The following is a 71,178-nucleotide window of genomic DNA, read 5'->3' as shown; positions in this document are numbered from 1 at the left end:
GTAAATATTGATCCATACTAATATTATTGTGGACTAAGTCCATATTAGACTTTTTCTATCTCAAAAGCTCTCACTTTATTTTACGTGATCTAACAGTTTCTTATAATTTTGTTGAAAAAATTAATTAAATGTAAAAAGCTATAGATAGATTTAAATAAATTAACTGATTTCTTTCCTTAATCTATCGTAATCATAAAAATTGATTAAAACATAATAACAAGTAAAAAAATAATTCAAGTAAAGCAAATTAATGTTTGAAGTAGTGTCAACTCAATATAGTGATCAACATTCAACAATAACTCCCTGGAACTTTCATGAGTGAAAGTGTGAAACCAAAATAGGGTAATTTCATACAAAATCTCATGAAAAAGATACCAAAAAGAAGCATACTTTAATGAGAAAATTAAGAACTTTTCCATGTGTGATGTGTGTTTGCCATAATAAAAGATAATTATATTAATTATATTCACAATCCGTACAAAGATGATCAATCTTTAGTAAATACGAGTATATTTCCTTGTAGTATTCATGTTATTTACCCTTATATTTTCATTTCACTTTAAAATATTATAATCATCATATCATATCATATCATATCTTCATACTATCATATATTTTCATTTCACTTTAAAATAATTATAATCATCGTATCATATCATATCATCATACTATCATATCATACTATCATGCTATTTACTAATACAATAAAAGAATATGACACGTGTCAATGCTACAAGAGAGTTTTTCCCGCCCAAGAAAACTTTTCGAAATAAAAACTCTATCAAATGTATATTATGTTAATTTTTTTAATTGAATTTAATATTGGCTGTAACACCCCTGAATTTCCTCCCTTCCTTCACGATTTCTGCATTCATTTAAGGGGTTGGAAATTCAGGAGTGTTACAGGTGGAATTCGAGTGTTACATTGGCTTTCCTAATATGTATAATATATTAATTATATATGGGGTAAAAAATTATTTTACTTTACATATATATTAGTATACGTATTTAGAAAAATAACAAACACTATCAATGGCCAACAATTAGAATGTCAATAACAAAATTACATTATATATCAACAACTATATATTCAGGTAATTGAATATGAAAAATTTTAGTTTTTAATTAAATTTAATTTCTTAGATAATATGAAACAATAATATAGTAAGAAAAAAAATTAATTTTAGAAACTTTGATTTTTTAATTATACTTTTCTTTAAAGAAAAAGTTAATTTTGGTAACTTTGACATTAGTTGATTTAAATGTCTAAAATATTAATCATGGAGTACCTTATTTACGATAAAAAAGCTAGAATTAAAAATGATTGTCAACTAAAAATAACCTTAGGTTTGAAAACTCTTAAATAATGTATCAATTAATATTTCAAAATAACATTACAATATTCATCTACTTATTTATCCTGCTAACTTCAATATTTACAAAATGATAATTATGATTAAGGATATTGTATTGAGCATGTCATGAATAAAGTGTTTATGTATGCATGGTTGTACAATATCTTTATTTCATAGAAGGAGTTAGATGTAATGTTTGAACACTAATTTAGCCTTTGTTTAGTAAATCATAAATTGATATGTTTACTTACAAAAATCAGTTTACTTAATAAAAAAAACATTCATTAGTAAAAATTACTTTTTATTGATAAAAATTGTTAGGAATAATATGACTTGAGTGCACAATTAGTGTGTGCATTCATGGTGACTCTTGGGATGGAATCCCATAAGTATTTCATGAATGGGTGTATTAAGATGAGTCTTAATATTTGTGGTTTATGATGATGATTAAAGTATGAATTAATGAGTTAATCGAGGGAGTTATGGGACTTAATGAAGAAGTTCAAAGGTTTAATTCAAGATGCTCTACTATGCAAGTCGAGCAATACTGTCAGAAGCCCTCTGAAGTGCCGCTCGACCAGCTTGCTCGACCGAGCGAGCTTCAGAATGGGTCGAGCGAGTAGATAGAATGCAACCAGAAACTTCCTGTAGTCCGCTCGACCAGGCTGCTCGATCGAGCGAGCCTCTGCTTTGGTCGAGCGATGTCTCTGATGCTCCTAAGATGCTGTTTTTGACTCTTCAAGTTCTTGGGGATGTTTCATTATCATTTATTCATAGTTTTAATGTACTTAATGTTACTTAGTGAGATCTCTGCTATAAATAGAGAGCTCTCATTTACATTGTAATGATCCATCATCCACAAAATACACCCCAAGCCAAACACTAGCCTATATCTCTTCTCTATTGTAATTCTCCATATTTGAGAGTTCTTTGAACTCCTTTTGATAATATAAGAGATACTACACGCTAGAGGACGTAGCCTAAGTTGGGTGAACCTCGTTAAATTTTGTGTCGTTTTATTGCATTATTTTCTCCTACAAACATCGATATCATTGATAGCGTAATTTGTTTGTCACTAAACCTCATACATTCGATCTTGGCAATATTGGAGTTTGAAACACATTGTTCGAACTCTAATACATCATCGTTTTCAAAAATAGATTAATTTTACTAATAATCTTTTAAGTTAGTAAAATTTTGTTATGAATAATCAATAAAAAAATTTCATATAAATTAACAAAGTTATACATCCGTACACGAGAAAATATACTAGTATTTCATTAAATAAGTATAGTTTAGACTATATCTTATTCAATTAAGTTACGATTCGAGAATAAGATTTTATCTCCATCAATTAAAACTATCACTTTTCAGAAAAGATTATTAGTTTAATTTTTATCCTACCATGTACTAAAATAAATTTAGAGTTTATAAATTTGTTCAATTGACCTTTACGTAACAATATTTAATAGATTTAGCAATATAACAAAAATAAAATATATATCACTATATGATCACCGTTAGATAATAATTTTAAAAAAAAATCAGTTAGAAACATAATTCATGAAGTAAACTGAACAGGACCTAAAGTTACGAACGAATAAATAGTAAAAAAAAAAAAAAAAAAAAAAATTCTAACACTAAAAATAAAAGAGAATTATTAAAAAAAAATTAATTACATGTTGATGGATGCATGCATGCATGTAGCATTGGTGTACTGTCGACAATTCGCTTACACATATATGGAGATGATGGGCATTAAAAAGTTGCTGGTAGTAGTAATGGGTGAAATAAGATTTTGCAATAAATGTTATGGCAATAAAATAATTAGTCCCATACCTAAATTCATGGAATACGCTAAATTATTAATTAATCATTTATTTAAATTAGATCCCAAAACTTTTAAAACGTTAATTACTCCATTAATTAAGCACTTAAAGTCTTAATCTTATATTTGGTGGAGCATTTGGTATAGCTATCTTCCGAGCTTAGCTACATATTTACACACCAATGCAAGTAGTTTATATGTATGAGGTGATAATTAATAAAGATATATTTTTATTTGGTGGATAAATAATTAAATATACTTTTAATAAGTAGTTGGTAAATAATAAAGATATATTTATATATTTATAACTACCTTGATGGAAAGTTTATTTGGTAGATAAATAAAGTTTTTTCCAAATTTTCTTCAAGAATCAAATCACTTTAATGACTTCACCAAATTGCAAAATATCTTTGAAAATGTTTAAGGTCTTCATAGGTAGATTAATAAAAATTAATCATGTCACACATTGATTTTTCTATGTTGTTATGTAATCATATTATCATATTGTTGTGGACTCTATAGTTAGACTACTTAATTTTTTAATTATTTTTTCTTTGTAGTCCCTTTGAGGTATCTTAACTAAGTAGTTGTTAGTTATTGATCAATTTTATAAACATGTAGGACCAATGTCAAAATGATATTTTACCGGTGTTATTTAGTAACTCACATTTGTTATAAGCATAGTTTGTAAGCCATGGAGTTGAATATAGACAAATTTTAATAGAGTTTATAACATATTTTAAAACTACAATTATCAACTTAAATTGGCTATAATTGTGGTTATAAGATATTTTACATGTTCTATCACGTTTATTCTTGTGAAATTCAATAGCAAACGTCATTTATATTTCATATGAATGTTGAACTTGAGCAACAAATATAAGAAAGTCTAAAATAGTTTGTAAGGAAATTACCAATGGTACCCCTAAGTTTTTGCACTTTAACAATGGTACTCCTAGGTTTTTTTTATTATCAATGGTACCCTTGTGTAATTGAGTGTCGTACAACTGTAACCTTTTCTATTTTTTTCCGTCTGAAATCGTCCAAAACCGTTAACTTTTTTATTTTTCTTTTATTTTTTTGATGTTTTAAATTGAGAAATAAAAGAAAAAGAAAAATTTAAGGATTTTGGACGGAAAAAAGTAGACAATTTTACGGTTGTAAGACACTCAATAACACGAGGGTACCATTGATAATCAAAAAACTTAAGGATACTATTGATAAAGTGCAAAATCTTAGGAGTACTATTGATAATTCCCTAGTTTGTAAGTATATATAATACTCCTAATCCAGGAGTTTAGGGAGAAGTTAGGGGTTGCACCTCTCTCTGCAAAGATGCGTGAGAACAGGCCGAGATGGTTTAGACATGTGCAGAGAAAAACACATGACGCCCCAGTGAGAAGGATCGAAAGCATTATTGTGGAGGGTAAGAGAAGTCGAAAAGACCTAGGAGAACGTGGGAGGAACATATTAAAAGTGATTTGGATGTCGTACACCTCTCGAAGGACCTGACTAGAGGTAGGGGTAGTTAGCGATGCCTTATTCACGTCTTAGATTTCTGAGTCTGAACCAGTTACGTTTGTTGCCTCTATTCCTAACCTTTTACATATCACTCTTTTTCTCGTTTTTATTTTTATACCTTTCTATTTTTTATTTTATTTTTGTCCCTATTTCTATTTTTTAATTTTATCCTTTAATTATTAATTTTGATCATAGTGGTGTATAAGTTGTAGGCTTTGCGAGTAGTTGCTCATTCTCACGCCATTTGAAGATCTTTCTTGATTCGAGGGACTCTTTGACTGCACTCTTCTTTATAGGCATGAGTTGCCATCTTCCTTCCCTCCCCATACACTGATCATAGTTTTCCTATGAACGGGATACACTGGGTATAATGATGATGACGACTTCTAAGAAAATTAGAATATAATTATTTAATGATAGATTGCCCATTCTATTTATTTGAAAAGTAACATTTAAGATGTCAATCCAAAAAAACATGATCAGAGCTCAACAACCAAGAGCTTGAAATTCATAGCTCAAAGTGAACTCCCTGAATGAATATATACACAAAAAATATTTGCTAGAACTTAAGTATAAGTTGCATTTTACAAGCAATAGGACTATAACATACTCAAACTATAGTACAAAAATGTGCTCGTATCATCGCATCAAGACCACATAGTAAACGTTGTTGAGGTTACTGCAACTGCAATAGACGCCTGTCTTACTATCGTTTGGCGAACATCCCTTGAGTTAAGAACGAGAAGTCATATTCATATCCTGATACGGGTAATGCTGTATGCGGCCTCTTAATCGGGGCAGTCGACACACCTTTAAATGGGATCGTGGGTGTATATAAACTGCAGATACAACGGTTGGAATAATTAGTAAGGGAAAAGCACAAACATTTAGACAAAAATCAGCCAAAGTGTTAATACTAATTCCTAACAGGGGATTCGGCTTCAAATATCTTTGTAGATGTCCATTGTCCACATGACTTGTGAGATGGATTAACGGTTCATAAGGATGACCCCACAAATAAGATTAAGGCTTTAGCACTATTGTCGTATATGATTTAGATTTAACCAAAAATTCAAAATTCTGCGGACAGTCTTACCTAGACACTGGGTATGGAGCAGAGTTCACAGCAAACTTAACTGTTTGAATATTTTGCACCTGTGACAAGTAAAAAAAGGAGTAAATTTGATTCATTATAAGATTCTTGGTATAGCATTTCAAACATAGAAGTAAATTGTGATTATTCGGATTTACCGGTATCGTTACCGGTATAGCATTTCAAGCTGTTTAAACCATTTCTCAACAAGGATTTCAATTGTTTGATTTCTTGAGAGAGCTTATAATATCAACTTGAATAAAATGAGGCTCGAGTTCTATCAATAACTATAGCATAAATATATAAAACGTACTCTTTAATCAATAAGGAAAAGAAAGTGATAGATTAGTAAGCTACCTTCTCTGAAAGGCTTTGAGCATTGTTTGCAACATCTGGATGCTGCGCAGCAACATATCTTGTAAACGATACCATAGGTTTTCCGACATCTATTTTTGGTATAGGGTTGATTTTGCTTCCTGACAATTTTGGGGTTGCCTCTTGCATTAACGTTTTGTCAACAACTTGTTTAAGAACGATCTGCTTTGTTTCGGGTATGGATGATTCGTCAGCTGCAAAAAAAGTCCAATTGAAACTGGCAAATTGAAGAGAATGAACGGTATAAAGAAAACAAAAAGATGAAGGAAAAATGTATCAACAACGGAGAGTCAAGGTAAGAACAGTACAATCAAAACGAACCCAAGTGCTCATATCAGGACTTGAGCCATTGTCTACAGAATCAGTCATACATAGCGTCTTAAAAAGTTCATCAGCATAGTCAGCTTTGTGACTAGGGAGAGCAGGCAGGGAAATTGCAGTTGAAGATTCTTTTTTCAAGGGCTCTTGTTCTGGCTTCCGCAAGCTGCCATTAGGACCTAATTTATAGACAATCTGTTCAACACGCGAAAAATCAGCGAAGCTTTTGATTAAAATTATCAAAATTGGCGATGAAGTGTTATATGATGGAACACAACGCAACAACACTGATTTAGAACAGAAACTTTGACGGTAAAACACAGGTGAAAACAAAAGGCAGCTGTGGTGAGACTGAGAGTCCAAGGTTTCAATCTTTCAACTACAGGAATCTCGAGAACATAAAACATTAGAACTTTACATAGTGCAAAAACCAGGCCGCATCACATCAATTGTAAAGATTGTTTTTAAAAAAAACAAAGTACCAAACCCATTTTTTCTCGCATTGTAAAGATGTATAAGAACCGTACTTTGGGCTGTTTCGAGGGATATCTCATACTTTCGGCCGATATCAGCATTAAAATAACCACATCAGTTCCATTACTGCATTAACCGTGTCTGTTACCACGATCATGACCATCACCGGATTTATGCACTATGGAAGTATAGACAGATTTCAACATGGACATTATCCTGTTAACTACAAATTTTACTCGCAGTGTTTTAATATCAACATACGGAGGAAAATGAAGGAACAGACTTATCACAAAGTAAACTCACATTCAGAAATCCGGTAAGAAAACAGCATACGCATGAACAGATAATTTAGACACAGAGAAAACAGAAATAGTACTTGCTGTGATTCTTTGGAACGATCACCGTTAACACTCCTGTAAGCTGAGGAATTCCGATCAATAGTTTGTTGACAGTTTTCTTTCTTCTCCTGATGCTGACCGAAATGTTGATTTTTATTGCCTTTACAATTTTCTTGCACTTCTGCGATGCCAGGACTTGAGCTAGCCTCGTTTCTTTCATCCACAGAACAGACTATTCTCTCCTTGAGTAAGTGTTGATTGTTAGTCCATTCGGCAATGCAGCCATAACGCCTTGAGGAACGAGAAGATATGTGTTGTTTAGATAATGTGGGTGACTTCACTTTGCATTCCCTAGTTATCCATCTTTTTTCGACATACCTAACAGGTGAATTTGAATCAGAAAAGGTTTATGGACCTTAGAAACCCGAGCAAGAAAACTTTGGACGTTTATCAAAAACAACACTACACAATACCCATTTTCCTATGAGACCGTACTTTGCACGTATGAAGTTTTCAATTTGACCTCTATCATAATTTCGAGGCAGCTCCACTTCCCAGTGAGCGTTGGCCTTCTCATTTCCCATGGCTGCAAAGACAACAACGTTAAACAACCACCAATACTCAGTGCCTCAGCATTTCAAGTTGCGAAGATAGGAAGGCATACATTAAATAGAAATCTTAAGTTGCACATTAGCGGAAAAAACTGCACTTACACTGCATAAAGACAACCATTTCTGGGAGCCATGTGTCCAGAGTTGCAGACCGCACCTGCAGCAAGATCAATGATCCATAGCTTTAGAATGTCCGCAGAAGAAAAATATATGTGAAGATGAAACATATAAAATCATCGAATTCAGTTGTTTAGAAAATGAGACATAAGAATCAACAACAATGTCAACCTTAATACCAAAAGATTGGGGTCGGTTAAAACTACTAATTCCTTCATAGAGGAATAGCAAATGATTTTTCTGTGAATGGTAATATTTAACTGATACTCAATTGTTGAGTATCAATCCTAAAACTTGCATCTATCTTCATATGACAAACAACTGAAGAGGAATGTGAAGAAAAACAATTACCTTGGATATATGTACGCCAAGACCCCGGTGAATTCCTGAACATTGCAGGCATATAAATATCCCAAGATTTATGCTGGCCCATCTTGGAGCTCTACAATGAACACATAATAATCAAGTAACTTCCATGATCAAGGAATTCTAGGAGGAAACTTGAATCCTAGAATTATAGAATATCCTCAAACTTACAACGTAAGATGTACTAATGCGGTTTTTAATAATTGCTACACTTGTATAATTAACACTATTAATCAAACAATATAGTAATGCATCTTGTTCTTTATGTACAACAACAAGAGTTTCATAATATGGATTTATAAATATGCACATCTAAATATATTAAGGGTCAAAATAGTGTATCTGATAGCAAGAAAATAAGAAATGTAGCAACTATTAAAACCAAACGAAGACACAAAGTATGTGTGCATACCTGCTTCTACAATCAGCACACTCCCTATTCTCTGGCAACTTTAAAAGCCCCTCTAGTATCTGCAGATACATGACAATTTCACTAACAAAGATATTCCAAACAACATAATGTAAACTAACACATGTATAACTAGAATTTTCCTTCTAGGGTTACTAAAAAAAGCTGATGCAATTCAATCCCCAATTGGAAAACCAAATAAGGAAACAAAAAAGGTTGAAACTTTCAACAATTTTTGGGAATTCTGTTACTCATGGGCAATCAAGAAACAATTTTTAAAATAAAATACATACAAATAACCAAGAACTAGTCCGTTTCATCCAATTAAAGCTAATTTTTAGAAACTAATAATATAAGTATCATGAATTTCAAATCACACTCTTTCCAAACAAATTACCCACTTCTCTAAATCTCTCACCTTTTTCAAATTTGTTTCCTTCCAAACAGAAGTACAACAACATTCAAAAATTCATGGGAAATTACAAAACAAATACAATTCTTCAAAAATTGAATATACTAGTTAACAATAAACAATAAATCAAGTCTATTTCATAACTCGAGTCATTTGATTAAAAGTCCTTTTATTATTAATTGTATAAATGCAATTATTCCTCTACTAGTATCTTGGATTCGCCACCAACCCATAAGCATGAACCAAAACCTAGAAAAAACAAAGTAAGAGAATAACAAACCTTGATATGCTTAGAACTATATTCCTTAGAAAAAACAGTTTTTGGGTTCATTTCTTATTGCTCTAAACTTAAAACCCAACAAAAAAATCCAAGAAAACAAATAAAAGAATAGATTTTAGGAAGATCAAGATGAATCTTTTCTTTTCTTTACTTTTGTTTTTAGTTAGAAGAATCAAATAATGATTAAAGAGAGTATGAAAAGAAGAAGAAGAATGATTAAAGGAGGGAAGAAGGAAAGAAGGAAGAACAAAAGTTTGGATTTGGTGTTACTTAATCGTTCAGCTTTTTAGCTAACTGTTTCATTTTTGTTTTATAGCAAGATTTATTTTTGAAAAGATAAAACCAGATTTGAAGTGTCTTTTCAGCTTTACAACTAATCAAACAATATAACCGACCACAAAAAATTTTAAGCAAGAACTAAGTAATCACTATTAATAATAAGTATTATAAAATAAAGGAAGTACAATATGCAAGTAGGGAGCATTGATAGATTCAGTTATAACCAAACCATAACATTATTAAAACTATATCCCTCCATCTTTTTTATTTCATTGATTATTTAGGATCCTGAATCAAATTCATACTTCCTTTAATTCATTACTTTTTCTGTTGTAATTTACTTGTAATATTTATTTTTTCATGTAATCTAATGTATTAATTTAATTTTTGATATTTCTAATTATATATGATAATAAATTATAAAAATTTAATATTAATAATATTTGCAATGAAACGAATCAAATAAGATCTCACTTGACTATGTTTTAACTTATAGATTAAAAAATACTCACAAATTAAGAGTGATGAATGAATAGTATCATTTTGTCTAATGTTACAACTAATATGGAACGGAGGAAGTATGTAGTAAGTACGACTATAATAGAATAGCTTAAGTATAACTCTTGCTAGGGGTGTTTATTCGGGTCATCGTGTTGATTTTGTATCAAATGTTTCTGGTCAGTTTAAAATCGAGTCTTTTATCTTACATCAATCAAAATCAGATTTAATTACAAGATCCAGTAAATATCAAATCATCCGGTCTATTTTGAAACACACGAACTTTTGCTTTGGTGGCTAATTCCATTAGAGAACACCAAATCAAGCAAGTACCAAAAAATGGAATTGTATAATTGTATTATAATGTTGTGAATAGAGAAAGTTCAAAGATTTGGACCGGTTGACTTCACAATGTTAATATTGTTAGTACCATTCTTCACGTGTAGTTATCAAATGTTATTGTCAATTCACCAATTCACCATAGATTGCATCATTCATCAATTGAGTCAATTGTTCTACACTTCTAATTTTGCAATATTAATTAAACATCTTTTTAACCAATTGCTAGAATTATATTTCTTTTAAACAAAGTTGAATTTATCTAAAATTTTTATGTCATAATCATACATGACTTTTTAATAATATTTTTGGCGATTTTTATGTTGAAAATTATAAAAGATCAACATAAAACTACTAACATTGTTTATAAGTTTATAAGATTCGATAAAAGTATAAAACATAAGCCCGTTTAGATTAAAATTTTGAGCTTTTAGAAATGATCATAGTACGTAGGAAGATGAGAGTAGTGCAAACGCAAAAGTTTTGATTGATAAGTGGCTATACCTTAAGGGATAGGATTTGAAACAAAAATATATGAAAGAGCTTAGGATGGAGTTGCAAATACTAAGAATAAAATGAAGGATAGATGGTTTGGATTTGAACATGTGCTAGACATAGTATATATAATGAACTGGTAATAAAGACATAAAGTTGAAAAGCTCAGGAGATAAAAAGGAGTGTGATGATGACAAATGATTCACCGAAGGTTAGTAGTGAAAATACTATGAAAGATATAAACGTAAACATTAAGATGATAGAAATGGAAATGAACGGAGGAAAAAAATTCATGTGAGACTACTAAAATTTATCCGTTGTTTCATGTAGCAGATCATATTCTTTTGGTATTAAGGTTTTAGAATTATTGTTGTTGTTAAGCCAACTTAGGCACTACTATGAGAAAATTAAATATTATTACATTATTTAAGAAAAAAACAATATAAAATGGATTATCTCATCGAGACAAAAGAAAATGGATGGTTTGTAGGTTGGCTTTGGACTTTTGTTTTTTTTTTTTTTTTTTGTCAAAAAGATAAAAAAAAAATTGTTTGGTTCATGACTTTTCAATTAGTTTTGCTTTTTAACCTGACTTTTAAACCAAAATATAAAAGGTAATTTAGTTGGTTTTTTCTTTAATTGATTTTTGGCTTATAAATTTTTTTCTTAAATAAACTACTAATGATTAATATTTTATTTTATTAAATATTTTTCTAAATAATTGATTTAACTAGTTGTTTAAAAATAATAATATATCCAACTAGTCAAACAAATCAACTAAAAAATCAACAATAAACAACTTAGAGCTAATTTAAAAAAAAATAGTACATACGATGAAATTTATTGAAGTCATTCCACAAAATTCAATTCAATATAGTAAACACGTATACATTCTCATCAATAATTTAATTATGTAACTTTCACTCAAAATAACGTTTTCAAAGCAACAACGAGAGGCTTAAATAAATGTCATAGTCTGACCTTGATTTTATTTTTTTAAACGGTCAAAAATATGTAGCGTCAAAGTGCAATCTCATGCAATTAGGTGACATTTAACAAGTTTTCAATGGACCATAAAAATAATATGCAACTATCTTTATGAAGTATATAATTATATCATTGTGATAAATGTGATTAAAACAGACACAACGATTTAATATTGTAAGCTGTAATCGAATTCGATAATGATCCGACTTCATAATGGATTTAAAATTATATTAAATCAAGAGAAATTCCATATGATAGCATCCAGTTTATGCATAAACTAATTGCCGTAGCATTTTCCGTTAAGTTCTTGTTAAATTCCGTTTAATTCATCATTTTGTATGTTTTTTCCACATGGTAGCATTCAATTTTTGTTTAATTCACAATTTTAACTTTTAATTCACCAATTTAATGTATTATATTTACCATTTAATTCATTAACGCTCATAAATGTTGTAACAATTTTGTTTTCATTCAAATTGTTGGCATTATAAAGTTCAATAGGTAAGTAGCCAAACACTAATACTAATACATATTTACTTCAAGCAGAATTAGAGATAATTCTAATAATAAAAGGAAGTATTTTCCTGCTAAAAAAGATTTGCTACAAAGAAGTAACCTATTTATTTATCTTTTTCTTTACAATTTATAAAAAAAATGTATAAACCAATATTACAAAAAGCTAATGATTAATGCCGTTAACAAACAGGAAGATGGCAAGTAGGATTTGGTGTTGATGGAGACGATGGGAAACCAGTGTTCATAACCTCTAACAAAATCTCAATCTTTTGTTGTATCCACTTGTGCATCATTTTATTATTATTAGAATTATCTCTAATTTTGCTTGAAGTAAATATGTATTAGTATTAATGCTTAGCTACTTACCTTTTGAACTTTATAATGCCAACAATTTGAATGAAAACAAAATTATTACAACATTTATGGGCGTTAATGAATTAAACGGTGAATCAAACATTAAATTGGTGAATTAAACGTTAAAATTGTGAATTAAACAAAAATTAGATGCTACCATGTGGAAAAAACTTTCAAAATGATGAATTAAACGGAATTTAACAAGAACTTAACGAAAAATGCTACGACAATTAGTTTGTGCATAAACTGGATGCTACCATGTGGAATTTTCTTTAAAAAGTGTTACTATTGGCATTTCGTAAAAACTGGATGCTACCATGTGGAATTTCCCTAAAATCAATGTGGACACAAGACTTAACAGTACCCAAAGTACCTGATTCAAAATCGATCCAATGGCCCGAATGAACGTCTCTACTTTGTAATAATGAGGTAATTTTTCATTGCCCATTAATTACAAATAATATTTAATCTTTTTGTATATTATATATATATATGTATATATAATGAAAAGTGCAAATAATACACAACCTTATCCCTAATAGTGGTCCGGGGGCGGGCTAGCAGCAGCCTCCTCCACTACATACATAGCTATCCTTAACATGCAAGCAGTGCAATAAATCTAGTCACCTCTCATAACTGGAACTGGACCCATTTTGAGCTTATTGCTAGGGTGATTCCTTCATTTTATTAGCTGTTTTGTTAGGTCATACTACTATTAGGCCAGGAATCATTTTTGTATCAACTACCATCATATTTTGCAATCAACTTAAATTTAAAATGGCCATAAATAATACATCAACTTGTATTTTTATATGCTGGAAGCCTGGAACAAATGAAAGACTTGATGACATTAGCATCAATCAGGTCGTTTTGAATGGTTGAATTTCGAGTTAATCAATTTTTAGTAGATCAATTTGGAGTCGGGTCGTTTTGAATGGTTAGATTTCGAGTTGAGTCACTTTCGGTTTATCAATTTTGGGTCCCGTTTTGATGATGAATTTTAAAACATTTCTTTACCCCAATGTCAATAAATGACTCCCAACAGAACTTAAGTAAGCATGATGTTGTTGGTGATAACAAAGAGATTGTTTTCGTTGATAACAAACATTATTTACCGTTTCACATGAATAAAAGATACATGGTTTAAACAAAAAACGGTTTACCTACAAGTTAAAACAAAACTTTCAAACTATACAACCATAAAACTAAGTTTCTCAACTCATGAGCTAAAGTTAGTTAATCATTGTTACAGTATACACTCGATGAAGATCAAAATCGAGAATCGAAAGCAATTTGACCCTTGTTTTCCCGAGAAGAGAAAGTGAGAACAAAGATGTAAACAAAGCTGTTATTCGACCTTAGAGAGGCTCCGGAGATATGATGAGCAGCTTTTGTAGCATGGTTTGCTATATGGCATCTGAAAAACTCGAGGGTTTTTTCACCCTTATATTATTGCTTGAATATGAATACCGCATGACCTTCTTCTCAGTCCTCTCCTCAAGTAAGAAAGAGTTTAAGTTCTGTTCGGTTAAAGGCTCGCTCTGAGCTCTTAAATACCTGTGAACTGTCGGAGAAATTTTGTCGCCTTTGTTGCTACTATTGTTGGTATTATGCAAAAAGAATGTTAAATTCTCCGGGTACTCCACGTCGCTGTAATCATTCTCTTGTTCATCGTACTCATCTGACTTTGCTGATTCCTCATCCACAGATCCTTCAATCTGGTCAGAGTTAGCATTATTAGAGTTCGGAGTCACTTTTTTTTGTAGAAAGAATTTCTTAGCGAAACAAAAACAATCATTACCTCGTCTTCATGTGTATGTTTGTCACAATCACTAAGTTCTTCATCGCTGTCTAACTCGGGAAGATCATCAACTTCTTCATCACTGCCAGAAACTGATATTCCCCCCTTAACCTGAAAAAATAATTAGTTATTAGCCTTTAAATATGAATAAAGAGTATGTATCATATTTTTCGTCCAAATTCCTTGTTTTTTACAGATCATTAAATGCATTGTAAAAAATTGATTAACGTTGGACAATCGGGTTTTTTGATAGAGAATTACCCATTTAGCAGGTCCATCAGATAAGCGCGGAGAGCTGCAGCAGGAAGAGTAACATCTACTGCTACTCTCGGTGCAAGTCCAATCCGTTCTAGATTCATCAAAGCTGCTAGCATGACTAGTTGCCTCGCTATTGCTCGGCCAAGCACTTATTCCAAAATGACCGAAGTGAACATTCACAGGTTCTGCCTTGCCAATATGCAATGATTCATACATTGGTGTTCCACTATTGTCAGTGGCGTCGACTGGCCATGCTTTTGCAATGGAGCCGTCATCATTGACAACTGCCATCAGATGCCGTGATGATCCCTTCCTTTGGATCAACTGAAATATTCCCTTTGAGCTCCACGAATGTGCTGCACAATGGCTCCTGTATTCCTCGTAAATGGGACCCGCAGTGTTGGTATTCAAATCGTAAAGGGGCTCCCCTGCTTCGCGCCTTCTTAGGCAGCTGAACACTGTGGCATGGATAGCTGCAACACTTTTGTCAACATTTGTATTGTTAATTTTCGGCACAAGATGCTTGTCTGCTCGATTGCATAGGTAATCTTGTATTCTCCTAATGTTTCGGAAGTATTTCACATATTTGTTCTTTGAAGGATCTAGGGTCATGTACTTTGCACGAACTGCAAATCTTTCCACGTGTTTATCTTCATTTGTTATATATATCATAAATGGAATTATCGAAGGATGCTTCTTCATTAGCCCCATCTGGAAACATACACAAAAACCTTTTAATTACCAGCAATCACTGTATTAACTAAAGAATCTAGGCCCGACTCCCGAGCCTGTCTAGGCCTTGCCGCTTTGGCCCGTTATTTGATTAAAAACTTATTAGTATAAAATTGTGCAAAATATAACACAAAAAAATGGCAGTAGAGTTTATTCAGATAAGTGTTCGACCTACTTTATACTAATATCCTTGACTCGCTCTTTTAAGGGGTTAAAATTTAGCTTTAGATGTTAAGATATCTAATTGTTGAACAAAATTAACAACAAAGCATTATACCCAAAAGTGAAAAGAATCAAGGAAATTAACCATAGTTTAACTCACCACAAAATTAAGAGTTAAATGTACCCCTTCAATGATAACGGATTCCTTCTTTTCTTCCCATGAAGTAATCAGACGTTCAAGACTCTCGATGATCATTTCACTTTGGGCTTTATATCCCTCAATAGCCATTTGTTTTGGACTTATGATTGGTTCTGAACTGTTTGCAACTGTCTCCGGTTGCAGGCCACAATTGCATTTCTCATCTTTAACGCAATCACAACTTTTCTCTTTAAAAACGGAATATGATATCCCAGCCATTTTCCGAGCCTTCCTTCTAGCTTTCGCTTCTGCAACAGCAATAGGATCCAAACAATCCCCCGCATGATACGTTGAAGCCCACAAAAGTGGATTCTTTTCCTCATCCGCAAAACTCCTCATCATGTGCCGTATAGAATCTGTGGATATGACAGTTGTAATACCCAATTTACTAGCCTGAAAAAGAATGGTGCAAATCGAATGTATTAAAGAAACAGGACAACAATTTAATGCATAACGGAACCCTATCAACAATAACAATCTTATTCTACAACAAAATTTACAGACTTCTTTTGAATTTTCTAAGGAATTACAGTTTACCCTGATAAAGAACAATCGACTAGAAAAATTCTCAAGAGAAAGAACATAATGACGCTACCTAACTATGACACTGATGTGAAGGATTTATCAATACCAGAATCGAAGACAATGTTGACTTTCCACATCCACTAGTGCCACATAACAAGACGGTTAGAGACTCCTTTTTTTCTCGAATCCTGGAATCATAAAGAAATTCATAAGAACGCAAAACAAATATGTAGATAGTACCTAATTAGAATAAGTAGCAAGGAGAAAGCTCGTCTATAATGCTATGTTATAGTTTTGTAGGAGCAAAGATTTTGTATGACTCCTCACGTCGATACATCAATTTAAGAAAAAGGACGGAAAATATAACACTTCAATTTGCATAATACGAGCTACCATAAATGAATAAGCATAAATCTACCTGCAAGCCAAAATCAAATCTTTCCTTTGGTTGGGACCAACGTATTTATATTCAGCCAGAGCATCACATACAATGTCCAAGAACTTGTCCCTGCTGATGAACACAGTTGTGCGCTTTTTGTAAGACTCAGAAGACGAACTTTTACCTTCTGATTTCACCAGACAATTATCTGTAAATCTTCCTACACTATCCTTGCCATCTTCCGAGTTTTGATTTTGCATACTTCCAAAGACCCTCTTACTAATCTGAACTCAAGGGAACAAGGAACTTAAATTCAGACGAAAACCTTTTTCAGAAGAAATCAAAGTTGTAAAATATTGATATTTAATATTGACAAAAGCAGCTTAAGATGAGATGATCATAATTTCATAATAAGATTTCATTTAAGAATCCAACCAAACAAGCAGCACCTTAAAACTACGCTCTTCATTTGAAACTTGTTTTAATTGAAATTTAGATAGGTTACAAACGTTCCTATAAGTTCAGAGAGTTTTAGAAAAATTCCGAAAAGGATACTCCCAAGTTCAAATCACAACAACGAGGAGTTCATAAAAGTTCAGATAACTTGATAAATTTAGATATGAGCTCACGAGTTTAGATAAGGCCAAATCAGGCAAAGAGAACAAACTAACAATTATGAGCTAAATCTCGATAATTAATCACCCATCAAAAATTAACTTAATGAACATTAAAAGCTATAATATAATGTCATACACAGATTTATCCTTCACTTATCAAGCTCCCCAAAACATCGTGACATTTTATAGGTTGTAGTTTCCTGCAATTGTCTGAATGGAAAAATATATGCAAAACTATTGAAAATTTAATAAAGGAATCAATACCCTACAATGAGTGTATATTTGATTCAATAATACAAACCCCACTAAGCAAACTGTTTATCTACCATATTGATGCTTTCACCAAAAAAGAAAAAAACGGAAGTTTGATTGAAAAATAAATTCTCCCTCATACTTTCTGAAGGAATATTCTTGCCTTTTCCTTTATGATTCAAATACATGATATATAATGCCTAGTTGCTTGCCTTCCATGAATGATAGTCTTATTTGAAGGGACTCTTGATTTTGGTAGAATCAAACCAATTGAATTTGCACTCAATCAAAAAGTTTAAAATCAAATTTTCCAGCTTGTTTCTCCCAAACCATTAAACTAGATTGCGGCGTGGAGAATTTGTCATTGCAGAGTACATTGGATAAAAAATCAATATATCTAAGACATTGCATATAGCCTTTAAGGAACAGAATCTAAAGCATGTTAACTTAAACCTTTTTTAAAGAATGGCTCAAACGAGAATCATGGCTTTGAACTTTGCATTTTTTGACTAAAGTACATATGCACAAGCACAATACCAAAAATCCATCATTGCCAATTGTTAGCTTAATATCCACAATTACAAAAATAATCCACAAAAGTCAAAATAAAAGCCTTTTCCAAGGAAAGGCCCACTTATAATCATCCAAACAAACAAAGATGTTCTGTTTTGATTTACTTGAGTCAAAAATGTTCAAGAGAACTTTTCTCGGTACAACTTTCAAATCACAATTAAAGCTTCACTCTTTTCATCATGGTTAAGTTTCATTGATTATAGAAGTATTTGATAGCCCCCTGATTAAGGAAACCATGAGTAATAATTAAACGTTAATCTCTCCTAGATTCATATTTTCCCTCCTCGAAGGCACAAGTAGCCAAAGCAACTCCAAATCTTTCTACACCTTCTTCCACAAACAATTAATAATTTGTATCTTTGATGAAAGTTATTATGCGTTCTCCCTTCGTTAATTCATCTTCATTGATTAATTCAGAATGTGACATTGTTCCAACCTCTCATAATTAAGAACATGACATTAACATGCCTTAACAAATTCACATTCTAATACTAGTAGGCAGTAGTTGTACTATTTATGTCCTCTCTAAATCAATCACTTTATGAAGATTGGAACCTCCCATAATAAAATAACTATACAAGAAAAACTATTTGTCAATCCGAGTATCCTAGATTAGTAATCCATTTGGGTTGTTAATTATCATGTATTTTTATTCCTTATGCAAGGCCTCCTAACATATTATAGTTATCCTTTAAAATCAAAGGGATGAACAATATTACTCCAAAAGTACATCAACTATAATACATAATCCATCAAATTGTCCACATTACTTAAACTAACAATAAATCACCAAACAAAAACAACTACCACAATTATACATCCAAACCTAAGAAAACACTAAGATAAACTCTTCTGAACAAAATATTTACATTTTTGGTTCCAATCTAAACATGCAACTAATACACAAGAACAAAAATGCCCATATTTTCCATCAAATTATTTCACAAAAGCAATTCATCCAAGTGCTTTTTAGCTCAACTTGCCTAAACTAATTTAACATTTACATTCTATTATCTCGAATCTCATTCAAGTGAAATTATTTAGCGTTATGATGATGATTGGGGTTGCCTCCACACTTCTAGCTCAAAAGAGCTCTAGTCAACCATCAGCTCAATCATAACATTTCTTAGGGTTTGAAAGATCGAATGTACACAACGAATCGAACATGCATCACAAAAATGATGAACTTCATCTTCACAAAACCCAACATTAGATATCAAAGTGACACCCAAATGATCAAAACCCTAGATTTTACAAATAAAAAAAATGTTTACCTTGACTGCATAACGAGATTTACACCCCATAAATTGCAGAGTATTCTGAAGAACAGAGCGCGTATATCGGAAAGACTCTTTCCCGACAAATTTCTTATCATTTTCTTCATTATCAACCACCACCATGTACAGAATTTTATTCGCATCCTCCATGACTACCCACAATCAAGCAAAATAAAATCATAATATTGATAATAACTTTGAAAAAAAAAATACTTTAACATAAAAACAGAATAATTAAAATTGCATGCACATTAATAAAATATTATAGTAATTGTCCTCACAAATAATAAAATATTGCATGATAAGAATTTCTCACCTTTTAACGCACCCAGAAATCTAATAATCTTCAATAATTAACTGGATTATTAAAAATTATAATCAAATCGTTACAATGCAATTCCCGATTGTTTCTTTGAAAAATCGATAAAAATATATGGTTTTAAGGATTAAATTTAGGCAATTAATTAGAGAAATTTGGCTAGAATCTATTTGTTGCCCAGATTGTCTATAACGTTTCTCCCTCTTTTTTTGTTGTTCCTTGACTCCTTGTAATTCGGGTTACATAAGAGAACGAAGAAAAGGACGAGAAAAGGGTTTATGAGTTGTTCAATGAGAGTGAGAATGACCCGTCTTTTGGTTTCATACGAGTTTATAGAGACGTGGGCCCAATTTAATGATTACATGATTTAGTCTTTCAATGCTTTTGCAACTCTTCTTTGAGATTAATAAAACACAAAATCTTGTACTCTCTTGTATTCTCTTATAGTCTTATTAGGATCTGCTCATAAAAAAATATAGAGTAAGAATAAGAATTAAATTTTATTGTATTGGCTTTGAGACATGTTTTTTAAAAAGACGACTTCTAAGAAGAACAATTGCTAACTGCTGTTAATAAAAAATTAAGTTTTTTAAACAAACAAATAAAAAAAAAAAAAGAGTTTTTTAAGGTTTAAACTTTAATTTCTTGATCTTCTCATTAACATCACATTATATACTATGTTTGAAAAGTACACAATTAATAACTCACAATAATTACTTGTCTTATGCTTTTCTATGTTCTAGATGAATTTAAATTCTCTTAATTAAACTATTATTTAAAAATAATTTGTTTAAAAATCCTTAAAATTCTAATTTTAGTAATAAATTAATTAAACCACCTATTTTCTATCATCATCATCATCCTTCCAGTGTTTCCCACTCATAGAAGAATTATGGATAGAGTCTAGGGAGAGAAGGACGACAACAACTCATACCCATAAATTAATAAATGTATAACTCATATTATTTTTAATCTTATTTATATCATGCTATGCAACAAAAATTTCCAACTGATTTGCTTACGATATCTGATAAATTCAAATCAATAATCAACCATATGTTTATATACAAACATATTATAATTTTCCTCGTTTAGTACTACACCTAATTATGATAATTTTACATTTTTATAGATTTTTTATTATTTATATTTATATATAAATTTGTTGAAATGCTAAACTATTGATAGCCACATTAAAATTATACTTCCTGCGCTCCAAAATACTTGCAATATTTATTTTTCACGCAGTTCAATGTATTATATCAATTCTTAATATCTCTAGTTACGTAAAATAAAAAATTATAAAAATTTGATACTTCTATTAATAATTTTACATTAAGACAAATCAAACAAGATCTCACTTGCCTATGTTTTAGCTTATAGATTAAAAATAATCACAAAATAAGGATGATGAATGAATAGAGCTATTTTTGCAATGTTGCAAGTAAATTGGGACAGAGGAAATATACAATTTTGGGTATTAACTTTCTCTATCCCTCTCAATCAGTATTGCTATTATAATCTATTTTATCGATTTTGTATCATTTTCTTTTTAAATTTGATAATGGTCCAATTCTCATTCTTTTAATCTTAATCACAATTCTTTAATTACTTAGTTCTATCATCTACTTGCTTTTTATCTTAAACAAATGATGCATCTGAGAGTCAAACTGGTAATAATAATAATTTGCTGATATACCCAATCCTTAAACTTCGCAACCATTTTCATTATATTGCCACCCGTTTTTTAACAAAATTACTAAAATGTCCTTAAATCTATTTTTGATTATAAAATCAACTATTATTATTACTAAATTAAATTTATTAATAATAATTAAATTAAAATAAAAAAATATTAATTTAAAAAAAAGGAAATTTTTAAAAATTGAAAAATAAACCTAATCACACGTTTTATGTTGAAATTTGATATATAATCAATCTTTTGGCCAAAACTTTTGATAGGAAAATCACATTACTGCAATATTTGCAACATTAGATACTAAACTTCAAGATCTTTCTAATGATATTACATGCCCAATTCCGATAACCTAGCGAGAAATAATGATTGTTTAAAATTTACTTGTGTTAAAATTTAATATATGTTCAATCTTTTGGGCATAATATTAATGCAAGGTTTGCGGCATTAGAAATTAGACTTTAAGAGCTTTCCAACGACATATTATATGCTTAATTCTGACAATCGAGCGAGAAATGACGACAGTTTAAGTTTGCAAGGATTTCTAACATCTAGTCGCGTGCGACCGGACCGCGGTGGAGTCGTGCGTTTTACGTGACCATATTGAGGTCGCGCGTTTTACGCGACCATACTGTGGTCTGGTCGCAGACGACTAGATGTTAAAAATCTCTGCAAACTTTAAATGATCGTCATTTCTTACTTGGTTGTAATATAATATGTTGTTGGAAAGCTCTTGATGTCTAGTTTGTAATGGCGCAAACCTTGCATCAATATGATTTTTCTATAAAAAGTTATACTTAAAAGATTGAATATGTATCAAATTTCAGCACAAACAAACTTTAAATGATCTTCATTTTTCATTTAATTATCAAAATTAGACATATAATATTATATTAGAAAGATCTTAAACTCTAGATTCTAATACTATAAACATTGTAATTATACGATTCACCTGACATTGAGGGATTGAATGTTGATTAGAGGACGTACAATTTTTCTGATATGGTAGATTTAGTAAGATGATTTGATAGCATGTTTAGATTTCTTGATTTTTTTTATAATTCTGAGAATATCTAGTGATGCTTGTTTATAGATTTGGAGGATGATTTATTTGGTGTGTTTTTGAGGTATGACTGTACCATGCTTTATGTATTGGTTATTAAAAGTTAAAACTTTCTTACAAATAGAAAATATTAATAAAAAATAAATACACCAATCAAGAATTAATCTAATAGTTGAAGATTGATTATTATTATGAGTTTGATTCTCAGTTTTTATAGGAAAATCAATTCTTTCTCCTTCTTGCATATTAGACGACATTACATATTTATGTGTGTCCTTATAAAAATACTTATTTTTTAATTGTTAGTGCTTGATTTTTTGAAAAATTATTATTTTTACAAATTATTTAGCTTTTAGTTTTTTTCTTTTCTAATTAAAAGATGATCAACTAGTTATTCTTAAAGAAAAATTGTATAGTTTTTTAATGGATGTTTGGCAAATATCAATTGAATGTTAATTTTTGGCTAATCAATTGACTCATTTGATCAACTTGCAACATAATTTTGTAGTAAAAATTATCTGGTTGTATGCCAACTATTACATGTAGATGTTCTATAAAATTAGTTGTAGGATGTCGAATGTTTAATAGAGAAAAAAGTGATAAGTAAGTCAAAAACTAATAAAAGAGCTTGGTCATTTTAATTGTATGATCAACCTAAAAGTAATTAATTAAAAAATTATTTGTCAAATAAAACATGTGTTTTTTCTATTCGTATTTATTTGTTATTGTACGCTTATTTTAATTTTTAGCTTATATGTATTTTTTTAAACATGGTAAGTTAAATTTTAATATTAATTTGACCTGAAGCCTTTAATTTTAGTTTCCTTTAGAATATTATAATCTTGTCATACGTTATTATATCATTATTATTAGTTTAGTTAAAAAAATTAAGGTCGAATAAATTAAACTCTAGAAATCTAACATTATTGTAGTATAGTGGTAAATGTTTTTGCCTGTCATGCGAGTGCCTTGGGTTCGATCCCTGGTAATGGCGTTCTTTTTTTTAGGCTAAAAAATATAAATATTTTTATTAATTTAATTGTTTAAAACTGCTTACCTATAAAACCATATTATATGAGAATTTGTGTTTCTAGTTTTAATGGAGAATATTGCAGTCAACAATAAAAAAAAGTTTAAGGTGACTATTTCATGCTTTGTAGAAGTCCATTGATTCCTCTTGGAATTGGCCATATTTTTTTTTGTCTTATATAAGTTAATTGATTTTCTATTCAAGGTCAATATTCTGAATTGTGATCATCCACTAAGGTTAACGAGGATTTCAATTGACTATTATTGTTTTTAGGATGTCAATTTTATTACTTTTTTAGTTCTTTCTTAATGTATATCATCAGGAGATTTTGGTCTTCAACATATTATCATGCCCTCTCACACGATAGCCTTTTTAGCTGTAGGTGTAGATGCAATATATATATTCTTTTCATATTTGACATTAAAAATTTTACTTTAAATGAGAAGTGACTGAAATTCAAATCCGTGACCTCTTATCACATTGCCTTTTGATACCATGTCAAGTGACCAACTTAACTAAAATTTTAAACTTAAGGATGAGGTCTCAAGATATGTTATATACACTAATAATTTTCTTGGGTATTATTCCTTTGTTCTTGTCTTAAGGGCTAACCGCAAACAAACTGTTGTTCTATATATTATTTTAAAGATAAAATTACATACACCTAATCTTTTAAATTTAAACTACATAGGACTTAAAAGCTAAAATGGAAGTGACTTTATGCCATTGAAAATAATAAAATATTGGTATATTGTTAAAATTTTATCTTACATAATTGATACGTTCAAGATATTGTTTGCTAGATAATAGAACAAAATATAGTAGAGACACTTAAGTATGGGGCTGCTAGTTCAGGAATAGGTTCAAAACTTATCTTCATTGAGTGTTCTTTGTTCTTTGTCACCAATCTGTTTAGGAATGGATGGATATCTATACATTGTTCTAGAATGATTTAAGACAATTTAGTTTTTGTTCAATTTAATTACGTTATATATATGGGGATAAGTGAGAATAAATTACTCGGATTTTCTTATTTAATTGTGTTGAAATTTTGACACTGAAAAAATAAAGACTACTACTATTTAACACTTTATTTTCAGCTAAAAATATTAGAAAATTTCATAATATTCATATTTGTGTAATTGTGTTAAATATCATGAATTAGTTGTAAGTTGTAACTCTTGCTAATTGCAACATGTGGACTGATTCGTTATACAAAACAAAATAAACCAATAGAGATAAATATTAAAATCTATTCAATTTGTCGTTTGTACTAATAAGAAAATTGATTTCAATGAACACGTACATATATTATCTCTCCTTTAATAATTCATATGTCATCTTCGACCAGTATTTTCTCTTTGAAACTTTTCTATACTCCTACCTTCTATTTTTCTAATGGTGCATTTTTTAGTCAAACCAATGAAGAATTGAGAACTGTTTTATCTTATTTTGCCTTTAATTTCCATGAATTCAAAATCTTCTCTCATAATACCTTCATTTTTAATTCTATCCTACATTAATTGTTTTTTTAAGTGAACAATATCAAAACAATGCTCAAGTATATATATGAATAATTAGTTTCTATTCCATAACATATTAACATCCTCACAAGGTCCCAAAATAGAGAAATTAATATAAATAATGTTTTTCTCTTGGTTGGCTGATGGCCTACTAAATTTCTAATTTATTGAGGCAGCTCATCATCCCGGCCTATTTGAGATTAAAAATATATGATTAAAGCAATATGTCCCTGTCCTTGCTTAATCAACGTTTGGGCAGATTATGCACACCTAATCTATGACCTTTTCTTGCTAATTCTATATTTAACATTACCTAATGAAATTAGAACTTCATGGGTACTCAACTTTGTAAGATTCCTCAAACACAACTTGAAAGTACACCCTCAAAACCATTCCACGAACGAGTTTCAGGTTGAATTAACGTTATGTTGGATTCATACGGATTTTAAACAATGTTTTCTTTTGACTATTTTTTATTAAAAAACAAAAAAATTCTTTATTATTACCAAAAAAAGAATTCAATAAAAAAATCACCAATATCTCGCTCTATAAGCTTCAACAAATTAATATAAAATAAAAAAAAAAAAAATTAGAAATACTGTGGTATTGTTTAATATATACTTGTGTAAAACTAAAAAAAATAAAAAACTAAGAAAATTGGTTATCGATTAGGTTCGACCCCAAATGTTCCCCTGTTCAAACTGTTGATTAAATTTCATGTCAATTCGAGACGGATAAAAAATTAACAAGTATATTATTTTAAAATAAACAGCTCACGCACATTGCATTAATCACACTACTATAAAATCCAAAAAATGCAACAAATAAAGTAACATTTGAGTTTTTCCTATCCATCTAAAGTCAAACACAAACACAACCCACCAAATAATGAATGATCAGGAAGAAGCAAAGGATCTAATCAATGAATTGCCAGATGCTGTTCTTCATTTCATTCTCTCAAAAATCCCAACCAAACATGTTATTACATCCTCTTCTGTCTCTAAAAGATGGGCAGAAATTTGTGCACAACATCTTGAGTATGCAACCACCTTAGATTTTGGTGAAGAATTTGCCAAAAATCAGACACCAAATCAGTTTGCTGATAACATTAACAAAATCCTTAACCTTATTAAGTCTGAGAAAATATTCAAGTTCAAGCTTTTATTCAGCCCGCGAAATGAAAAACACAAATCCAATGCGATAGATTGGATTAAGTTTGTAACATCTAAGGGTGTTGAACAGATTGAACTCGATTTCTGCAGACATATTCACATTCATTTCTTGTCGCGAGCACATATTGTCGGCAAAAAAGAGGCTTTCGAGTTGCCAGATTTTCTTTTCGATTGCAGCACACTGGTAAATGTTAGGCTTAGCCGGTGTATTTTAGCCCTGCCACAGAATTACACAGGTTTTCGAGGCGTACACACACTCTGCCTAAAAGAAGTGCATATTACTGACTGTATGCTGCACAGTCTGCTGTGCAGCTGCACACTGCTAGAAGTTCTGGCTCTTAAAGAATGTGCATCCTTAAGTTCGATCAGGATTGTGTCTTCTGCGCGTCTTAAGAGGCTGACGGTTTATGAATGTTTTAATGCATCAGTGATCGAGATTTCTGGCCCGATGATTAGGTCGTTGTTGATTAGTGCTGGGCATTTAGATGTTTGTAAAATGGAAGATATGTTGATGTTAGAAGAGGTGTTTATTGGGACTAGAGGGGATGAATTTGGTGGTGTTTTGTATCTTTTCATGAAGGTTTTGCCTGATCTTGCACATGTTACAGCTCTTACCTTATACCTTGGACACCTTGTGGTATTCTTCTTACTCTTTGGCTCTTTGCTATCAAACGTCAATCGGAGACCATCTCTTCAATTTGTCGTTATTTATGTATGAATCTATTATTTTTGAGCTCGAGTAAACTTTTATTTAGTAATCAATGTATAAACAATTGACAAGTTAGATATCTAACATGATAGAGTATATAACATATCCTAGGACTTCAACCATAGCTTAAACTTTTGGTTGAGTTGGTATCAAAAGCCAATGTGATGAAAGATCGCACAGGTTCAAATATCATCCACACCTCATTATTTCAAGTGGAATAATTAGCACAATACACGAGGAGAGAAAATACTACATCCACACTTATAGACCGTCTTTCGGCCTAAAGGCTCTTTTCAGATATTAGCTTAGCTTTTGGTTAAATTAGACAAAATAGGGTTTAATTTAAGTTATTGGTCTATCTATTCATATCTTGTTGGTCACCTAACTTTAAGCAATTTTGCCTAATTCTTTTGATAAATGTGAATTTGCAGCCAAGTTTGATCAAAGATTTGCAAGTAAAATTCAACAATTTGCTAGAACTGCAGCTGGTAAACAGTCCTCTATTTGGACTGTTCAACTCTGATGTCTACTGTTTTTTTAGGCACTGCGCTTGCCCTTCTTTACAGAAGATCTACATAGAAGTATGGGCTTAATTTCCTTTGCATAATTTCTTATTATTATCTACTTCATCATATGCCCATTTTTGTCTCTCATTTTCCTGTTGTCAAAGATTTAAAATTTTCAGTTTTAGATGATAATGAATTAATTAGAGTAGCTCATTAATCCTGTGCAATTTTTATTCTTTTCAAGTTGCATACTTGTATATAATGTTTGCTTTAAGGGTTAATCGCGCAGCAACAACCTTTTTATTATCAATAATAAGAATAACATTGCATATATCCGACCAAAGTTGGAACTAGTAGAACCATGGCTCGCCCTTTAGCCTACAAATTATCTTAACTCTACATTTATGTTATAGTAATCACTAGTTTCGCCGTCTACATAATAGAACTGCTTAAATACCTTGTAGTCCTAGAAGTATACTTTTAAGGTAGATTTGAAAATTTTCTGCCTATTTTCACTCAAAGTCCTAACTGCACCTTCATCTTCACCTTCACCATCAACTTAAACTTTTAGTTGAGTTGGTTCTTTGGCATGGTATCAGATCCAACGTGATAAGAAGCCATAAATACGTATCTCAATCACCCTTCATTTAAGTGGAATATTCAGCGCTAGATGTAGGGAGAACATATGTTGCATCCACACTTTAAGGCTTTTAGCCCGAAGGCTCTCATGTGAAGGGATATGTTAGAGTATATAACATATTCAGGGGCCTTAACCATCAGTTTAAGCTTTTGATTAAGGCCCCAGAATATATTATATAAACTCTGTCTAAATGGAAATCACTTAATATAAGGGCGGAGCAAAAATTGTCAAAATTTATGAAGGCCCTGTGCAATTTTAATAATCATGATATTTTCCATAACAATTTTGCATCATTAAACACCTAACATATACTAAGTAATCTAATATTAAGACTCTTAAATTTTCGGGGCCCTATACAGTCGAACATATTAAACATACTCACAACTTCTTGTGACTTAATCACTTTAGCATCATAATTAAATAGTGTTGTTATCGCATACTCATCTATTTGAAATGTGTAGCTCTCAACCGTCTCAGAGGAGGAAAACTTCGTATGGGAATACCGGAAGCCTAACGTGGTGCCTGTAAATTATGTGTTTAACAATCTTAAAACTGTGACACTACGAAACTTTCGAGGGACAATCTCAGATATTGAACTTGCTGCATATTTCTTGCAAAGATCCCCTGTTTTGGAATCAATCATCCTTATTGCCCCACAAAGTCTGAATGCCAAGAAATCAGCTGGGCCTGGAAAAGAACAAGTTTCTGGTTCAACATCATCTAAGCCAAATCAGACTAATAGGGGGATGCAAATGGATGTACATGGAATGCTTCGATATCGTCCTAAGGCATCACCAACTGTTGAGATTACTATTTTTGAATTTGATGAAGGGGGTGATCATTTGTTAAGTTTCTATAAATGGCATTATGTTTCTGATGTATACTGTAAATAATTTGAAAATAAAATTAAAATTAACTCAACTAAAAAACTAAAAGATTAAATTGATAGTTAAAATTATGAAATATGTCAAAGCAACTGAATTTGGGATATAGTTATAGGCATTTTTGTACATGTTGGATTTTGTAAGCTTTATATCTGTCGCAAGTCTTGTATGAGATTGTCACACGATAAGACGAGCCCATACAAGCAGCCATTAGTATAAAAACATAAATAAAAATTAATAAAATTTGAATTCATACTTGTACAGTAGACAATTGTTCTTAATAATTTTGACTAACCCAATTGAATTTGTCTCACTGTTAGACGACTTCAATAAAGAATTAGTGTTATAATCTCAATACTTTGTACATTCCTCAGATTTTGCGACATTTAGATTTCTCATGTGAGAGTTTTTGCATCAAAATAATATGATAGAGATGCTCTTATTAGAGACTGTTTTTTGGTAAGACGACCTCAAAACAAGAAGTTTATATACTAATAATTTGTATTATTAAGCCACTTAATCCATATATGAGGCGCGTTTCACGGACAGACTATCTCATACAAAAATTAGTGATAACTTACAATGATAACTTACAATTTTAAAATGGTCAATTAGAAAAATAGACTAATTATATGAGTTCATCTCATAATGAGAGTGTTGTACAAGATGAGCCGGTTTTTACAAAGCAATTCCGGGACTGTACTAGAATGGACTTATCCGGTCCAAGACTGATAGGTCGTTTTACTACCAAAAATAATTCCTAATTCACCTAACTAGTATAGTTGGGAAAGTAGGGTCGAACCACTGTGGAAGGACAAATGAAGTTACAATTTAAATTAAGTTCACTATTGTTAACGATCAAATGTTGGATTTTTGGTTATCTAAGTAGAACGCAAAAATAAGAGATGAATAGAATTCAATAATTAAAAACCTAGGGCTAAAAGGATCCACTATGCATAGATCATGATTCATGAACAACAATTGGGATAGGAATGAATATAGGCGAAGGAAGATGTTGCTCTCGCAAACAAATTCGACAATTAAACAATAAAACAAGCTATCGCGATTAAAGCTTAATTGTTCAAAGAAGGAAATCGTTCACTCAAACTCGCAACTCTCGCTTATAGAATTGAGCGAATAAAACTTGCAAATTGGCCAAACATGCAATCAATCTAGAACCCATCAATTGAATCACCTAAACAAACCAAATTTAAATCCTAAAATAAAACAAGAATCATGACCTTTTGCATAGTTTCACCAAACCCTAGAAATAAAACTACTCACTAAGCATATTAAAACTAACAAGAGATTCAACAATTAAATTCATGGAGAAAATCAAATTCAAATTTAATGGAAAAACAAACATTCAAAAATAATAATGATAAACAAGAACAAGAGATTGGAATTGAAACTAATACCTTCAATATAATTAAAATTACAATGTTCAAGTGTTGATTAACAATCCCCCATGACAAGTAATGTGTTAAATCTTTTCAATACCGAACCCTCAAAACAGAGAAAAAAAAAACCGTCTTGAAAATTCCCCTCAAAAGCTATTTATATCCTCCTCAAAAGAGATCGGAGGATACGGGAAGTTACTAAAAAAATAACTGCAGTACCCGGCCGGGTGCGTGTGGCAACTTTTTCTTCCAAATAACATCTTCAAATTCTTCTAAGTATCAAGTGCAAACCCGGTCGGGTATGTGGAAACCCGGGTATGTAACCTGGTCAGCACAAAAATGACCTTTGAGTAGCTTATGACCTTCCAACTTGCAAATCTCGCTCCAAGAGTCGATTCCTAGCATAATTAGAGCTTTGTACCTACAAAATAGATAAGAAACAAACACTCCAACCAAGCATAAAAACCAATAGAAAATTGAGCAAAATACGCGAGAAATGCTATGAAAATACAATGGGGGCATGGTAGAAAATAATATATAAAATACACACATCAAAGACCACATTAGATGATTTTGGCCCAAAGAAACTACTGATTTCGGTTCTGGACCTTCTGGTTCAAACAAGTTTAGATGTAATAATTTTAAGGAAAAATTACAGTGAATAATACGATTTTTTTGTTAATATTTCAATATTAATACCATGTATTGATTAACCCTGAATAATACCAATTTAGAGGTATTTTCATAGAATAATACAAACTTTAATTATTAACTAATTTATCAAATTTGTTTTGTCTTATAAGCACCTATAGTTTTATTTTTAACATGTCAAGGATTTTAAGGATTTTCTAGGAAAACATCCCTTCAAATTGATATTATTCATGATTAATTAAAATTTGATATTATTATAGAGAAATAAGTAAAAAATTGTATTATTCGTAATTTTTTCTAATCTTAATTTGCACGAGCTTAAGAAAATATACCCAACATTCTTGAAGTTCAATTGGTTTGAATTTGGATTGAGTAAAAAATATTCTTATCATTAGATTGTACCAAACATTTATCTAGTGATTTATTCTCTAAAACTATTTTCTTAAAAGAAGACGAACAATGTCGCTTTTGGCATCGTATGGGCCCTAGGCAAATTAAAAGAAATTGGCCTTTTCTATGGAGTGTCGATTTTGAATTTAAACGGGTGTTTTGAAAAATAACAAAGACGGACCTATATACAAAGACGAACCTATATATTATAATTAGCATTAAAATGTAGACATATCATATAATTCTTAAATGATAAAAAAACTACTGATAAATTGCAAATTTTTAAATATCTACTTCATTAACTAACAATTTCTAATTTTAGGGCCCTTTCTAACTCTAGGCCGTAGGCAAATGACTACCTTGCCTATGATCAGGAACGACCCTAAAGACAAATATATCAAATTTAAGGCTTTAGCAAAAAAATATTAACTCAAATCATAAAAAAGAAACATAAAAAAAAAGAAATAATATGAAATCAATGACATAAATTAAAATGAAAAGTAATGCTAATACGTAGTAAATGTAATGATACTTAAAGCCATATAAATAGACATTATATTACATTGATGAACAAATTTACTAGTTTCATGCATCTTGGATTACAACTCAGCTTACCCTTAGTAACTTAGCATTAGAAACAAACAAACACTAACAACATAATTAAACTATTAACTACCAAGTTTCACTTGATTTACTACATGTTTCTCAAATATGTAGCAAAATCAATTAAACACACAAGACATTTATTAATATAATAATCATCATGATCCTCGTACGGTAATATCCGGTGTATTTTATTTATAGGAATTATGATCAGGATATAGAATCAAGCACAGAATCAGCACAATAACATTTCCAAGTACCAAACTGATTGCAATAACAATAATCACAACACCAATTAACAAAGTTACAGTCATCATACTCGCCTCCACAACTCAGCTTCTTATAATTAGTGTCTTTAAGCATAGCGTTTGATAGCCCTTCATACATGGACCGTGAAGCTAAGCTGCTTTCGGGTAATATGGTTGTTAGAACAACCATAACTATGGTAATAAACAGGATTCCCATGTTTAAACCATTCTTCTTCTTCATCTTCAAACTGGGTTCTTTGTTTTTATTTTTAAGGAGTGTATATATATTTTTTGTTTTAGTTTGTAATGTAATAATACACTCTTGTATTGAGTTTCTTGTTTAATTTATATAGGAGTAAAGCTTTTCAGTTATCATAGCTGAGTGAGGAAAGTCACGGGTGTTGGAAATAATGCTAAGGAATTCTTGTGGAGGCAAACTCTTTGTCCCATATTGGTGGGATAAGATGCTTTACTTGTTTTATATATATTGAAAGAAAGGGATTTTGTCCCACATTTTATAACTGTGTGTTTGTAGTTTGATGTTTGAAATGCTTTCCTCTTTGTTGTGAGCTAGAAAGGGGCATCTCCCCGCGCGCGCAGCCGCCGTCTGACCGGCTCAGATCGTGATATGTGTGCGGTGTGGTGTGATTACTTTTTGGGACAAGTTGTAACTGACCGACGTTCAAGATTTTATGAGATCTATCAGTTACGTAGGCCACAACGTCGTTTGACTTCGTCTTGTAACCGTCGCTTGATTTCCTCTACCAGTTACATCTTTTTTCTTTAAATTGCTGGTTTTCATGGTTTTTGATATACAGAGAAAAACACTTTCTTCCTCTTCTTTTCTGTAATCTTCTGTTTTCCTAAAAACTGTTCTGAGCATATTGTGAGTTTCTAATCTCTCTTTTTGAGTGCACATTAAGAGAGATCGCTGTGTTAAATCTTGGGGGGCAACGCCAATTCCGATTGCACCATAGTCGGGGCGATTTTGCTTCCAAGACAGTGCTCCTAACACGTCACAGCGTCTTATATACGTTAAGCAATCGACCCACATTTTATCTTGTTTTCTGATTTTACAGTACTTTTCAAATTACAACGGGAGTGATAGTGATTGACGGCGTTAAGTTTAGCCGGATTTATTGTCGATGTTAATCTATAATCGGAAACACTAGGTGCATCCACACACTTCATAAGCTAAAGACAAGATACCGTCCCAAAATAAAATTATATGACAATAAAATAGGGTCCAATAACTTATAAAGTGTACACACTATCTATAATTTAGAAGTGGGATAAATCATAGTACTAACAATTAGGTGGTGCTTTCTTGGTTGCTTTACAAGAAAAATATAGACATTGTGATTTGTGATCGTAAAAAGATTCCTGAAGATAGTACACCAATAATGGAAGACATTATCATGGTTAAATGTACGCCTATATAAAGTGTGTTGGTTGAGATGTGTTTTTGAGAGAATAATCGAAACTTTTCTATTTTTAAGTTTATGTTTTGAAATATTTGGGGAGATGAGTGCGTCCCAAACTATTTGGAAAAATAAATTTTTAAGAAAAACGCTGATAAGGGCAGTGTTTTTGTACCCCATTAAGCCAGATATCGGGTTTTGGGTCGAAGAAACAGCGTTTTACTGTTAATGAATTTCCTTATTTAATATACAAATTTTTTTTTTTTTGTAAAAAAAAATTATTTTTATAGCTTGGTGGTAGAGGAATTTGAATCTTGGTCCTTACAAGCTCAAAGCATGCACTAACCACTAAGCCAAATTAACTACTTTGAAATTATTTTACTATTAACATTATTTATTATGGAATTAAATAATCTCCAAATTGAAAGCTTCCAAAACATTATTAATATCAAACTTTGACTTATATTATTCTTTAATTATTTTTCTTTACTCTTTTAATATTCTTATATATAATATAACTTTGGTAAGATTATTATTTAGAAAGGAAACGAAATTGAAGAGTTGTTTTCATTATCAAGTAATGATTAATATTTATATTATTAATATTTTTTAATGCTCATAAAAATTAAGAATATTAAAAAATAAGAATATTAAACAATATTAAAAAATAAGAATATTAAAAAAATATAATTTAAAATTAAGAATATTAATACTCTCTCCGTTCTTTTAAGTTTGTCCAATTTGAATTTTCACACTTATTAAGAAAAACAGAATCTTTTATTATAGTGGGTATTATTTTAATTAAATAGTGGTGTAAAGTAATGATTGTATTGGAAGTATGAGAGAGGAAATTAAAATAAAACAAAATTTAAAGAACAAAAAAATAAGTGAGAGAGTGAATATACTAGAGAAATAAGAGAATGAGAGAGAAATGAGGGTATATTAGGAAAAAAGATTTCTAAAAATGAAAAGTATTCTAAAGTGTACAAACTTTTGAAACTACTCGTTATAGTATTCCAAAAAAGAACGGAGGGAGTATCATTTAAGAATATTTTTATTTTTCATTACTGTAACACCCTGAGATTTTCTGACGTCACTAATTAATATTTTAATAACTTTTGGGGATTTTATAATTAAGTTAAATTAATTTAGAAGTAGTTTTAATAAACTCCTTTCATATACGAATTTAAACATTAACATATATTTATATTAAAAATACAATCACGATTTCTAAATAAAGAGGTTCGAATCAAAATAATTATTTTATTGAAATGTGTGAGCACACGAAGGTGAGTTTTTTAGTTGGGCCTCACAAGAAGATGAACCTAGGTAAACAAATAAATAAATAAGTGTATAAATTAAATAAATAGGATGAGTTAGGGTTTTAAACTCAATTCACACGCCGTCACTCCCCCTCTCTTCTCTTCTCTCTTTCTCTTCTCCCTTTCCCCTTGTTGTGCCGCTAGTAGTCGGCCTCAATCAGCCGCTCACGATCAGCCTCAGTTCACCACCATCAGGCCGCCTGCCTTTTTCCCTCCACCGTGAGCAGCCACCAAACAAGGCAGGCCCTCTTCCTCCCCACGAACAATCACGAGCAGCAGTGTATAGTATGCATTGTATGCATTGTATGCAATTTGCTTTAAGACATTATTGTTTCTTGTGATAGTATGCATTGTATCGAAACTATGAGGAACTAGTGAGTACACTTTATATGAAGAGCTATCGACTATGAAATCCTTGCGCTTAGAATAGTTTAGAGAATGAGAGTTTTAATAGAAGGCGAGAACTACCCCCTTATCTATTTAAGAATTGGATTATGCCTTACTTGGAGTTAGAATGACTCCTTTATAGGGGAATTTCATATTTTGTTGAGTGGCTCAGTGGGTTTTGGCGTGCTGCTATCCCAGGGCGCTCATTAATAGTCGAAAGTGGAAGTTATTCCCATCTGATAAAGTATTAGATTATGATTAACTGGCGTGACTCAACTGGATTATGTCCGGTTGATTTAGTAGTCCCCTAGGTGAGGTTCGACGGGACCACCGTAAGGGGGTATGAGCATGCTTGGGTCATTGGGCGCCGGGTGGCCGATACCGCCCCTTGACCGAGGTGTTACCATGCGAGCCTTGCAAACCCCAATATGGTGGCCTCTTCACTGGTTTAGTACCCCAGTGTGTTAGTTTTTCCCGAAGGTAGGACCCGAGAGGGTCAGCTGGAGGGGGTATGAGCTCATACTTTGCCATGGGCGCCGGATGGCCGATAACGCCCTTGGCCGTGTCATTATGCCAGGAAGTAGAGAAAAGAGCCACTGATATAAAGTTATTCGGTGATAGAATGTTTATTCATTGATCGAAAGTTATTTAAGGATAGAAGGTTCATTCTTTGATAGAAAGCTTACACATTGATAGATTGTTTAGTCATTGATAGAAAATGTACTTATTGATAGAATAGTTTAGGCTAGTGAGAAGTGTGCTAAAGTTAAGTTACCTCAAGGGTATTACAAACTATGATCACACTTACCTTAAGATAGACAAGCTCTATAAGGTCATGTGTTAGGTATTATGTTAATGCCTTGGTCGAGTTGATACTGTATGTGTTTGCAAGAGTTTATGTTTGTAAAGAGGAGCGTGAAGACCTGCATTCTACCCAAGAACACGTGGTTTGGGTTGGAAAGCACGTGATGAAATTAAGAAGTATAAGTGGCCGATAAATGTTTACTATCTGTGCTTGCGTCTTGTGAAATCATCTTATGTTGTTTTATAATGTTATCTAGTAGTTGGCCTTATTATATTTGATGCTAGTTACCGACGTGTATGTGTTTATGTTTATGGTTGATTGTTGATGACAATCTATGATTGTCCTGCTATGACACATTGGCCTTTGGTCTAATGTCGAGCAATAGGAGGATCATAGACAAGCGTAGCAGGTACTGGAGCTTCTTTTGCATTGCATTGCATTGGGAAAGAGTGATGAGGGCGAAGCATAACCTGTGTCATACCGCTATTTTTCGATTTTGTAGCTCTGGTTATCTTTTGTAAAATTTGGTTGTATTTGTTTTGTTATGAGGCCTTGTGTCCTCCCTCGTATATTTGTATTTCCGCTGCGTAGTTTATAACTTTGTATGGTTTTAAGGAGTTAAGTCTTTTTAAAACGCAAACGTCAAAACTAGAACCACGATCCATGCTTGGCATGTTGATTTGAGAAGCCGACGACGAATAATCCCACGGTGGTGTGAGATTTTAAAGGCAATGATGTCTTAGATTAGTTCAATGTTTTATTGTGCTAATTGTTCTACCACATGTTCGATTTTTAGAAGAGATGCTGCCGAAATTTTCACTCACTTTTTTAAAGTTAATATTTAACGTTCATCTAAATTCTTTTCCTTTTTCTTTTATGTAACACCCGAATTTCCTCCCATCCTTTACGGTTTTGGTTTCATTAAGGGGTCGGAAATTCAGGGGTGTTACAATTACTTTTTTAATATTCTTAATTTTGATGTTAGTATTCTTAACTTTTAGTTTTTTGATATTTACTTGTAGTAGATTAAATTAAATAATTGTGATTATAAGAATATTGGTAATCTTTTAATTTTTTAATATTCTTAATTTGGAGATATGAAAGTTTCCAAAAGACTATTAATATCAAACTTTGATTTTTATTGTAAAAATTAAGAATAATATTAGTATCATTTAAGAATATTTATATTTTTCTTTACTTATATAATATTTTTAATTTTTAGTTTTAATATTCTTAATTTATATTTTTTTAATATTTATATTATTAATATTCTTTAATATTCTTAATTTTAATTTATATATTTTGAATATTCTTATTTTTTGATATTCTTATTTTTAATATTTTATTAAGAATATTTTTTAATATTTTAATATTTTTTTACATTTTAATACATCAATAATTTGATAATCTATCATTTTAATATTTTAATATTTTAATATTAAATAACGTTAAAAGTCTTTTGAAAACTTTCATTTTGGAAACTTATTTTCATATTAAATAACATTAATAGTAAAATAATTTCAAATAAGTTATAAGTTGGCTTGATGGTTAGTGCATGCCTTGACTTCCTAGGAGACTAAGGTTCAAATTCTTGTACAGGAGACTAAGGGAGAAAAAATGTTGCCAAGAGCAGCGTTTTCCATTAAGTGTAAAACGTTGTTAAGCGTTTTTCCCTTTCACCTAAAATCCAGTTTCCAATCCATAAGGTACAAAAACGCTTCCCTTAACAGCGTTTTAATTAGAAATTTATTTTTCTAAATAGTTTGGAGCGAAACTCATTTTCCCAAACATTTTTTTAAAAAAAGCTTAATTAAAAAAGTTCAAATAATTTGGTGTTTGGATAAGAAGAAACAGAGAGAAAGGGAGAGATTAAAAATCAATACAAAATTGTATAATGTAATTTTTGTACATTTATATAAAATTATTTAAATATTTCAATTTATAAGGATTTTTTAAAATTTTATACAAATTGCGATATTAAATATATGAAGTTTTTCATTAATCAATTTCTTAAAATAAAATATTCATTTTAAAGTAAAATACAATAATTACATTTTATATTAAATAAATGACGAAGCACACATATTAGTTTATATAATTTTATTCTAAAATAAATGCAAAAATAAAAAATAAAAATTCTAGGTGGAATTTGGCTCTCAAAATTGTGAACCCAACCTAAGCTCGAATCTTGTCATGAACCTAGATCCAACCTTAACCCTTAAAATCCAAAAATAAGTGGATCCATATTCTTGAATTAGCATTGGGTGAAGTGATCAGAACACTTAGGGTCTAACACCTATGCCCATGCTTAATCATACTATATAACATAAAAACACTAATTGAGTTGGTTCAATACATATGTAAAAGTTGGTGAAAGTAAAATTATTCTACAGTACAAGCTTCACCTCGATGATTATAAGTTTAATGAAGAAAAAAAAATTATATTAAAGATGAGATTACATCTTAAAAGGACTACAATAATGCGACTAAGATATTTATAGCACCACAAGTAACAAAGGGTAGGGGCGAAGCCAGGCTTTTGAATTATGGGGGCTAAATTGTCGATATAATAGCAAATTATTTATCATATAAAAACTAATTAACTATGAAAATTCTAAAATCATATAGATTGAAATGAACTTGAATCATAGCAAAAGTTATATTTAACAAATAGAGTTGAATCTTCCCTAAAAAAAACTAAGTGTTTTTTACTCTATATATTTGCCTTCTAAGTCTAAAAAAACACTAATAAAATTAAGATAGCAAAGATATAGCATACATACTACAAAAAAGGATGAATGTGAAATTATGAAAGATAAATCGTGATGACATTATAGTATTTATTAAATTTATTAGTCTACTGAAAAGTAATAGTTTAAGTTTGAATTTGATCAATTAACCTTAAGTTACAAATATGTTATCCCAACCATTGACCTATAGTAAATTTTGTTACAGTTATGCATTCTTTAAATTATATAATATACTGAGAACGGTGATGTATTAGAGTTCGAACAATGTGTTTCAAACTCTAATATTGCCAAGATCGAATGTATGAAGTTTAGTGACAAACAAATTACGCTATCAATGATATCGATGTTCGTAGGAGAAAGTAAAGCAATAAAATGACACAAAAATTTAACGAGGTTCACCCAACTTAGGCTACGTCCTACGGGGTGTGTAGTATCTCTTATATTATCAAAGGAGTTCAAAGAACTCTCAAATATGGAGAATTACAATAGAGAAGCGATATAGGCTAGTGTTTGGCTTGGGGTGTATTTTGTGGATGTTGATCATTACAATGAGAGCTCTCTATTTATAGGAGAGATCACACTAAGTAACATTAAGTATATTAAAACTATGAATAAATGATAATGAAACATCTCCAAGAACTTGAAGAGTCAAAAACAGCATCTTAGGAGCATCAGAGACATCACTCGACCAAAGCAGAGGCTCGCTCGGTCAAGTGGCCTAGTCGAGCGGGCTACAGGAAGTGTCTGGTTGCATTCTGTCTGCTCGCTCGACCCATTCTGAAGCTCGCTCGTTCGAGTGAGCTGGTCAAGCGGCACTTCAGAGGGCTTTTGACAGTATTGCTCGACTTGCATAGTAAAGCATCTTGAATTAAACCTTTCCACTTCTTCATTAAGTCCCATAACTCCCATGATTAACTCATTAATTCATACTTTAACCATCATCATAAACCACAAATATCAAGACTCATCTTAATACACCCATTCATGACATACTTATGGGATTCCATCCCAAGAGTCACCACATGAATGCACACATCAAATGTACTTCACACCATTCATAACATGTACTACCAGTGCTGCCACGTCCACCAGATCTGGGGCCACCGCCAGCAACCATACTGCCGCCACTACTGGTGTATTTTGGGTTGCGATTTCTGTTGTTGCGGGTCTTGTGGAATTTCCCACGGCCTGGACGTGGAGGAGCATGATCCGAGGAGTCATCGGTGTCCTTAGCAGCCACTACCATCGCCTCATCACCACCAGCCGTGACCTCCTTCATGCTAGCCTCTTTCAATGCCAACATGGATCGGACCTCATAAAACGAGGGTAAAACCTTCTTGTGACGAATGACAGAAGCAACCCCTTGATATGCTGGGGTGAGACCTGCTACCATACGTAATATCAGACGATTGTTGGACACCGGGGCTCCCACATTTTTGAGTTGATCAGCAAGGGTTTTGAGATGTTGACAATATGCCGAGACCGATGGAAAATCCTTCAAATATGTATTGTTAAATTCATGATTGTCTTGAAACAAATCACGAAGGCGGTTCCATAAGGTCATTGCTGAAACATCAGCTTCAATGACGGTGTTGAGCAGGTCCGTGGAGATTGTGGAATAAATCCACTGAACTACAGCCGCATCAAGGGTATCCCACATATCTTGTTCATCATCATTGAGAGGCACCGGATCTTTCGCTGTCCCATCCGAGTTTTTTGGTGGGATAATATGATGAAGAACTCTATGAGACCTACAATGGACCTTGAACAATTCAGCCCAATTCGCATATTGAATATTCTCCATTTCAAGGGTGATTGGAACATGGGTCTTGATGTTAGAAACAACAAGAGCCGGGTGGAAGGAGTGAGATAATTTTGATTCGCCCATGTTGACGGAAAGGAGCGAGACAAATCAGTAGCAGTACAAGAAGAAGAAGGGAAGAAGAAAGCGAAAGCGTGAAAACTAGAACACTGATACCATGTAAGATTATTCTTCCGTATCCTTCTTATACATCATCCACCATATATATACAATCAATAATCTCCATTAATTTAGGCTATAATCTAGGCTATTAATGGGAAGGCTATAAATTAGTTATCTCCTGCTATATTTAACTAATACAAGATTTATACAAAATATTTCAAAGACCATCACTTATTATTAAGGGATCAAAGCAAAAATTATAAAATATCACATTTTCGACAAGGGGAACTAATCTCCGCACCCCGGTGTGGCTTTGCGCATGAGTCAAAGGGATTATCAAAATTCAAACAAGTACATATAGTATATACTTCACGACATTTATGATATTTATCTTACAAATCTCACACATCAAAATTTAAAATATGATAATAAACGGATTAAGAGTGGAACAAAAGAATAGAAAAAAAATACTTCATGCAAATCTAAAGTGGTGGACATAATCAAGAAAAAATTTCATCAAAACAATCGTCCTACCATATAGAAAAATGATCAATACTAATAGCTTTCCCTCGAATAAAAAATGAGTTGTTTTTTTTTTCATTGATTGCAAAACCAGTTTTAGACCCACTGCACTATACTCCGCGATCGTCCCATAATTTGCTACATCCTAAAAATTAAAGTCACAAATTTTTGTGTTTTGCTCGCCGAAATCAAGAGGGAGAGAGAATTTATGATAATCCGAATTAGTATGATTTTGTCTATTTTAGTTTAAAGTCGTAGGAATTTATTCTGAAAATCTTATTTAATTAAAAAAGTCTCGTATTAATTTAGAGTTGGAAACCTTATGTTTATGTACTCCTAACATATACCGATATACATATATATTATGAGTAACTAGCTATTTATCAATATGTGTATTAGGATTAATTAGTATAATACATGAAGATATATTAGATGTGCTATGTAAATTAGTTAACCTATTTAGACCATAATTATATCTTTAATGAGCAAGATATACTGGATAGAATAATGAAAAAGTTGTAAATTGATAGCTATGCTACTATTGTTGTATTAAATTTGTTTTTTATTTTAAATATTGCTATAAAAGTTTTAAGTTCTGTATGATTTTCTTGTTTACATTATTTTTAAACATTAACTTATAAAAAAATACTTAGACGAAATTTCATATACTAGGAAGTGAAGTGAGGTAATGTTAATAAAACTAAAAAAAAATCCTAAAACATTTAACTTTCAATCCAGACTTTAATTCAAAATTAAAACCTTTAAATAAATATAAATTCTTTAAGAAATGAGATGACTTAATATGAGCTGACTGAATTCTAAATTATTGACAAAAAAGTTTAAATTTAGCTTTTAATTAAATTTTTAAAAAATAATTTAGGCATTGTACCAAATAGGGAATGTTTTGTCCTATTGAATTCGATATTACCAATCAAAACTCTCAAGTCTCGACTCATTGTCTTCTCCTATAAGTCCTAGCTTAGCTTTCTCTTACTCTATACTCTTAAATCTTACAAGTTTCTTGCTTTCTTCTTCCAATCCCCAACAATGGCAGAACTGGAAACACATAAACAAGAAGGTCATGAACATGAACAACATGTAATAATAACATCACAACAAACACATACAAATCTTCATCAACAAACCCCTGTAAACAATCAAAATCAAATATACCAACCTCCGTTTTATTCTCCTTCTCTCTCTTTTGACCAATCCCAAAAGTCTCCTCCCCCACCCGATTCACCCAACTCTTCAATTTCTTCTGATCACATCAAAGAAAACCCCAACTCTCGTTCTCCATCTCTATCTCCACTCCATTCTGTTCAGTCCATTGTCGCTGTTCCTGCAACTAACCGCCATGTTCATGACCAACCTGAGGTAGTTACCAAGAGTGAACCCGATTCTGAGGTGGGTCAACCGCATAAGCTTCCGGGTCGGGCTCCCCGGGTGAAAAAAGCTGGAGTAGTGAAAAGGGTAGGTTTAGTTTTGCGGTTTATTGAGTTTGTGGTATGTTTGGCTTCTTTCTCCGTTATGGCTGCTGATAAGAATCGTGGTTGGGCTCTTGATTCCTTTTATCACTATATTGAGTTCAGGTAACTAAATAAAAATTCATAAAGTTATAATCTTGAGTTATTTAATTCAAAATTTATTGTTTATTTATGTGAAATATAATCCTGGTTGTGATTATGGATAATAATTGAAATTGGGAGTAATTTGTGTATTTGAATGTTGGTAGGTATGCAATGACCATAAATGTAATAGGGTTTGCTTACTCAGGTTTGCAAGGACTTCATTTGCTTCATCAATTGACTACTGGAAAGAATCTTGTTGGTACCCGGGTTCGCCATTCCTTTGACTTTGCTATTGATCAGGTAATTTTGTGTTCCCCTGTGTAGAATAGAATTTCATCATCTCAATGCGGAATGCTCCCACCAAACCCACCAAGAGAGGGGATTGGGGATTGGATATATGCAACTTTACCTTTGTTAAATACTGTTGGGATGGTTTATCCCAACAAATTGAAGATAGTGTGCATACTTTATAAGTTATTGGAATCCTTCTTCCCATTGCCATATAGCTTGGGATGATATATATCTGGTTTATGAAGTGTGCACCTCGTGTATCCCGATAATATGCTGGTATTCACAATAAGTCAAGGTTAATTTAACAAATACAAAGTGTTTGAATGTTTTGGTTGTTGCATTATTGGATAGTTTATAATTGTTTTATGACCTAATTGGTAATATGCTGGACTTTACTCCATTATTACAAGTGTTGTAGTATTGTTGAAATGTTGATACCCATAAGCTGTCATTTTCTTTTGTTTATGTTCCTGATTGGATCATAATATGTTCATGACCCTCCTAGACATTTAGGACCTCTGCACTTATATATCTGAAGTGATTTGGATGTATTTTGGAGTATAATATGTTCACAAATCATACCTGTAATCTTGTACTTAATATGTAAGAACACTAAACTGGGCTTTTAGAATTGCACTAAACTTGTTAGAACTTTCACTATGTTTGGATAGAGGAAGCGAAGGGGAAAGAAACGGAGGGATTGCATTTTCCTCATTTGGATACCATTATGGGAAGGAAGGTAAGTGAATTGGAAGGAGGAATTTCTTTATAATTTTAACAAAAAAAATCATGTAGAAATTATTTGGCTTGAAAATACATCTTCTCTCCAGAGGTGAAACTTGGGTCAAAAGTTGAAGGGACAAAGGTTAAAGGTTTAGATTTGGTTATAAATTAAGATGAGCGAAGATTTGAACACATGACCTCTTAGCTATAGAAATATTAACTTTACGTCTCTTTAACCTTATCCGGCTATTTTTTCTAATGATATTGATGGTGTCATTCTATATATTTACCCCTCGGTTCCTACACCTTCAATGTTTCATCACCGCTTCCCTCCCTCCCTTTCTCCTTCCTCTCCTTCCAAAAATGTTATACAAACATACTGTTAATGAATATTGAAAATTTGGGAACAAAAGTGATGGGAAAAATTTATTGGAACCAAACCCAACTTATTATAACTGAATTGGATGGAACAGATATTGCTCTTTTATAGTGGTCTTAGATTTTAGTGATGGAGCTTTGGCCTGAATTTCTGCTCAAGAATACATAATAGTAGGATTACTTGTACGCCTGCTATGGGCATCAAACAAAAGCAACAACCCATTTAAGCTCAGTGGCACCAAAATGACTTTTTGTGCTAAGTGCTAATCTGATTAGTACGTAGACTTTATGTTAAGCTTTCTATAATTAATATTGACCCTAACTAAATTAATGGGCTGTAAGCATTGTTATCATGATCTCCAATTTACCATGAAGCTTTTAAGAATGAGAAAGTGAACCATGTAGGAATCAGGATGCCTTATTTAGCTAATTAGCTTATTATTCCACAATAATACATACTATAACGGTGCAGGTTTATGACTCGTTCTAGATGGTTTAGTGTAGTATGTCATGCAATTGGAGTCCGATAGGAAATCATTGTCTTTGAATCAGCTAAAGTGGAATTCAGTCATTTGGCTTTACGAAATACTTCACTAGCAATTATGATTATTGATGTCTTGCTGATTTCTTGTTTTTAGGAGGAAAACAATTTTTAGCTTAAAGATAACATGTCTATGGTTGATTTTACTTCTGTATTATAGCTTTATCGATTTCCCCGAAATACACTATCTTCAGATCTTAGAGTTTCCAGAAGTACAAATTCTCAGCTAATCAAAAAACCAACCCTTGAAAAGCCTTTGAACCATTTGTTTATCTTTCTACTCGTATACGTCTTCGTAGATTTCAGTACAGCATAAAAGCGGTATTTTTGATGTATTTAGAGGTTTAAACTGAATGACCGGCAACGCTTGAGCTAATAAAGTATTGGAACTTTAATGGGGGAACCTTATCCTCTGCTATAAAGTTTAGATGTTCCACTTGATCAAGAAGGATTACATGGCTTGAAGAATTCTTAGTGTTACTGGTATTGCCTTTTGTAATCTAATGCCTTTTTTCCTACTTTACTCTTTGTTATGAATGGCTAAGATTTCCTTGCCATTGCTAGAAGCTCTACTTTTTGAAGCCTAATAAAAAAATTGCTTTTATGGGCCTCTCCAAATTGGTTGATGCAAATTCTAATGGTACTTTATAGGTGGTGGTCAAGTTTATGCACTATAACAGCCTGTCGTAAAACGACTTATTATATTATATGTACGTCTTATTTATGAGAAGTGCTTGATGTTTGCTATTTAGAGTGAATTAGAAACAATTTTTATGTCATAAGGGTACAGTTTTGTAAATTTGACAACCTCAAAAAAGTCTGTTGACGGTTAATACCAAATAAGCAAGTACACTTATGGAATCTAGCGGTATCACTCCTACCTTTTATTTGGGTTACAATTGGTGAAATTAGAAACGCATACGATTTGTACTTTTGAACCTCTTTTTTATTTTAAGGCTAAAGTTTCGCATATCCGACTCTTTGGACTCTAATTAGGTGAGAGCCAGCTAAGGACATACGAGAAATGATATGTTCGTTGAACTTACAAAAGCTTTGTATGCTCGGAAAATTAACATGCGTGTGTTTTTCTATACATAGATATTGGCATACCTTCTAGTCTCAGCGTCATCATCAGCTTTTACGCGAGTGGATGACTGGATATCCAACTGGGGCAACGACAAATTCCCCACGATGGCAAGCGCATCAGTCGGAGTATCTTTTGTTGCTTTTGCTGCCTTTGCTTTGAGCTCGCTCATTTCAGGCTATATACTTTGTACTCGTAATCGTACTTGATAAAAAGCCTTTACGTATTGTAAGTTGACATGAATCCAATATACTTTTCTTTTGTGTACATTCTTGTTCTTGTCATAGGCGAGGTTTTCTGCTAACTAATTATACTCATTTAGTTTCGTATTCTTCGTTCTGTACTTCTGAAAGCTCAAATTTATAGCTTTACTCTATGATAAAGCGAAACTTGTTTTCGAGATCGGATGTGTTGCATCCTCCGTTTGCTGATAATAGAAAGGAAAATTAGCAATGTTATATTATTTGCTTGTTTGTTTAGATTCATATTTATGATGGGTTGTAAATGACATGTAAAAATACATGGGAAACTATCACATACATATATTTTTGATTGAAAACTTTTGTGTCGATATTGTATAATTTTATTTGGAAATTATATATCGCAAAAAAAAACTAAAAGTAGAGAAAGAATGGTTTTAAGAATGATGAATTTGTAAATTTTTCCAAACATATTGAAGTATCAACTTTTCTTCCATGCAAAAGAAATTATTGGTTCATGTGTTATTATTTAACATTTATGAGAGCCTTTTTTAGTGAATTAAGCAAACTAGGAGAAATGAGTAATTTGACACTATAATAAATATTTAAAAAAATGTGTTTGTTAAATGACTTTTAAGTAGCTAAAATGCTGATTTATAGATCAAAATTATACGGGTATTTTCTGAAATCTTTTATTGACTTTTTGACTACTCTTTCTTTTATAACCAATAACTAATTTTAACCCAACATTTCTATAAGAATCAACTTATACGATAGGTTTAATTAACAAAAAGTCAATTCTATCAAGTGATCAAACAAACTAACTAAAACGATCAACGACCAATAACCAACAGTCAATTATTAAAAACCCTTTCATATCATTTGAAAAAACACTAGATTATTAAGCAAAGAGGACCTTTTATTGTATTCAAAACCATCTCTATCATCCAATGAAAAAGTAACATAAGTTAAGGTACAAGAACAAGCACAACAACTGCCCCCTCAACTATTTGAACAACAAATAATAAATTACTTCCAATCGAAACCATTCCTAAGAAACATCCAAACACATACAAAAAGTAAACAAAGTCACCATACAAACAAATTAACAAATTTAATGTACATAGCTTTAATGCTAGTTAACAGCAGAACATTGCTTCCTTATTTCACCAGCTGACCCAGTTAGCACTTCAACTTGACCCATTTTAACCATAGCTGCACCAAATTCAGCAAAGAATGTTTCCAATGGACCATCAACAAGCTGTTTGATGTAAGAAAGTGTTGTAGGAGATGTTGTCAAGGCTGCATCGGATTCAAAAAGCCCGCGCCTTTTTAAGACTAGTTTGTAGTAGCTAAGATCGAATGTTCTAAAGCTTCCGGGGTCCATCTCGGCTATACTTGTGTTGTCTGTAGGTGTTTTGCATTTTCTTGCCTTGAGAACGTCTGCATACTCGCTATCGAGTGATGGGTCTTGGCCGTAACCTAGTCCGGTGAAGTTGTATAACCGGTTGGAAAATGATGGGCAATGTGCTATTCCTATAGTGTGTGCACCTAAACATACATCGACAAGTGCATTAAATACATTAAACGAATAACTTAATTAAAAGATTAAAACTAATTATGAGAGTGACTATGTAATCTAGTTAGATTTTATAACAATTAAAAGATGATTACCAGAAAGTAAGACTAAGTCTTTTAAATCAAGACCCTTGCTAGCAAAAATGGTTTGGAGAAAACTGAAGTTGCTAAATGGTGGTGGAATATTTTGTAGTGCTTCTGTTTCGTTTGAGATTAGCCCGTCTCGTCGACCAGTTGGTACCGGCCACCATGGACCGCCCTAAGCAATGAATAATCTTATCAAGTGAAATAGTATAAAATCAATTTTAGAATCTCAGTTTGAGGCTTTATAGAATATAGATAGTATAACATATTTTGAGCTTAAACTATTATCATAACCTTTTGATTAAGATTATTTTTTGATAGAAAATAGTAACTATTAATTTGGAACGAAGAAAGTATAAATCTTTTTTGCATTCCAACAATAAGTGTATACTTACGATAGTCCAAACTGCATCTCTAGCAACTAAAGCAATGATATCTGCACATGAAACAACACCAGGACATTCTGCCTCAAGTAAGCTCTTAACTCCATCAATGAATCCGAACCCTCTAAGGGACAAGTTTGGATTAGCAGTCTTTTCTGTATCATTATTTCCCACTTTGGTTACATCTAAAAGCACTGATGCATCACAACCCTGTTCATATATATATTCGTAAAAATATAAATATATTAATAAAATTATCATTAATTTATTGCTTAATAGAAATTTAAAGTGTATTATGGATTTTGATGGTTTAAGGATAATTTTAATATGGGACTTTACTAATAAGCAATGAAAAAATAAGAAGTAGCCATGCATGTAGGGCATTAAGGGATACAAAAGTAAGAAATTGTATATTGTTAACAGTCATTTTTCAATGCATCAATTTTTACTTTCAGACTATCTCGATTGAGCTAGCTTAATGTATATTTACAAGTTTAAATGGAATCAAACTCAATCACATATAATCTTCTAGTAATGACTTACGATTTTAAAATAATCAATTATAACCTTAAAGTGGAGTCTAAAAATAATGATAGTAACCTTAAATTAACCACTATGATTAATTTATATCACAATTTACAAGTGTAAGAGCATATAACATATCATGAATCCTCAACCATCAACTTAAGCTTTTGGTTGAATTGGTTCATTGACAATAACAAATTAAAAATAAAAAATGATGTGAAAATATAAAAGATGAAATTTTGAAAAGGTTACCCTAACGAAACAATCATGGAATTGCATTCTAAGAAGAGGAGCAGCCAAAGATGGAGCATTTGGGATGTGTTTATGCACAAAATTCTGCACAATTTCTTCAGCTCGTGGGCAACTTTTAGCATAGTATCCAAGCTCTAATTGTGCCTCAGCAAAGCTTATGACTCCCATTATTCCTAAGATAATCATGATTATATTATGATAACCCATTTTTTAAGTTTCCTCTCTAAGCTTCAATTTTTTAAAAAATTAATAAGAAACTCTCAAGGTTTGTTGTACTAATTGCTAATACAGGGTACTATTTATAGAATGGTTTGATCAAGTTGAATCATCATAATAAAGTTATACTTCTATTATACATAGTTATAATATAGACCTCTTGATTTTTTTATTGGATATATATTTTGACTGAACCTGACCCCATCTATTAAGAAAACTATTCGACTAAAAGCTTATGGTTGTAGTCTCAAGATACGTTCTATACTATATCATACTCTTCACACGAGAGACCTTTAAGCCAGAAGTGTGGATACAGTACATGCTCATCTCCTCATAAATATTACTAATATTTCACTTTTATAATATGGGTGAATGAAATTTAAACACGTAACCTTTAATAGTACTCCTATATCAATAGGATTTCGGTCAAATTTTTATAATTTTTTATTTAGTTTGCTCCTTAACATGATTACTCTGATTGACATGATTTACTTCTCTAAATTTTGTATTTATTAAGTACATCGTCAAGATTTTCAAGTCAAAATTTACTATTTCTCAATCTATAGTATATTATTAGGATTTCAATTGAAATTATTATGTACTTAAAAGTTAAACTTTTTTGGCTCTAAAAAGAAAAACTAATTTTCAAGTTTTAAAGTATTTTGATGTTAGATACTTAATATCATTTTGATAAATAATAAACTCTAATTGATCACCCCGTTGGGTTAAATTCAACCTAGACAAAACCAATCCGATTCGACTATTTTGATAAAACCAATCTGATCGATTGTTTTGATAGGTATTGTAGATGATATTAATAATATATGTTAATGGCTAACTAAAATGTGGTGGTTATAGTAATAGTAATTATTTATCATTAACAATGTCTATAAGGATGATAATTAGTAAATAATCAAATGATTAGTTATAGGCGGCTTAAGTAGCTGGGACCATGACAACTTTTTGAATTTCTTAAAAAGTAATCTTTTTAGTCTCTTCCATTGGTGTATGTTTGAGCATATGCTACAAATTAGTGGTTAATTCATCCATCAAAGATTTTGAACATTCTTCTCTTTGGCATGTTATGTTGCGCAATATGTGAAAAGAAAACTAAAAACTAGAATGCTAGTTTTTGCTTGTAAAAATTTAACAATAATACATCACAAATGCATAAACTTCAATGGTTAGTCAACTCGATAAACTAAAACGATGAATGTGAGAGATCATTTGAAACAACTCTCGTCTATTCTATCTTCTAAAACTATATATGAACATTAAGAGATAACATCGTCGATCATTCTTGTTATTTTCTTATCATTCCATGTAGGTCTATTTCTTATATGTAGACTTCACATGGATTCAAAATTTCATGGAACATGTTAAAATTAAACATTTTTTATTAGCTGAGTAAAAGACAGGACTAAGTGAAATTTAGGATGATTCTTAAAAACTAGTACTTACTTTCCAAGTGAGACAAGACTCGATTTTCGATGATATTAAATATTAATAATACTTGGTGAATAGAGTATACATTAAAGATGAAGATAAATTTTATTTCTCTTAATTATATACATGATCAGTCCAGAACATACAAATGAGTTATTAGGAATTTGTCACCATTTTTATATTGGGGCATAACTCATAAGCAAACAAGAATTCGTTAGAACAAAAGAGATTTATTTACCTACTGGATTACCTACTCTTGTATTAGTGTATTAAACTTTATTTAATATCTCCATCAAGTATAAGCTGTCGATTCCTACTCTAAAATTAAACCAAAATGATCCTCTGTTATATATTCATGACTTCAAATCATTCCGAACAGTTTCACAGTGAAACTATCTCTATAGACTAATCCTATATTCACTTGCAATCTTAAAGATCATTTTTAATCTTAAAATGACCAATAACTATAGCCTTAAAATGAACACATATAATTTTAAATTAGACATATTTTATAGTCTTAAATTAATAACTTATAAATAAAGTGCTCACTTATAAAATTTATAGTGATGACTTCTAATTTAAAGCGTTCAGTTACAATCATATAATGATCATTTATAATTTAAAAGTGACTAGTTATAACCTTAAAATAATCACCTACAGTTTTAAAGTGATCATTTATAGTTACGATGCAACCTTTCAACATCGGTGAAGGCGTTTTATTCTGCATATTACCGAAACTGAAACATGATCGAAGTCCAACAGGGCGTATCGGATTCAAAACTTAAGAATATGGCATCAATACACATATAATGACCTAATCCGCGCTTATTCATTCTTCTTCGCTTTCCATTTACCAACATCTCCGCTGTAAGGTTGAACACTGTACGCGTATTGTTGAAGAACAGAAAACACAACCATCTCTACGCACACCAATACATTCTGGATTCCTTCCTCGATATGTTCAACATCCAACCAGGAATAACGAGATCGAATGATACCTGCAGCAACCAGAATTTCGAGTACAATTCCCTGCGAATGAACAACATTTGAGACATAATTAACAAATGAATAAAAGGATCGCTTTAACTCAAGTATCTGTATCAGATTCTTAACACTCCAAGAAGATGATGAAGACATTACCTGCCAAAAGCAGAAGAAGACGATCCCCTTAATGCACAAGAACTTAACAAGCGGCTTGTGTGGGGCGAGTTCCTTATCAAAAACATGATAAAAGACCACCAAAGAATATAAAGCCAGAGATACGGAGACATTGAGGACGATAGTGAAAACCCAGCTGATTGGAGATGTGTACCACCCGAGAAGCTGCAAAGCTATCATCAAAAGGGAGCATACTGGGCGTAAAATAACAAATTGCCATGTCCAGTGCTTCAGAAGCTTCAATGTACGGAAATCTAAGTGTACGGTGCGAGGCTGCAATAGGATTTAACATCAAACTTAGTAAACAGCTCATCAAGAAATGAAATCGTGTTGTCCTTGTTGAGTGTACATCCCAAGCCTCAGATCGGAAAAATAAGAAAAGAATTCACGGGCATATAAGTGATCAACTCCAAATTAGCATGAGGCTTTTTGGGAACGTTCCCAAAAACAAATCCGTGCGGGCTAGGCCCAAAGTAGACAATACCATGCTAATGCAGATTATTCACACAGTCCTAATAATCAAGCAATCATTCAAGTCATATGAGCACAAAGACCATGCAAACAGCAAGAATTTAATGTAGAATTTTGAGATCATACCAACACTCATAGCCATGGCCGGTTTTGGGAGTATCCCGGGTAGCTGACTGCCTAAGGCCCCCAAAATAAGGAACCTTAAATATTAAATGGTGCTAGTTAGACCCGATTTGTTTGTAAACCTTTTTTATATTTGAAGTAATATTGTGTTACAATACATTTTGTCTTGAATTTTTTCTTGAAGTGAAAAAATTTATCTTTTAATATAATGAAGGGTCCCAATTTAAAAGATATAGCAAAAATAAATCGGGTCTTCAAAACCTTTGCTCCACCCCTGGTCATAGCCTCACCTGAAAAAGTGTCATTGGAAATGAATGGTGAATTTCTCTTCCTTTGATTTCATCAGGCACCGCATTTTGGCTGATGGATATATTCAAGTAACTATACATCAAGGCCATAAATTTCGCAATGACCTGCATCGCATTATGGGAAGTTCAGCTTTAAATTAATTGGGTTAATCGCATTATAAAAATGGGTGTCACTTGAGCAAGAACATTACCAAAGCCTCGTAACATTCCTTGATTGATTCCAGAAACATGAAAAATGCCTTGCTGCCACGAAAATCCAACAGACCAACGAAAGAGACAGCAGCGTATAAGGGAGCCATGAGTATAATGATTATTATAGCTTTCTGCTCCTTGGGGTTCTTCCAGTAATACATATGCTGTGATAGAAGCTGTATTGTGAAATGCAGTGTGAGTAGTACACTACACGCGCATCCCAGCAGGATAATTTCACCAGGATTCATCTTGGTCAGATCAATCATCTTGTGGATTTACAAGAAACCCGACAGAAGATCTGTAAAATAGAGACTAAATCATTGTCAGAACCATAGATCAAATTCACGTTACTCTTGACGTAGAAACGAAAGCGGTGATAATGTGAAAATTTAACAGTTCATTTTGTTTAGAATGAAAAATATCCTCCATTCAATGTAGTTACCTTACTGCCTTTAAAACTCTACGTAGAGCCCAGATACTTCCTCTGTTTTTATAAAGTGCAACATATTTCTCATTGGAAGTTTCTAAATTAGTGCATCCCTCTCCTACCAAGTTGGGACCAAAGTCCCCTCTAATTGATTATAGAACACTCTAAAGCAGTGTAAAACAATTCCCCAGCTAAATCGCTTTTTAAATTGGTGATTCGCTCAAAATGGACCCAAAATAGCGTAAAACTAACCGTAATTTGCTTTTAATGATTTGCGATTCACGAAGAGATTAGTGAATTTTGTGATACTGCTCTAAAGCATGGGCATCGTTGGAAGATTGCCCTCATAGTTTCTTATTGTTATTGCTAATATAAAACGTTTCACTTTAAAGCAACTCAGAGAAGGTATAAAGGGAAGCATATCTTTCTAATGCGTGTAATTATTCAATAAAAAGAGATGACAGAAACGGCACAACTTGAGTTGCGGAACTCCACTGACCGAAGTAATAAAAAGGAGACAAAAGTATCAACTAGAATAATATCATTATCAAAGAACAGGAAATAGGATTCCCCTAGTATTTGACATATCACTTAACTTCATGTATAGTCTGTTGATGTCTTGTTCTTTAACTAAACTAGCACAGAAAGATACAACTAAAGCAATATCAAGTTAAAACTACATAATTTTGCAAAAATCAGCTCCTTTTTCAACCTTTCTTCTCTACTCCTTAAGGACTTGGTGAAGACAAATTTCTATCATTTCTATCGTCTACCCAAAATGTTCACTTACATCAACACAGAATGGCAATCAAACATTTAGACAAAGTTTCAAAACTATACGAAACTATGTAGCACTTTTTTTTTTTCTTGATACTCAGTCCATACTGGATAAACCCCTACAGAGTACTTCACTCAGGTTGTTAAGGGATTTGGACGGAAGGGATTCACTCCCTTAAATTTATTACCTCTAATAGCCTAATTTCTCAAAAAAATGAAAAGATTTGGAACGAAAATAATATTCCTCTTTCTCCCCTTCCCTTCCCTTCCCTCCTAAACAAACATCGAAGATTTTCCTCATTATTCCCTCCCCTTCCTGTCCCTTCCCTCCATCCCCTTCTTTTCTTTTCTTTCCTTTCCCTTCTAGTACATTCTAAGGCAAACACATCCTGTGCAGCAATCACTCCAGTATAATTTTCTGATTTGACAGAAACCCAGAGTTGGTGTAACCTAGCTCCCAAATACTTGTCATTACTACAAGCACTGCAGCACACATCATATAATTCAATTGAATTTCTTTCCATATTCCACAAACTTACTACATAAAACAAAATAAAATTGGCTAATTGATAACCAATTAGATAAACTAGCCAAGAAAATAGTCAAAACCCAAGATCTAGAACCTTCAACAACCCCAAAATAGAAATACCCTTTAATTCAAAGAGCTACAAAAGTCAAAAAGGTACAGACTTACAGCAATATTCAAAGATTAAGCAAAAGGGAAAGTCAAATTATGGAGCTTAATACCTCTTAAACATGAAACAATCCTTAATAACATTTGAATCTCATGTTAAAAGTACATTAATTATTAAACATAATATTGAACTACTAAGCAAGAAATTGGAAAAGATTGAGATGAATAAATGATTATAGAACTTACCCTAGATTTGCAGAATGTGATTGCGTAATGGGTTGGGAAAAATGGGAGTAAGTGACGATTTGATCCAAGTATGAAGCTTGATGGAAAGGAGTAATGGGCAATGGCAATTGGCAATGTTATGGACCATGGCTCGTGTAACACGTGCATTAATCTTATTTCTTCCTTCTCTCCTTTTCTTTCTTCTCCTCGCTCATCAAATGTCAGATTTTGAAGTGGTTTATTTGGTTTGAACTTTCATGACAAGAATAGAATTGTTAGTTTGTGATTTAACTTAAAACTCCATCTTATGAATTAGTCTCATTTTCTTATTTGACAAAACCTTTGAATTAGTCCCATTTCTATTTTTGGCAATCATTTTTTACTTAAATACTCTTAGTTCACACAAGTAATTACGAATATACCCCCATATACCTTACTTACCCAACTACCCTTCACTACTTATCCTTCACTACTTACCCTTTACTATTTACCCTTTTTAATGGACCCCACACAATCCTTAATATCCGTGCCCAAGCAAATGGGACTAATTCATAAGATCGGAGGGAGTATTTTATAACTTAGAATATTTGAGTCGTAATTGAAAATGAGGCAATGTAAAAATATTATAAAAAATAATCAAACTTAATTATAGGGAATAAGTCTGATATAGATTTAGTGCTTAATATTATTATTATGCGCCACTTAATTGCTTCTCCGGTCTTCACTCTTTACACTCTATCCTATCAACTCGCACTCTCTAACTCATACTCCATAAGTTTTAAATGATACTGGGTAGTGATTAGAATTATTGGTTGAAATTTTATTATTAAAAGCAAAGTTACAAGATTGAACTAAAACAAAGATGAATGGAAAGGTAGATCGAGTAAGATAAAGAGTATTATGGTATTTGACTATTACCCTCAAGTCTCACCTTAATGTGATCCCCTCCCCAAGACGACATGAATGATGAGATTCTCACTCTGAATCCTCTCGAATCTCGACCAAAATTAGAATTTTTCTCCTCGAGTCACATTCATCGATCACCAATTCTCTCCGAGAATACGTCCCCTTACTATGGTTTCCTCGTTCAAAATATAATATTTGCAAGAGGCAAATGCAATCAACAAATGTCGAACATGTAACCTTTAAATCACAAGGTAGAGCTTATACGAAAACAAATGAAAATATTAAAATTCCTCCATTTCTCATTCTCTATCACTTTACAATCATTTCTTACCCTCAACAACAATTATATCTCTTAAATTTATCATCTTGTAACTTTATTTTCTCAGTTTGACTTTATTTCTCTCATAAATATTTACTTTCAATACAAGCATGACAATAATACAAATTTTTTCCTTAAAGCACAAGTTCCATTAACGGTGTAATTAACAAGCAAACCTTTTTCTAGAGCTTTATAGATGATATAGAGGACAACCTAGAACTATATGCTATTCAGATTTTAATGATGATATACTTGTTTTAGTTGTAAGTATTGAAATGGAGATGAAGCATCTCATTTATCATGGAACAAGCAATATTTTGCCAATATGCTTGCTACTTTCCATAAGCTGATGGGCCTCGACTGCTCGCGATAAGGGAAAGTACTTGTGAACTATTGGCTTCACCTTGGCTTCGATGATTGCCGGCCACACGTTCTTCTCCACTTCCTTAATAATAACCGCTTTGTTCTCCAGAGTTCTGTTCCGCAGACCGGCACCTGAAAACGGAAAAAAAAAGTTGATATTCGATATTTAGCTGTTTGATTCATCTGCTCTAGATCCTAAGTACACCGACTCACAATAGTCAAAAAAGAGAAGTGACGCGATGATAAACGTCCATGCCTAGGAGCGCAAGAACAAACTACTATGATGATCACCTACTTCCGACTAGGTTGGCTACAGCTCGTGACAGCTAAACAACTCGATGTTACGAGAAAGTGAAATTCCAGGTGAACTTTTACAACAAAAGAAACCAACTACGAGTAGTAATGTGTTGCGCACCTTGCACTGTGAGTCTCTTTGAAAGCAAACTTGCAAGATTAATTTGTGAATTTGCTCCACCTTGCAAGCCGATGACAAAAAGCCGCCCGTCTAAGTTCAAACTGTCAATATTCCGTTGCAAGTAAGATCCTCCCATGTTGTCCAATATAACATCAACGCCTGTTGATTAAATATATAGCATTATTTTTAGTAAAGGAAGCAAAATGGGAAGTGTTACTACTAATTACCGACCAAAAACATTATGATTTCTCCCTACAACATAGATTGAATCAACATATGAAGTGTGTTTCGATTGCACGGATGTATGATATTTTTACAATATTCCAAGTTGAAAATGATACCGTCAATCTGAGGACAAGAGATTTCATACAAAAAAGCCGAAAGCTTGATTTCTAGTAGAAATTAATGAGGAGTGTTAAGTTTAGCTAGACTTATTGTCAATGCCAGCATAAATCGAGAAAATATAAGGTGCACACACTTCAGGAGACAGAGATATCATCCAAAAGCCATATGACAATGAGAGGAAGTGCTCCAATGACTTATAAAGTGGGCATACCATCTTTAAATCAACAATGTGGAATAAACCATCCCAACAAGGAGTACTCAATGTTCTGCTCCAAATGCATACCTTTTCCAGCAGTTTCTTCTTTCACTCTCGCAATAAAATCTTCTGTCTTGTAATTGATGCACACATCAGCTCCAATACCTTTGCAGAAAGCCAATTTTTCTTCGGTGCCTAGACAAGAGATCAAGAAGCTGACTGTCAGAATTATTTACCCAATCCAAGAATCCGAAAAATAAATCTTAAATCAGCGAACCTGCTGTCACAAATACTTTTGCTCCGTAATATTTAGCTATCTGAATAGCAAAAGTACCAATCCCACTAGAGCCCCCATGAACCTGAAAGATCGTTAATAAAGAAAATCTTATCGGTCACTGTAGGCACTAAAATTTTATTAGTTTACTATAATAAATATACCAATTAATTTTAGGTTATGACATTAAGTCTTGATAAGCCTATTACTTCCACATTCACTTCAAAGAATCGTCTCACTTACTGCCTTACATAGCTAAAACGGTGCACAAATCGTCAGTCATTGTTGATGTACAGGACATCTATCAAAGTGGATAAGAAACAAAAAAATGCTTATCGAGAAAATTGTAAATAGATAGTGAGAAACTTACGAACAAGTTTTAAAAGATAAAGAACTCTAACCGACGACAACAATAATGCTTGAGCCTTAATCCCAATCTTTTGGGATCAGCTACATAAACCAATATATCACTTCCAATGGTCATCCACATGAATTCTTTTTCTCCATATCATTCCAATTTTAACCATTTTAATTTGTAAGACTAGAACAATGCACATATAGCCGATTCAAGCAAATGAAAAATGGTAAGGCTTACAACTGTAAACAATCAGAGTTTCGGAATTGACATTTTAATGTCTCATGAGCAACTATTGACAAAATATATCAATGTCAATGAAGATAATGAGCATGGGTAGCCTTTAAGTTACCAAAAACGTTTCCCCAGCTGAAAGTCGACTCATCATGAAAACAGTAGACCAAACAGTACATGCCACCTCAGGGAAACTTGCAGCATCCTTAAGAGAAACACCCGGTGGAACAGGAAGAACATGTAAAGCAGGAACAGCTACTTTCTCAGCATAACCTCCTCCACCAAGAAGTGCACAAACCTACGTACAACAGGCACCGTGAATTTTAACATACTTCTATTATATAGTATAATTTGTGAGGCTAAAACTAATATCAATAGAAAGTACAGGAGTCATCATCATATATAGGTGTGAAGTGTATGACACTAGCATACCGAAAAAGGAATATGACACCTAAATTAGTACTTCTCTGAGTTAAGATCTTGGGGCTTCAAACATCAGCCTAACCTTTGGTTGAGTTGATTCTTACAACTACTATACTTCTATTTCCAACAACCATGGAAGACAATCTCATATTAATATCACACACCTCCTTACATACCCCATTTTTGGCTGATTTTTTAGTCAATCAAAATCACACTACAGCTGCAATCAGTCTATCAAGATTGTTTACAAATTGGTATTCAAGTTCCAATCTTTTTGGTATATGGATCACAAAAGGGTACTCAAATCCCAATTTTTTAGCTGATTGTTATTTAACTCTGTAAGTATTCCACCTCAAACACAACTCAACGTAGTCAAAATTTTCTGAAGTATTCAATTATACTCCCTCAAATTCTTTTAAGTTGTCCCATTTAGTTTTCTATACTATTTATCAGATTAATTTTAATTTGTATTTTATTCTTAATCTAGACGTCAAAATATAGTCAAGTGGAATCTTGTTTGGTTCATGTCAATATAAATTTTATTAATATCAAATTTTTATAATTTTTAGTTACGCAGAATTAAAGTAGTGCATCGGATAATGTACTAAAACTAAATGGGACAAATTAAAAGAATTGGAGGGATATTAACTACAAGTTTTAACAAGGATAATCACAATTCTTCAAAAGTACCTATCGTGAGAAGCAACATGATAAACTTTTCATTAAGAGACAAAAACCATAACCAGAGATGATAAAAATAACCAAAAATCAACCAAAATTAAAAATTAAAAAAAAAAAGATGATAAAGATCACATCTTTTTGACAATTTTAAAAAAGACCCAATTCACCAAATTTTCACAGAGAAATTCAAAATTCACACCTGGTCTCCAACTTTCCAGCGAGTGACATTGTTGCCAACTTGGAGGATAGTTCCAGAACATTCTAGACCAGGATAAGGGCTAGCTCCTGGTGGGGGAGGGTAAGAGCCCTTCCTTTGAAGGGTATCTGCTCTATTAAGGGCAGTTGCTTCAACTTTGATTAGAACTTCATCATCTTTGATTTGGGGGTCTTCCACATCTTGCAGTTGCAACACTTCTGGGCCTCCTGGGGTTGTTATCACTACAGCTTTCATTGTTTTACACCTTTCTTAAGCACTGAATTTTAGGGTTTGAGGAAAATTGGAAATGAGAAATGGGAAATTGGGGACTAGATATAAGTTTTCAGTTGGCAAATTTTAGACTTTTCTTTTAGTGTTGAACTAATGGGTGTGCTTCGGTATCAAAGAGGAACTTTGGATTGTTTGGCAAATGTGAGACGATGAGAGCATTCTTTTTTTTTTTGTTTTGTTTTAATGATGGGTGGTGAGAGCATTCTTATTTCTTAGCAATTATTTTTTTAGAGTACATCACATTATTGAGGAAACGAGAATAATAATAAAAATTGATATAGTAATAATATTGATTATTTACATTTTAATAATGATCACAAATATCTTAAAAATATACACATAGATGAAAAAATAAAATATATAGTGTAAACTTATATTTACAAATTCAATTGTATATAACTTATACTTATATACATATTAAAACCAGTCATATGGAGTTGAACTCTCTTGTTGGACTCGTAATATTAAGTATTAATGGACAGTCCTAAACATAAATTTGTTTAAAATAAATAATTTAAATCCTGATATAAAATAAATAATAATTCATTGATACCGTTGCATAATAATAGTCCATATTGAGTCCACTAATAAATTAATAATAACTTAACCTTATTAGATAATACATTAACACTAATACTAGCACGTTGCGTTACCGTCCACCATGATTATTATAAAAAATACTTTTAATTTAAAGCAGATCTTAATACTTGCTTCTAAACTCAATTTTTGTCATATATTATGCATGACGGAGGTTCTGAGCATGTTAGTCATATTTAATATGTTTGATTGCACAGGTAGCTCTATACCATTTACCACCGACTCAGATCATTCAAAAATTTCATGACAAACGAGGCAAATCCGCAAATAAACTATTGCAAATTCCTTTAACCAAGCTAGCTTTAAATATAGACAATTAGGATAAAATTATAAGATTGTAGATCAAGCTAAGATATCAATTTACTGCATAATAGAAGTATTTCTTAGACTGATCTTAATTAAAGACTTCTTCAGATAAAGGTAATTTTATTGTGATTTATACATTTTCCTATTTCTTATTACATTTTAATAGAAAAGAATGCACATTTGATGATCAAACCCTTCATCAGCCGCCAGATACAAACTGTAATGTCTTCAATCCTTTTTTTTAATCATTCACACATTGTTCAAATTTAGTAAGTTCGTCTGTTATGTAATTTCTTGTACGAATTTCTTGTTCTAATATATAAATTTATGTTCTTGCCCATAAGTTTACTTGTTTCTATAATGATCTTGCAATGTCTAATTTCTTGATCTTTTAATTTCCTCATGTTGTATACTCTTCGTATTGCCTTACTATTTTGGTCATGTGAATTGTTCATGTTCTTTAGGATTGCCTTATTGAAGAGTGTATTTTTAGGGTAACTACTTCCATTGTAGTAGCAAGAAAAAAGGTACTATAAACTAAGATTTACATGGAATATATCCATTTTGTAGTTCATGAATCAAAGAGGAGCTCGTCTGTGTATATGGGCTTCCAAGGAAAAAATTTTTCCGTTATGAAGTTATAGGTTCGGGATCAGGGCGAAGCCAAGACAGGGCGGTCGAAAATTTTCATATCAACATTATTAAATTATTTTATTGTGAGGCTAGAGCGAAAATTGTCGAAGTTCTAGGATTTTTAAGCATTTTTTATTGTGTTGACAGTGAGACCAAAAGGTATTTTAAAGTTAAAATAAATTGTGAGTCGTGGCCAACCTTCATCCTAACGTAGATCCACCCCTGTTGGAAATTTTTGGGTAAGGTTGCATATGAAGTATGTATAAATTTTGGTGTAATATCGTATAAGTAGACCTAGCAAAACGGGCGTTCAAGATCAAAGTTTCGGGGTGAGGAGGTCGTAAACTTCAACAGCTAAAGAGCATTTTATTATAATTTATATACCATGTTCATTGATTTTGCTCCAATTTGAAGTAGTTTAAGTTTACAGGAGCACATTAGTTGCAGTACAGCAGGAGCAGTCTAACTAGTGCTAATATTGTCTAGAACTTTCTTTGTAGGGTTTTGATGCATCATCCTGTAAAATTTAACAAGACAATTTTTAGTTTGCCATACTTCCTTGTTTTGCTTATGGCAAATCAATTCATGGGTCAAAGAGTAGAAGTGCTACTTGCCTATATCTACACTTACAAAAGCTTAAGGTTTAAACAACCTTTGATTTTACCATTTTGCTTGATTATCTCCAATGAATGAGCGGAACTCCGCAGGAAAACTTGTTTTTTTATGATACACTAAAAGTTGGTTTTATACTTTTATTAGAGCTGCTACAACATTAGACTTGGTCTCTTGGAATACAACTAGAAGCTACTAATCTAGGATGGCATTGGCAAGATTCGCGAGGACAGGCTTGAGAAGGTCCAGAAGTTCCAAGGGAAGTTACACAGCCGAGAAAGAGGCAACATTGGAGGGAATTTCCTTCACTCAAAACTGCACTGTCCAATAGCCATCATTCATGCATCACCAATTTTAAGAATATGGATTATCCGAGCTTCCACAGCATAGGATTCCGAGCTACTATCTCTTCTCAAGTACCTTCTAAAGAGAAGATTGGTTATGAGCAGCCGGTTTCAGAGACAGGCAGCATTAGATATCCAGGGCTAGAAGCAACTAGGGCAAGCAAAAAACCGAGCGTGGTAGTCCTTGGTACTGGGTGGGCGGCATGCAGCTTCATGAAAGGAATTGACACCAATATGTATGACATTGTTTGCATATCTCCTAGAAACCACATGGTTTTCACTCCTTTGCTTGCTTCAACTTGTGTCGGAACATTGGAATTTCAATCAGTAGCTGAGCCCGTTGGCCAGATACAACCTGCTCTTGCAAAGGACCCAAATTGTTACTTCTATTTGTCTTCGTGTACCGGCATTGACACCTCTAAACTTGAAGTAAGCCCAATTATTGATATTAGGAGTTGTTTAGGATAGTATGTAGTGAACTAGTGATCATATACATTTCTACTTGTATATGCTTATTGTAAAGAATAATTGTATCAGGTCTATTGTGAAACTATGGAGAATATGGGGCAATCAAATGAACGACATCGATTTAAGGTTGCTTACGACAAGCTTGTGATTGGTGTTGGGTCTGATCCCTTGACATTTAACATCAAAGGGGTGAAGGAACATGCAATTTTTCTTCGAGAAGTGAATCATGCACAGGAGATAAGAAATAAACTTCTATCAAATCTTATGCTTTCTCAGAGTCCGGGTTAATTCTTGATTTTCATGTATTTTTTGTTCTAGTCTAATAGCCATTATGTTTATGTGTTTGGTTAAGGATGTTAGTCGGTATCAGTTAAATATAATTCGCTCTTTGAATTCACAATTCGTTCAAGATAGCTCAAAATAGCCCAATACCAACCATAATTCGGTTTTTTAGATTCGCGATTCGTGAGAAGACTAGCGAATCATGATACCTACAATTTGTTTACAATTTTTTGTAAAATGATTCTAGGTATATCAAATGAGGAAAAGAACCGCTTGTTGCATTGTGTTGTTGTTGGAGGTGGCCCGACTGGTATAGAATTCAGTGGTGAACTGAGCGATTTTATTAAGGGAGATGTTAGCCAACGGTATGCCCATGTTAAACCTCATTAGGGTCACCTTGATTGAGGTATATATACCATATACTTGTCTTCATTTTTGTTCGGACTCTTTAATTTACTTTAAGTATCCGTTTTGGATCCTTGAATTGGGACATGGGTTTAGACACATATCCATTTCGGACATGGGTATACAAGTCCAAGTAACATATTTTGTCTGGTTGTTTCGAGTCATCGACTCTTAGCCTATACATGTTTCAATCTCCCCTAAACACATGCCCTGTAACAGGCCAATGAAATTTCGTCATCATTGGATGTGGGTTAAAAGGAATATGCAGCAAATCATTTGACACAGGTTAATTCACATATTTCTCTTATCAAACTCTTAGTAATGTTTCTTCAACTAGTCCAAATATTTACTTATCTGACATAGAAATTGGTATCAGTCGGGTGTTCGTCTTATGCGTGGGACAGTGAAAGAGGTTGGGAAGGAGAAGATTACTCTTACAGATGGAACTGAAGTACCCTATGGAGTTTTGGTCTGGTCCACAGGCGTTGGTCCTTCTAAGTTTGTCGAATCTCTTCAACTCCCAAAGTGCCCTGGTGGAAGGTGCTTTTCTTTCAAAAACCCGCCTTTTGTTCTAATTTTTAGCCGCTAATTCATTATTGAGAACGTCTTACCGTGAGACGATCTCGATTGAGTCAAACCAAACTATTTAAAAAAAACTGATTCCTGTACAAGTGTGAATTTAGATTTTATTGTTTTTTATTTTTTTAACTATGGGTTGCTTGTGTAGGTCCATCTTACAGTGAGACAGTCTCATATAAAGACTTGTTGATTTTTAATACCTTGTTTGGATTGAAGGAATTAGAAGAAAAAAAAGGAAAGAAATTTAGAAAGATATAATTTTCTTTGTTTGAACAACAATTGTAAAGGTCAGGATCTGAAAGGAAGTGCTTTGAAGGAATTACGCCGCTTAGATATAGTTAATAATCAAATCGTTCTAAATGTTAAAAGATCTGAACTCTCCTTTCCTTTTCCTCCTAAACAAACACGGGTGTCTTTTCATCCTAAATTCTTATCGAAACAAAATGTAATAATTGTATAATATTACAACTTACAGCTGTTTGATAAGTGTAAGTTTATGGTTTATGATGAATACTTCAGGATAGGGATAGACCAATGATTGAGAGTCCCTACTGTGGAAGATGTATTTGCCCTTGGTGATTGTGCTGGATTTCTAGAACAAACTGGAAAGACGGTGCTCCCTGCTTTGGCTCAGGTACAGTTATGGCATTAGACTGCCTAGCTAGGCTGCGTTTGGAGATGATATATACGCAACCGTACCTTGTATTACCAATTACCATCTTAATCTGCTACTGCAACTTCATGTAAATAAGAAATACTACGTGTAAAATAACTACTTGCCAATCAAACAGGTTGCTGAAAGAGAAGGAAAATATTTGGTTGAGCTGCTTAACAGGATAGGCAAGCAGAAAGCAGGGAAGCCTTATTCAGCAAAAGATGTGGATGTTGGAGATCCTTTTGTTTATAAACACGGTGGTAGCATGGCTTCAGTTGGGAGCTACAAGGCTCTAGTTGATCTTCACGAGTCTAAGGTAGTCTCACTACAACAATATTCCATTACTCCAATATTATCAACTGAATTCTAATCAGGTTTTCACTCAAACGGATTTAGAAGGATCGAATGTACACTTTACTAGTAGAGTATAGAACATACTATCTATATTAGGGCATGGTTGAGGCCCCAATATCCGTTTTATACTCTACTCAATTATGACTTGGGCCCCTAATACCATGTGAAAGAACCAATTGAAGCCTAAACTAACCATAAGCTATGTTATTTACTCTATCATGACTTTGGCCTCTAATACCATCTCAAGAAACTAACTAATTGAAAGCTTAAGTTCACTTACCCTTGTGAAAAAAACATAAATAAATTGCTTCGATTGACCCTTAATATATACATTGAAAGCGCAAGCCTCAAAGAGGTTCAACAAAGAAAAACAAATGAAAAATATAATGCAAAATGAGAACACAAGTGTTTATGAGGTATCTTGAATACCTCCCCCTCAAATGTAGTTTATTATAATGAATTCAACAATTACAAGTATAATAAACTCCCTTATCTTGAGAACAATCTCTCAAGATCACAAATACTAAAGCAAAGTAAGAACACTCTCAAGTTTCTAACAATGCAATAGCCCTCTCAACAATATGTGTGTTTGTGGTGTATGTTACTATGAGTGATGAATCCTATTTATAGGCAAAGTATTCATCACTCTTAGTATTCCCTCATAAATCACCATAAACCACAATTAACATCCAATTAACTATGACAATAAACATTACAATAAACAATAGAAGTAATGCACCACATAATTGCATAGCCATTTCACATTCTGACGAAAACAGAATCCTATGTAGCCTTCTGAACTTCCGCTCGACCCGAGCCACTACCTCGCTCGGTCGAGCGAGCTTCCAGAGAAGCTACTGACTTGTTCTGCACATCTTGCTCGACAGGTTGCTCGACCGAGCCACCCCCGCTCGACCGGTTGAGCGAGTCCTCACTCGATCGAGCGGCTGGTCGAGCCACACACAGCCTGTTCCTCTTCTTGTTGCTTCGATCAAACAACTCTCATCAACCGTTCCAAACCTTAAACCACCCATATTCGACACATCTTTATCGACCCTCTCTAAAGTACAAGACAAAGCATGTTCGACTATATGTTTAAAGTGAACGTCATCACTAAGATTATTGGCACTTGCTTTAACATACATGATATAACAAACCATTCTAATTCTTACCTAATCATACCTCATTGTGGACATTCATACACTTATCCCATCTTTTTGATTGTAATGATCAGGATTCAAAGGGCATCTCCATAGCCGAGTTCCTGAGTTTTCTGATATGGCGGTCAGCATATCTAACACAAGTTCTTAGCTGGAGGAACAGGTTTTATGTTGCTGTAAACTGGGCAACTACCATTGTGTTTGGTAGGAATATCACTAAGATAGGAACCTAAGCTTCTAGGCTCAAGCAGTTTTTGATTTGAACCAGGGAAATAACTATAAGCATTTTGAAAGCTATTAGATTTTTTGTATTCTTTCTAACTCCTTGTTTTAAAACTGCTTATTTTTATGTTTTACTCTGAGCCCAAAAAGAGACTAGGCGGCTCTACATTAGATGCAATCTTGTTTTATGCAGGTGGTCACTAAATTGGCTCCTTTTACGATTTCACAAATTCTTGTATGAGAGGGTCTTATCATGAGACCCTCTATACATGGGTTGAATAACTCAGCTAACATAATTATTAGCATATGAGCTTCTTGTTTTAAAGTCGTCTCACTGAAAGACAGTCTCTCACGAGAGTAGATTTTTCGATTTTGGGATCGACAATGAATACAAAAGCACTAACGTGAGTAAATTTCAAAGCCGAGAAAACTAATAGCTAAGGCTTGAGAGATGACTTCCAACAATTCAATTAAAACCTTATGCTCTCTTTCTTGCATTGAATCAATTTTCTTATAGAATTCTTTTAGAAAAGACTTAAAAATGGTTCAATGCAAGGAAGAAAGAAGTAGGCTATAGAAGTTGGATGTTATCTATCAAACTTCGTCTACAAGTTTTCTTGCAGCTAACAAGATTCATTTTTCATGCACTATATTATAATGTTGCTTTTATTCCTACTACTATTTATATTGGTGAACCAACCGAGCTATAAAACATTGTGTGATACCACTAACATGATAATTTAATAATAATTTTTTTTTATTTTATTAATATCAACTCTATTTTGTTAGTGGCAATCACGACTGATTTCATTGGGATGTGATCATCTACTTGGTGCTACTCCCTCGGTCCAAAATAAAAAAATTGGCGCCAAGGTGAAATTGAAAAAAAATATATAAAAAGTAATTAAAAAGCATTACATGTGAAAAAAAATTATAAGAAGTAGATAAAAAGGTTGATTAAATATGTAAATAAGAATTATAGAAAAAGTTTGAATCAATGGACAAAAATAAATTTAGGATAAATTCATTAGACGGACTAAAAAAAATTGGCTAAAATTTACAGGTATATTAATCAATATAATGTATTTCATATTTAATTTAAAATATACGTCAATAAATATATATAATTAGATATTATTTACAATTAGAAAGGTTTTTTTTTTCAAATTTTAAGATTATTTTCATATACCATTATTTATTCGAGTTATTTTGTGTGGGATTATTTTTTAATGAGACAATTTTCAAACAAAGAGTTCATATATAATAATTTGTATTTATAAGATTATTCACCTATGTATGAAACGCATTGCACGGTTATAGTTTTAGTTGCCCATTATAAATAGTCTTAATTGTCACTTACATCTAAAATAATAATTTTAATTATTAATAGCAATACTTATTTTTAGTTATTAATATCAGACAACTTCTTTTGTTTAGTGGTAATCACGACTAATAATTTTGGACATCATGATCATACAGTTGATGGTATGCACGAAGAAGTAGATATTGTCTAAAATATTGTCTTTTCTTATTTATATTAATTAGTACAGTATAGAAAAAATTTGGCTTTATCCAAACGTATATATTTAATTATTTTCTTAAATAAAGTTGGTTAAATAATGCTCTTAATATATATGTCTTATTGCGTAGGCTAGTTAGATAAACATCATCATCATCCTACTCAGTATATTCCGCTCATAAAAAATTAAGGTTAGGGTCTGGAGAAGGAAAGACGGCGGCAACTCATATCCATAAAGAAGAACGCGGCCAAAGGAGTCCCCCAACTCGAAGAAGATAAAAAGACGTTATTACACATAAAAAATAACATAAAAGCCTATAAAACAAACCAAAAAACAAACCAAAAAATAACATAAAACGTTTAATATAATTAGTCAACAACACCAAAATGTTGGAACAAGACTTTTGTTTGTGAATAATTGGTCCTCACATTGATGAGTTAGTACAGTTGTACAAGACCAATAATACTCACCAATTATATATGCATTTATGCTTCATAAGATGTATAAAATAAATTAATTAGTGTAGAAATTCATATAATATACGATTTTTTTAATATCGATATATATAAACATATGATATTAAAAATAAAGCCGCAAATATTATGTTGTAGAAACACTTAATTATGACAGTTTTATATGTAAATTAACTCTATAATTTTGAAAATTGTTAACAATACATTATGTAGTACATTTTATTCTCTAGTTTACTCAATTTAACTATATATAAATGTTAGCCAAGGATATTTTAATGTTAAAGATATTAGTCAAAATCAAATGTCATGTATTTATCTTTAGCTAATAAATGAGTTTCATTTGGCAAACTCTCTTTAATTATAACACTTGAAATTTTTCAAAATTTTTAGAAGTAGTATTATATATGATTAGTAAATAAAAAATGCAATTAATTGCTCTTTTATTTTTTTATTGCAATTGTTATATTTTTCGTGCCTGCAAGTAGACAAAGAGGACGTCACTTTCTAAAAATGGGTAAGAATCTATGCTAAGAGAATTAATAATTTAATTTTTTATGCAAGTAGACAATTAGGTGGTTGAAACAAAATTAATTTTTAATTTAAATATGCAACCTGACTTGGTTGTAATTTGAGGTGAAGTACCAACCTAAAATTATTTACAAAGTTTTAAAAAATCTTAATTCTTCCTTGATCGTCATAACATGCATTTCATTATTACATACTTATGCTATTTCGGACACTTATCTTGTATTTGGTGCAAGTCTTATCTAACAAGTTCGAAACATAAGAAGAATCAAAGAATAATATTCTTATTCCTTTTCCTTGATTAATTTTATAGATCTTATTATTACATTTATACTTTTGGGAAACAAAATATTGTTGAGTGTTTTTATTTACTTATTCCATGATCCATTATTCTTGACATTAAAAGACAAAACCATTTTATCCATATGTAGGTGTTTATGTTATGTTTAATAGGTGTTATCACAAGTGGTTCAATAGATTTAAAAAAAAAAAAAAAAACTCTTGCTACACACGTTTATGACATTTCAAGTAAGTGGCTAGGTGTTTATTTTTTTTCCATAAACACCTACTTTACTTATCATAAAAACTTAAATCATAAACACCTATTTTACATACCATTAAATATTTGTTATAGTGATTCTAGTAGGTGTTTTGATATATATAATAGATATTTATTGCAGTAGGTATTTATGGTATATGGAGTATGTGTTATAGTATGTTAAGTAGGCATATCTTTTTTCATGTTTTTTATATTTTATTTTTAAAAAAATTTTAGGTTGGCTACAAATATACAATAATTATTTCACAAAAAACTAATATTTTAAAAGTTTAATTGCAAAATGTCTTAATTATTGATTGAGTCTAATTCAAAAATTAACAATTAATTACTGAAATATTAAACTAATAATTCATACAATTATTATATATTAAAAAAATTATGGATGCACGATGATAATCTAATGTTTACTAGTATTAATAGTTTCGAACATGTATTCAGGTACAAACTACGTGGATACTTGCCGAAAGCCAGAATCCACCTATGATCCAATTGTTCTGTTGGGCTACCCATCTTGCAAGGCCGGCCCATTTTCTATACTATACGCCTACGACCCAACAACGAATAGGATGCAACTCTCAGCTTCCAATATCAAAAAATGGGATACCATTATACCAAGCATTTTGGGTAATTAACTCAGGAATCCAATTAGTCGGATAGTTGTTTAAACATAGGACGGCCTATGTTTTGAGTAGACCGGAGTTATCCATGTATCCATGTTAACTCGGGTCAAGGTACCAGCTATTTGATTTGATTTTTTAAAAGAGAATTCAATACAAAAATCACTAACAACTTAACTGATTACAGGATAATAACTATCTTATTTTAACTAGAAACTTACAAATGTTTTTAATACTATACAATCTATAAAACTTTCCCTTAAAATTATTTTTTCTTAATCATAATTCATAGTTTAGACTTGTATATAAGAAATGATTTTTTAAACAAATATAAGGGGTGCGAGATTTGTTCAAATAATAAAGTCTTTGATAAAAAAAGTACCATAAACTAGCTTAAATTTTTTCACTTTCAAACTTAAACTTAATAATAATAATACATATATGCTCATACACTCAAATATTATAGTGCATATCAATCTATTTCCGTTATCATTTCAACTTTATCAGATGTCTTTAACAACAAATTCAGTTTGTATTTCTTGACTCCTAAAAAACACAAACAAATAATTTTAAAAAA

General features: G+C 32.0%; 7 protein-coding genes and 1 pseudogene across 9 annotated transcripts; 3 read left to right on the top strand and 5 right to left on the bottom strand.

Annotated features, from left to right (window-relative positions):
* Nucleotides 1-5,107: 5,107 nt before the first annotated feature.
* Nucleotides 5,108-9,911, bottom strand: LOC130814925 (ADP-ribosylation factor GTPase-activating protein AGD5-like). The gene is made up of 10 exons (XM_057681203.1): nucleotides 9,498-9,911; nucleotides 8,809-8,867; nucleotides 8,382-8,472; nucleotides 8,016-8,070; nucleotides 7,798-7,888; nucleotides 7,341-7,680; nucleotides 6,481-6,685; nucleotides 6,155-6,366; nucleotides 5,801-5,859; nucleotides 5,108-5,543 (listed from the first exon to the last, which is right to left on the bottom strand). Exons 1-10 carry the CDS (start codon nucleotides 9,546-9,548, stop codon nucleotides 5,411-5,413), a joined length of 1,296 nt encoding a protein of 431 aa, XP_057537186.1. The 5' UTR covers nucleotides 9,549-9,911; the 3' UTR covers nucleotides 5,108-5,410.
* Nucleotides 9,912-14,029: 4,118 nt separating this feature from the next.
* Nucleotides 14,030-20,408, bottom strand: LOC130814924 (P-loop NTPase domain-containing protein LPA1 homolog 2-like). 2 transcript variants are annotated; one of them, XM_057681200.1, is made up of 8 exons: nucleotides 20,057-20,408; nucleotides 19,738-19,892; nucleotides 17,061-17,305; nucleotides 16,749-16,830; nucleotides 16,079-16,510; nucleotides 15,028-15,735; nucleotides 14,767-14,877; nucleotides 14,030-14,683 (listed from the first exon to the last, which is right to left on the bottom strand). In XM_057681200.1, the coding sequence occupies exons 2-8, from the start codon at nucleotides 19,888-19,890 to the stop codon at nucleotides 14,372-14,374; spliced, it is 2,043 nt and encodes a 680-aa protein (XP_057537183.1). In that variant the 5' UTR covers nucleotides 19,891-19,892; nucleotides 20,057-20,408; the 3' UTR covers nucleotides 14,030-14,371. The 2 variants fall into 2 exon arrangements, with proteins under 2 accessions (XP_057537183.1, XP_057537184.1); XM_057681201.1 differs by lacking the exon at nucleotides 20,057-20,408 and having other exon boundaries at nucleotides 19,738-19,986.
* A 5,729-nt stretch (nucleotides 20,409-26,137) lies between these two features.
* LOC130814923 (FBD-associated F-box protein At5g22730-like) lies at nucleotides 26,138-29,889 on the top strand. Its single transcript, XM_057681199.1, has 3 exons — nucleotides 26,138-27,180; nucleotides 27,684-27,833; nucleotides 28,860-29,889. The coding sequence occupies exons 1-3, from the start codon at nucleotides 26,260-26,262 to the stop codon at nucleotides 29,289-29,291; spliced, it is 1,503 nt and encodes a 500-aa protein (XP_057537182.1). The 5' UTR covers nucleotides 26,138-26,259; the 3' UTR covers nucleotides 29,292-29,889.
* Nucleotides 29,890-42,514: 12,625 nt separating this feature from the next.
* On the top strand, nucleotides 42,515-46,843 carry LOC130814922 (CASP-like protein 4A1). The gene is made up of 3 exons (XM_057681198.1): nucleotides 42,515-43,297; nucleotides 43,441-43,576; nucleotides 46,308-46,843. Exons 1-3 carry the CDS (start codon nucleotides 42,753-42,755, stop codon nucleotides 46,500-46,502), a joined length of 876 nt encoding a protein of 291 aa, XP_057537181.1. The 5' UTR covers nucleotides 42,515-42,752; the 3' UTR covers nucleotides 46,503-46,843.
* Nucleotides 46,844-47,394: 551 nt separating this feature from the next.
* On the bottom strand, nucleotides 47,395-49,589 carry LOC130814902 (peroxidase 3-like). The gene is made up of 4 exons (XM_057681169.1): nucleotides 49,316-49,589; nucleotides 48,551-48,748; nucleotides 48,168-48,330; nucleotides 47,395-48,044 (listed from the first exon to the last, which is right to left on the bottom strand). Exons 1-4 carry the CDS (start codon nucleotides 49,520-49,522, stop codon nucleotides 47,629-47,631), a joined length of 984 nt encoding a protein of 327 aa, XP_057537152.1. The 5' UTR covers nucleotides 49,523-49,589; the 3' UTR covers nucleotides 47,395-47,628.
* Nucleotides 49,590-51,468: 1,879 nt separating this feature from the next.
* LOC130814904 (uncharacterized) lies at nucleotides 51,469-55,596 on the bottom strand. Of its 2 annotated transcripts, none has more exons than XM_057681173.1 (5): nucleotides 55,314-55,596; nucleotides 53,229-53,541; nucleotides 53,020-53,142; nucleotides 52,118-52,408; nucleotides 51,469-52,006 (listed from the first exon to the last, which is right to left on the bottom strand). In XM_057681173.1, the coding sequence occupies exons 2-5, from the start codon at nucleotides 53,493-53,495 to the stop codon at nucleotides 51,803-51,805; spliced, it is 885 nt and encodes a 294-aa protein (XP_057537156.1). In that variant the 5' UTR covers nucleotides 53,496-53,541; nucleotides 55,314-55,596; the 3' UTR covers nucleotides 51,469-51,802. The 2 variants fall into 2 exon arrangements, with proteins under 2 accessions (XP_057537156.1, XP_057537155.1); XM_057681172.1 differs by having other exon boundaries at nucleotides 53,229-53,527.
* An 865-nt stretch (nucleotides 55,597-56,461) lies between these two features.
* Nucleotides 56,462-60,494, bottom strand: LOC130814903 (uncharacterized). The gene is made up of 6 exons (XM_057681170.1): nucleotides 60,003-60,494; nucleotides 58,818-58,997; nucleotides 58,114-58,195; nucleotides 57,924-58,031; nucleotides 57,296-57,454; nucleotides 56,462-57,012 (listed from the first exon to the last, which is right to left on the bottom strand). Exons 1-6 carry the CDS (start codon nucleotides 60,252-60,254, stop codon nucleotides 56,816-56,818), a joined length of 978 nt encoding a protein of 325 aa, XP_057537153.1. The 5' UTR covers nucleotides 60,255-60,494; the 3' UTR covers nucleotides 56,462-56,815.
* A 744-nt stretch (nucleotides 60,495-61,238) lies between these two features.
* Nucleotides 61,239-67,147, top strand: LOC130816047 (internal alternative NAD(P)H-ubiquinone oxidoreductase A2, mitochondrial-like; annotated as a pseudogene).
* The last annotated feature ends 4,031 nt before the right edge of the window (nucleotides 67,148-71,178 follow it).

The sequence above is a fragment of the Amaranthus tricolor genome, chromosome 6 (genome assembly GCF_026212465.1).
Source record: "Amaranthus tricolor cultivar Red isolate AtriRed21 chromosome 6, ASM2621246v1, whole genome shotgun sequence".
Classification (NCBI taxonomy): Eukaryota; Viridiplantae; Streptophyta; class Magnoliopsida; order Caryophyllales; family Amaranthaceae; genus Amaranthus; species Amaranthus tricolor.
Note: the sequence above shows the minus strand (reverse complement) of the source record. Positions and strands in the feature narration are given on the sequence as shown.

Excerpts from the sequence above, each read along its gene's own strand:
- LOC130814922 (XM_057681198.1), top strand. The coding sequence starts at position 42,753 with ATGGCAGAACTGGAAACACATAAACAAGAAGGTCATGAACATGAACAA. Across the intron at positions 43,298-43,440 it reads TATCACTATATTGAGTTCAG|GTATGCAATGACCATAAATG; the intron begins GTAACTAAATAA and ends GAATGTTGGTAG. Across the intron at positions 43,577-46,307 it reads TTGACTTTGCTATTGATCAG|ATATTGGCATACCTTCTAGT; the intron begins GTAATTTTGTGT and ends TTCTATACATAG.
- LOC130814923 (XM_057681199.1), top strand. The coding sequence starts at position 26,260 with ATGAATGATCAGGAAGAAGCAAAGGATCTAATCAATGAATTGCCAGAT. Across the intron at positions 27,181-27,683 it reads TATACCTTGGACACCTTGTG|CCAAGTTTGATCAAAGATTT; the intron begins GTATTCTTCTTA and ends GTGAATTTGCAG. Across the intron at positions 27,834-28,859 it reads TACAGAAGATCTACATAGAA|CTCTCAACCGTCTCAGAGGA; the intron begins GTATGGGCTTAA and ends TGAAATGTGTAG.
- LOC130814924 (XM_057681200.1), bottom strand. The coding sequence starts at position 19,890 with ATGGAGGATGCGAATAAAATTCTGTACATGGTGGTGGTTGATAATGAA. Across the intron at positions 16,831-17,060 it reads GATTTGATTTTGGCTTGCAG|GATTCGAGAAAAAAAGGAGT; the intron begins GTAGATTTATGC and ends TTATGATTCCAG. Across the intron at positions 14,684-14,766 it reads AACATACACATGAAGACGAG|ATTGAAGGATCTGTGGATGA; the intron begins GTAATGATTGTT and ends AACTCTGACCAG.
- LOC130814903 (XM_057681170.1), bottom strand. The coding sequence starts at position 60,254 with ATGAAAGCTGTAGTGATAACAACCCCAGGAGGCCCAGAAGTGTTGCAA. Across the intron at positions 58,998-60,002 it reads GCTGGAAAGTTGGAGACCAG|GTTTGTGCACTTCTTGGTGG; the intron begins GTGTGAATTTTG and ends TGTTGTACGTAG. Across the intron at positions 57,455-57,923 it reads AGAAGAAACTGCTGGAAAAG|GCGTTGATGTTATATTGGAC; the intron begins GTATGCATTTGG and ends TTTAATCAACAG.
- LOC130814902 (XM_057681169.1), bottom strand. The coding sequence starts at position 49,522 with ATGGGTTATCATAATATAATCATGATTATCTTAGGAATAATGGGAGTC. Across the intron at positions 48,749-49,315 it reads TCCATGATTGTTTCGTTAGG|GGTTGTGATGCATCAGTGCT; the intron begins GTAACCTTTTCA and ends ATATATGAACAG. Across the intron at positions 48,045-48,167 it reads AGACTTAGTCTTACTTTCTG|GTGCACACACTATAGGAATA; the intron begins GTAATCATCTTT and ends ATGTATGTTTAG.
- LOC130814904 (XM_057681173.1), bottom strand. The coding sequence starts at position 53,495 with ATGATTGATCTGACCAAGATGAATCCTGGTGAAATTATCCTGCTGGGA. Across the intron at positions 52,409-53,019 it reads TTCCAATGACACTTTTTCAG|CCTCGCACCGTACACTTAGA; the intron begins GTGAGGCTATGA and ends ATCCTATTGCAG. Across the intron at positions 52,007-52,117 it reads TCTTCTTCTGCTTTTGGCAG|GGAATTGTACTCGAAATTCT; the intron begins GTAATGTCTTCA and ends GTTCATTCGCAG.
- LOC130814925 (XM_057681203.1), bottom strand. The coding sequence starts at position 9,548 with ATGAACCCAAAAACTGTTTTTTCTAAGGAATATAGTTCTAAGCATATC. Across the intron at positions 6,367-6,480 it reads CACTTGGGTTCGTTTTGATT|CTGACGAATCATCCATACCC; the intron begins GTACTGTTCTTA and ends CTTTTTTTGCAG. Across the intron at positions 5,860-6,154 it reads CTCAAAGCCTTTCAGAGAAG|GTGCAAAATATTCAAACAGT; the intron begins GTAGCTTACTAA and ends TACTTGTCACAG.